At 40.2% G+C, this 72,089-nt stretch overlaps 2 protein-coding genes across 3 annotated transcripts in view; both read right to left on the reverse strand.

Annotated features, from left to right (window-relative positions):
- Window positions 1–15,983: 15,983 nt before the first annotated feature.
- Glipr1l2 (GLIPR1 like 2) lies at window positions 15,984–45,455 on the reverse strand. Of its 2 annotated transcripts, XM_032890796.1 has the most exons (6): window positions 44,880–45,455; window positions 36,857–37,108; window positions 34,584–34,687; window positions 33,471–33,556; window positions 17,197–17,223; window positions 15,984–17,102 (listed from the first exon to the last, which is right to left on the reverse strand). In XM_032890796.1, the coding sequence occupies exons 2-6, from the start codon at window positions 36,983–36,985 to the stop codon at window positions 16,846–16,848; spliced, it is 603 nt and encodes a 200-aa protein (XP_032746687.1). In that variant the 5' UTR covers window positions 36,986–37,108; window positions 44,880–45,455; the 3' UTR covers window positions 15,984–16,845. The 2 variants fall into 2 exon arrangements, with proteins under 2 accessions (XP_032746687.1, XP_032746686.1); XM_032890795.1 differs by lacking the exons at window positions 15,984–17,102; window positions 17,197–17,223 and having other exon boundaries at window positions 33,457–33,556; window positions 45,207–45,437.
- Window positions 45,456–50,163: 4,708 nt separating this feature from the next.
- Window positions 50,164–72,089, reverse strand: part of Glipr1l1 (GLIPR1 like 1) — a 23,166-nt gene continuing 1,240 nt past the window's right edge. The window contains exons 2-6 of the mRNA XM_032890797.1: window positions 71,634–71,876; window positions 61,561–61,661; window positions 55,687–55,776; window positions 50,535–50,551; window positions 50,164–50,225 (exon numbers count right to left, since the gene is read on the reverse strand). Coding sequence (XP_032746688.1) covers window positions 50,164–50,225; window positions 50,535–50,551; window positions 55,687–55,776; window positions 61,561–61,661; window positions 71,634–71,876 — 513 coding nt within the window. The remainder of the gene's footprint in view (window positions 50,226–50,534; window positions 50,552–55,686; window positions 55,777–61,560; window positions 61,662–71,633; window positions 71,877–72,089) is intronic.

A 72,089-nucleotide genomic window follows, 5' to 3' on the forward strand; every position in this document is an offset into this window, starting at 1 on the left:
GACAGGAGAGAGACCCAGAGGACCAGGAGAATGAATAGAAATCTGCAGCTGCCAGGGGTTGGGAGTGGGGTTAATCTTTAGGAAGTCCCAGAGACTTAGATGGGGGAGGTTCCCAGGGGTCAATAGGGATGACCTTAGCTGAGATGCCTAACAGTGGGGACATGGGACCTGAGGAGGCTCATATTGTTCTTAATGTGGTCTCATCAATGCCTCTCAGGGGCGGGGCCATGTATAAAACACAGAATCTTGTTCGCTGATCTCGAGTCAGGAGGTATCCCCAAAGGAATTTCTGCAGTCAGAAATAAGTCCCGTATTAGCCAGGGTTCTCTAAGAAACAAAGGTGACAGAATATTTGTATTAAAAGGGGGTTTATAGGACTGGCTTACAGAGGGGTCCTGAGTGGTCAAACAATGCTGTCTCATGACAGGGAGGCTGAGAATTTGCTAGCTGTGCAGTCCCACTGGAGGATTCCTGAAGAGCTGCGGGTCTTCAGTTTATATTGGAATCTTGGGGGAAGATGAGTCTGTCAGCAACCACTGCAGGGGAGTAAAAGAACTTAGCAACAAGAGTGAGGGCAAGCAGGCCAAAGAGCAACCTTCTTTTAGGTCCTTTGCTGTGGGCTGCCACCGGAAGGAGTGGCTCAGATTTAGGAGTGAGTTGTCGTCCTACTTGAAAAGATCTGTTTAAGAAAATCCCTCAAGCAATTTCAGATGCGGTTAACTGGACAGCCAGTGTTACCATCACGACTGTCCACTAAAAGACTTGCACATGATTCTGGGAAGTCTTTTTGTTGGGATCCCCGCGCGCAAATGACGGTGGGCTTACAATAAATAATGTCCCCTCTATCAGAGGGTGTCTGAATGAAAGCCCCATACAGACTACTTTCCTATACACAAGAGTGGTAAAGTTGAAGTTACAACTTACGTGCACTAAGAGATAATGCCAATAATAATCAACTCGTACTAATTTACTAAGAAACTTGCCGGAATCAGCACTACATGCACTGGGGCCACCAGATAAAACATTAAGTAAAACAACCTAGTAAAAAGGTTTCTAGAATATGGATAGCAAAATAGAATGTTTATCTGAAAATAAACAGTTATTAACTGACCACTGACTAATGGCCAGAACAACTGTGTGTGTGTGTGTGTGTGTGTGTGTGTGTGTGTGTGTGTGTGTGTGTGTGTGTGTGTGTTGGACAAAGGAGGGGTGACATCCAGGGCAGGATAATTCACAGTGATGGTACAGGATTTCATGATGTTCAGAATACTGTACAACTTAAAGCTGCCACCTTGTTGAATTCTAGAATTTTCTATGTAATACTTCAGACAGTGGTTGACCACGAGCAACCAAAGCTACAGAAAGTAGATCCATGAGTAAGAGGGGGCTGTTCTAATGTGGTTAACATGGCGACTTTATGCAGGATTCAAAGGAGGAAGTGAAACACACACACACAGACACGCCTGGTGAAGGAGGCAGGCAGGAGCAAGCAAGGGGGGTGGCAAGAAGGAAGCAGAGAGGAGGTCCATTTTAGGGTAATTTGTTTGTGCCTAGCAGCTAGCTGTGGGGCCTTAAACAGCTGAGCATACTCTCTCAAGTTCTTAGAAGCCTATTAAATGAGGTTAATGGGGGATGCTTCTGTCTCATATATATATATATATATATATATATATATGTATATATGTATATATATATGTGTGTGTGTGTGCACGCGCGTGTATACACAGTATTATATATTGCATGTTATAGATTATATTGCATATTATATATATTTACATTTTATAGACTATATATTACATTTTATACATTACATGTTATATACTATATATATTATATATGTGATGGTTTGTGTATGCTCCGTCCAGGGAGTGGCAGTATTAGAAGTTGTGATCCTGTTGGAGTAGGTTTGTCATTGTGGGCGTGGGCTTCAAGGAGCCCCATCCTAGCTGCCTGGGAGCCAGTATTCTGCTAGCAGCCTTCTGATGAAGATGTAGAACTCTCAGTTCCCCCTGAACCATGCCTGCCTGGATACTGCCATGTTCCTGCCTTGATGGTAATGGAACCTCTGAACCTGTAAGCCAGCTCCAATTAAATGTTCTTTTAAGACTTGCTTTGGGGGTTGGGATTTAGCTCAGTGGTAGAGCGCTTGCCTAGCAAGTGCAGGGCCTGGGTTCGGTCCCCAGCTCTGAAAAAAGAAAAAAAAAAAAAAAGAAAAAAAAAAAAGAAAAAAAAAAAAAAAAAAAAAAAAAAAAAAAGAAAAAAAAAAAAAAAAAAAAAAAAAAAAAAAAAAAAAGACTTGCTTTGGTCATAGTTTCTGTTCACAGCAGTAAAACCCTAAGACAATATATAACACTATAATTATATAATATGTAATATATAATATATTTTACTATATTATCTGCTATATTATATATTATACTATAAGACTATACTCTATATTATATATTATATAATAATTATATATTATAATATCATATTATATACTATATATTATACATATACTTTCTTATATATACTAATATATATAAATATATACTTACTTTCTTATATATTATATATAATATGTATAATAGATTATAATATATAGTTATGATATAGTATACTATGTATAGTATATTAGAATGTATCATAATATTTATATAATATATTAATATTATATGTGATATAGTAGGATAATGATATTAAAACATATAATATACAGGAAAGGGAATAACATTTGAAAAGTAACTAAGAAATACCCAATTTAATAAAAATATAAGAAAAAATAAAAAAATAAAATTAGAATTACATAAAAAACATATACTATATTAATTACATATATATAATTTATATAAAGCTAAAGGCAGTCAAGGGTCTATCCCTTCAAGGAGCTGTGAGATAACGAGTGGTTATGATGTAGCTGTTGACGTGAATGATATGCACAGAAGGTGTGGTGTCAATGGGAGAGGATACACAGTGAGTGCAGAGGTAATGTCCTTCATCTAGCACGGTGTCTGCAACCTTCCTAATGCTGTGTCCCTAAAACACAGCTCCTCATGTTGCAGTGACCCCTAAGCATAAAATTATTTTCGCTGATAACTACAATCTTGCTACTGTTATGAATCATAATGTAAATAATTTTTTGGAGACAAAGAGGTCGTGGCCCACGGGTTGAGAACCACCAATTGAGATAGTAAGTTTTTTGCTGAGACTAAACTCAAATAGGTGAGGATTAAGTAAAAATCTAGGAACCTTACAGCAGCCTTACTGTTGGTACATAAGCGAGTACATAAGCGAATGGCCTTGCTGGGCCCTCACAGTTCATCTCAATTTCTGTTTAGGATGCTGTTTCTAGTAGCATTGCCTTCTAGCATATCAATAGACTAAACTCTTTCCTGGCTGACGCTTGAGCAGCGTTAGGATCAACGTTGCAATAATCACCAGTGAGGAGGTTCTTCCTCGTAGGCAGGCCCGAGTCTGCTTTTCATTTCCTGAGTCTCTTAGCTATGCTAGCTGGGTTTTGAACATAGAACAAGAAACAGAACTCCACCAGCGAGCAAACTTAGTGTTGTTTGTGGTCACTTGAGCATCCCAATTGCACACATGCGTCGCCTGAGAGTGAACATTATCGTCCTGAAATGTGCCCTTGTTTTCTTTCTGTTGTAATAAAACAGGAAGCAAAACAAGTTGGGCAAGGAAAGGGCTTATTTGCCTTGTAATTTCACACCACACCCAGTGAGGGAAGCCAGAGGGAAGGCTCAAGTAAGAACCCTGAGGCAAGAACTGAAGCCGAGTCTAAGGACGCCACTGCTGGGTTGCTCAGCTTACTTTCTGAGAGCACCCAGGACCTCCTGCCCACCAGTGGCATTGCAACTCTTAAGGTTTCCAGGTGACTCAAGGATGTATGTGTCAAGGATAGCCTGCACAATATTGGAATGATCAGCTGATGTTTTCTCTACTCTCTTAGAACTAATCTTCCAAAAGGAAAGTGCCATTCAAGGCTTTAAAAAACAAAACAAAACAGTATAGCGTGCAATGCAACTCCTCAGACCCAACCCCCACCTTCTGTGTTCACACTGCATCTGCAGCCAAGGCGCAGAGGTGGTTTACCACAAGAACAGCGGAAATGAGCTCTGCTCAGTTCTCTGTACCCTTTGCTTTTAGGATTTGCTGCAGTGCCATTTTAGCAAAGTCTTTTTTCTGCTTTTCTGTATTTTGTTTTTTATTTTTTTTCTTTTACAGAGGACCTACACCACCTTTTATAGTAAGAAAATAAACTCTATTTTGGAGAGTCATGTATGCCCATTAACACACAGATACAGCATGATAAATGTGTCCACAGAAAAGGATATCAGAACGCCCCGGATTATCAATACATGAGAGGGTGGAGGAAAAACAGCACCGGATCCAGGATACGCTTACCCTGTCTGATTCTGGAAACACTTAGTCTTTAAAAACCTCTAGTAACAGCAGTTCTCAAGCTGTGGGTCTTGATCCCTTTGGAGGTCATATGACCCTTTCACAGGGGTCACCTAAGACCATGGGAAATATCAAATATCTACATTTGATTTCATAACTGTAGCAAAATCACAGTTATGAAGTAGCATCAAAGGTGATTTTGTGGTTGGGAGCCATCAGTACGTAAGGAACTGTATTAAAGGGTCACGGCATTAGGAAGCTTGAGAGCTACCGCCCTAGAGACTATTTTTCCAGTTTCCACAATCATTCTGTCTGCTACCTATTCTCTTTTAAGAAGGACTATTTTAATTTGGATAGCTCATCTTGTTTCTAACAAGGAATTCTGGCTTCAGGATTTCTTTTTATTTGATATATGGACTTACTCTCTAGCCTAGGTTAGTTTCAAATTTGTGATCCTTGTGCCTCGGTCTCGGAAGTTCTGAGATTACAAGCAGGAGTTACCATATCTGGCTTCTAGCAGTTGTTCTGAGACAGGGTCTTTCTACTTTGTAGCCTTGGTTATCATACAATTTGCTGATTCTAGACCAGGCTGGCCTTGAACTCACGGAACACCACCTGTCTTACCAGTGCAGGGATTAAAACCATGTGCTACCTACCAAGCCCAGCAAGATTCTTTAACATACTGCTCTTCTTTCAATCATGGTATATGTTCACTTGAATACACCTATATGTGTTTCAAAAAATATAAACGGTATGTTCGTGAGGCCATAGTTTTATTTATGCATTTTGCATTATTTTTCCATAACCATAGTTTCATAAAAATGCTATTGCTATTATAACTTTATATTTTATGAGCTGTACTTTCTACAAATTATCATAATTGCATACTTTTACATATATATATGTATATATATACACACATGAATATTCAGATTCCTTTAAGTTTTTTCATAAATAATGCTGTGGACATCTTCATATAAAGAGAATCCTGTGCAATTATCTTTAGAGCTTATACTAATTTATATTACCATTAGCATATGCCTATCAGTCTTCTTATCTTCATGGTGGACGCGAAGAGACTAAAGATCTGTCTGCTTTTTCATATCGTTAGCTAACACTAGAGTGAGATAATGCCTGGCCAGGATGGAGTTTATCTGGAAATCTCAGAACTGGGCTCAATTTCAAATACAATAAAGTCACCTGAGGAATTGTCATCAGCAGTGTTACCTCAGTCTTAACAGTAATTGCCGTTCTTTCGGTGTCCTCTGCTTCATACGATAGGAAGTTCAGATTTCAAGGTAGGAGAGATGAGACACCCTCTGAGCTGTTGTACGAGCATTTTTGCTAAAGCTGGTCTATGCAGGTCTAGCAAAGGGTCAAAAGTCAAGGCCTATTACAGAAGAGTGCTTAGAGCATCCGGACTAGCTTAGTCAGAGCCTTGTCAACACTCACTACTCCCCCTCCCTGTCTTTTGCATCTTAACCGCTTCCTAACTTTAACTCAATCTTGGGGTGCAGCTTTCCCAAAGGTGAATCTGAACTAGAACCTCCACATTCGCCCTTGGATCTGTGATGTTATCCACCAAGAAAAAGAGCTCCTGAGTCAACATTCCTGTGCCAGGACCAACTTGGCTCACATAATAATGACTTAAAAAGTGATTTTTAAAGGCAGTTATCAGCCAGGTTTTTTTTCACTGCAGTGACAAAATTCCTAGGAAGACACCTCAAGGAAGAAGGAGAGATGGGTTTTTGTTTAAGGTTTTCAGTACATGGTGATGTCTAGGCTGAGGTAAGGCAGCACCAACGAGTCCAGTGAAAAGAGAGAGTGCTGTGCACGCCAAGGCAGTCGGAAGTAGAAAGCAAGGGGGAAGGGTTGGGAGGCAAAATGTGTCTTTCCTGGACATGTCCCTAATGACCTCCTTCCAACTGGGCCCCACCTCCTACGTTTCATAAGCCCAATGATTTCTCATGAACTAATAAGTCTCCTAGAGCCTACCTGAGCAATCACACCCCAAATGCACGGGCCCATGCAGACAGTTTTTCTTTTCAAATTATAATCATGCTGAGGCTGAATACCAGGCACACCTACACTCTCGAACATGGCTTACAGCTATTGTGAATATATTTTATACTTCCCGTAGCACGTGCAGGTTTCAGACATTCCAAGACAGCTCACATCCTGCTGGTGCCTTTGGAGCTGAAGTGTTAGGAACTCGTTTTCACATAAACCTCTGGGGTTTGACGATGTCTGAAGAGAATCTGCCTGTGCGCGCTGTCTCACTTCCCCAGTGAAATCTACTGGAGAGACGTGTGCCTCAGCAGTTACATTACCGGATTCTAGGTATCCGAGAAGACCACCGCACGGACAGAATGCTGTTCGGGGAAAAGCAGCTCTCCTGTGGAATGGCTGGGAGCTGCTGCGAAGTTACTATAGTAACATAACTTCCTCTTTGGCTCTCAGAACTGTTCAGCTACACACTCGTGACTTTTCAGCTCTTTGGATTTGACCCTAAGACTAAGGAAGACTAATGTAGCAGGCATAGGAGAAGATTATCCCACTGGCTTAAAAGGCGCAGGTCATTGTGACCCAGGACCCTGTGATTTTTTTTCCTGACCCAAGTGCTGGTATTCCAGGGGCACGCCGCCACACCTCACGATGGGTACATATCTGATGAAGAGGCCACAGGTCAGAGTTAGAAAAAGTTCACTCAAGAAAAAGAAAAAAAAAAAAACAAAACAGACGTGAACTTGGGCTTCCTCTTTTCCTAGTAACAATGGCTTTCAGATTTTGGGAGCAACACAGTGATCAACTGGTGATTTTCCTTTGCTCTCCCCACAGCGTCAGGGGGCATGGCACAGTAGGATAGCCACTATTTGATACTACAATGCTTCTCTTTCCCTGACGACATTCTCCCCGCTAAAGGAGGGCTTAGGCTGAATCATGTAACATCCTTCCCCATATTTTGGAATGTTGACATCTGAATCATCCACCACAGCTTCCTGACTGCCATCACCAGGCCTTTCCTTTAGTAAAGTGTCAGATATGTGAAATTCATTTTATACAAAAGTCTACACTTAACACTATTGTCCTAAGATCTCCCTGATAGTCATGGAAGACTTTGCCGTTGGTCTATAAAATCTTTATCTCCATTTGAATTATCTAATGCTCTCCTGGACCAACTCTATACTCTGGCTTTTAACAAAATATGAGTTGTGGAGACAGATTGGGCCTTACCACCTGGAATTGCCTCACCTCCAAATTCTCACCCTTTGGTTGTAATATTCTCTCCATTGGTGTCTGATGTCTGCACTGCCTGCAACCAGACCGATGGTGGCTTCAGGCTTCTCATACATTTCGCCCTGTCATCACCGGCTCTAACCTTTTTCTTTTTCCATTTTTGCAAGCCCAAGAGCCAGGACACAATCATTACTAATATGTCATACCAGAGTCTCCCTCTTCGTAATGTAACCAAGAGTGGCTGAAGAACTCCTCACTGCCTGATGAGGATCGATCTATCTATCTATCTATCTATCTATCTATCTATCTATCTATCTATCTATCTATCTATTTATCTATCTATCTATATCTCTATCTCTATGCACAATATGCAAACCCACTGCCATAAATACATATAAGACGGCACGCACACACACACACACACACACACACACATACACACACACACACACACACACACACATTTAGAGAGGTCTGGAGAGATGGCTAATAGGTTAAGAGATGGCTATTATTTTAGAGAACTTGGCTTAAAGTCCTAGGATCTACAGGGTAGCTCACACCACAGTCTGTAACCCAGTTCCAGGAATCTGATGTTCCCTTCTGCTTTCCTCAGGCACTCGGTACACATGTGGTATACACACATATGTACATGTGGGCAAAATAGCTATACACATTACACTGAATTAAAAATAAAACAAAATTACAAATTTAGAAAAAGGAAGTGAAGAAGGAACAAAACAGACTCCTGGGAGATCATATACTCTTGAGTTCCCATTCCTGGACAAGATTTCATCCCCATCCTCAGCAGTGGTCCAGGAAAGCAGAACTTTGCTCTCAGTAATGAGGGGGCTCTGGTAAGGGAAGAAGTACCTTTGACTACAGTGTTTCTGCTTTTTGTTTGAAATAGAAATGTCCTGGTCTTTCCCTGGTAAAGATTCCTTCTGTCTGGGCTGGAGAGATGGTTCAGGAGTCAAGAGCACTGATTACTCTTCCAGAGGTCCTCAGTTCAATTACCAGAAACTACATGGTGGCTCACAACCATCTGTCATGGGATCTGATGCCCTCTTCTGGCGTGTCTGAAGATGGTGACAGGGTATAACCCCTACCCCAACACACACTACCCCTATATGATTCCTCTTGTTAGGGCCATTTTTTCTCTATTCCCCAACGCTGAAAGGGAGATATCATTCAAACCCATTTTATCAGGTTAGCAGCACCCCCTTACCAAAACTGGACAAATTCACAACCAGAGAGAGCTATAGATTAGGCGTTCTCAACTTTCCTAATGCTTCAACCCTTTCATACAGTTCCTCCTGCTGCGCTTGCACACAACCACATAATTATTTTTGTTGCTACTTCATAACTGGAATTTTGCTACTGTTATGAATTGTCGTGCAAACATCTGATATGCAGGGCGTCTGATATGCATCCCCTGGGAAAGAGTTATTTAACCCCCAAAGGGTTGAGACCTGAGGGTTGAGAACCACTGCTAGGGACCCAGCTCTCCAATAAAAAGGAGATGTCAAAGTCTCAACAACATATTATCAAATCAGATTCAGTAAAAGATCAAAAAGGAACGCCAACATGATCCAGTTGGCTTCATCGTAAGGAGTCAAGAATGGTCAACACAGTACATCCCACCAACAAAATGGACACAATCCAGTCTCAATAGATGCAGATAAGGAGTTTGTCAAAAATCCAACATTCCTTTAGGATAAAATCCACGAACAAATTAGGCATATGTTTCCTCAAAATAATATAGGTTCTACATAATAAATTGTACTGAGTGTGAGTGTACTGAACCGGATTGAAATATACTATTTATTATAAAAGCAGTCTTGAGCTCTCTGATTCTGGCCCACAGCTCCTGAGATTCCACCTCACCCCAGTCATAATGGTTAAGATCAAAAACCCCAGTGACAGCAGATGCTGGCAAGGATGTGGAGAAAGAGGAACACTCCTCCATTTGTTGGTGGGATTGAAGACTGGTACACCATTCTGGAAATCAGTCTGGAGGTTCCTCAGAAAATTGGACATTGAACTGCCTGAGCACCCAGCTATACCTCTCTTGGGCATATTACCCAAAAGATGCCCCAACATATAACAAAGACACATGCTTCACTATGTTCATAGCAGCCTTATTTATAATAGCCAGAAGCTGAAAGAACCCAGATGCCCTTCAACAGAGGAATGGATACAGAAAATGTGGTACATCTACACAGTGGAATACTACTCAGCTATCAAAAACAACGACTTTATGAAATTCATAGGCAAATGAATGGAACTGGAAAATATCATCCTGAGTGAGGTAACCCAGTCACAGAAAAACACACATGGTGCACTCATTGATACGTGGCTATTAGCCCAAATGCTCGAATTACCCTAGATGCATAGAACACATGAAACTCAAGAAGGATGACCAAAATATGGATGCTTCACTCCTTTAAAAGGGGAACAAGAATAACCTTGAGAGGGAATAGGGAGGCAAAGTTTAGAATAGAGGCTGAAGGAACGCCCATTCAGAGACTGCCCCACATGTGGTCCATACATATACAGCCACCCAATTAGATAAGATGGATGAAGCAAAGAAGTGCAGGCTGACAGGAACCAGATGTAGATCTCTCCTGAGAGACACAGCCAGAATACAGCAAATACAGAGGCGAATGCCAGCAGCAAACCACTGAACTGAGAATGGGACCCCCGTTGAAGGAATCAGAGAAAGGACTGGAAGAGTTGAAGGGGCTCGAGACCCCTTATGAACAACAATGCCAAGCAACCAGAGCTTCCAGGGACTAAGCCACTATCCAAAGACTATACATGGACTGACCCTGGGCTCCAACCTCATAGGTAGCAATGAATATCCTAGTAAGAGCACCAGTGGAAGGGGAAGCCCTTGGTCCTGCCAAGGCTGGACCCCTAGTGTATGGGATTGTTGGGGTGGGCAGTTAAGGGGGATGGACCAGGAAGGGGAGGGGGTATTGGGGTAAGGGCTTAGAAACCGGGAAAGAGAAAAACATTTGAAATGTAAATAAGAAATACCCAATTTAATAAAAATGGGAAAAAGAGCAGTCTTGAAGTGTTGTATAACGTGGGCACACTTGAAACACTCGCATGATAGTGTTCAAACACAGGCGGGTTCATCTTCAACTTCACTCATTCAAAGGGAGCGAGAAAGTATGTTAACTATAAAAAAAAATTCACTGTGGCCTAATGGCAAATCCCCTTTCTCAGCCCAGAAGTCTGAAGACCATCAAGAGTAATCTAAACCCAGCAAGGTATCAGCCAAATAGCTTCTCCAGTATCCTTGGCTCATGATGGTCTTTCCACTCAGGAGCTTTTTTTGAATCTCATGATCACCTGACTCATTGCAGGGATACAAACGAAGGAAAGAATGGTGCTTTTCAGAGGAGGGAGGGATAAAATAGTGACGTTCTCTGCTTTGTAAAGTGTGTGAAACAATCAGTTACTTCCAGAAAAATTATTCAGAGAGAGGTTGGCATTCCTAACCCAACCCCATTGTACAGGTTGAGTTATGACCAGCCCTCTGTCCTTGTTTGCTTCCTGACAAACACCATGACCAAAAAACATCTTGGATAAGAAAAGGATGATTTCATCTTACGGTCCATCACCCATGAAGACAAGGAGGAAACCTGGAGACACTCCACCCCCACCCCGTCCCTGAAGCAGAGACCAAAGACAGCTGCTACTTGTTCCATCCTTGCTCGGTTTGCCTTCTCATATAACCAGGACCACCTGCCAATGGTAGGCCTGCTCACATCGATCATTAATCAATAAATGCCCACAGACATGGATACAGGCCAATCGGATGAAGGCAATTCCTCGGCTGGGGTTCCTTCTTTCCTGGTGTTTTTACTTTGTGCCAACTGGACAAAACTAACCAGCACAACTTGCAAAAAGCCAAAATTCTGATCTAACGCAGAATGAGGAGGTCCTCGCAGGTGCAATCCGGTTAAACGGGAGGCCATTTGGGTTGCTTTGCCCAGTGTAACTGCTGTCCTTACGAGTCAGACAGAGCACCGTATGAGGAGAGACGCGGGAGGAAGAGGTCACACAGGCAGACGCAGAGAACAGGCTTCTTTGCTACAAGGCAAGTAATTGCTGGGGCCAGCAGCCCCTCCACGAGTCAAGGAAGCATATGCTCTGAGGCCTGGGAAGAACACAGTCTGTCCAGGACCTGTATTTTAGGGTTCCAGCTTCCAGAAAAGTGAAGGAATTTCTCTGTTCTCAGTCATCTAGCTTGTTGTACTGTGGTACAGTAATTCTAGTATGTAAATACTGTGTCTAGTCTCCATCTGGAGGGGGGGAAAGTATTTCCTCATGCCAGAACACAGGGTGATAACACAGCACAGGATCTACTTAGAGAAGAGATTTTTCTCTGGTGCCACTCAGGGAAGTTTCGAAAATAAATATTCCTATACGTCTATGGCAGAATCAGACCAGGAATGGTACAGAGATCATTCACAGCTCAGGGGTGAGGTTTCATGATGAGGGAACATGTTTTCATTTATCTGAAAACATATGCTCTGGCTTTTCTGTTACATAAACTGACAGAACAGATCATGTTAAAAATGAAATTATAGTCTGCTGTGACTATATACGTTTTCAGTTTTAAGTGTTAAAATAGGAGAGGAATCATTATTTAAAGGCCACTTTGGTGTTAACATATTAATTGTTGTCATTAAACATAACAAATAAACTATAAAGCTCTTAAGATATAGTCCAGGCTAAAATGCAATGTTGCATTATGCCAAGGGGTAGAGGGATCAAGGATGTTAAACAAAACACCAAAACCATGAAAGCAAAGGGGTTTCAGGCAGAGAAAAATGTTAGTCTATATCAGCTACACAGCATTTTCCCTTTATCCAGGAGAACTAAAGTTCCTGGAAGTGGCCAGCCACATCTGTGTTGACACTTCTGCATACTTATTTGAAGGTCCAGAGGCCAAATTGTGTCAGACAACCTTTAGTCCCCTTAGTAGGAATTTATTATCAACCCCTTGTATTGGACTTACGAGTATCTTGATGATTATTAGATAAAATGTTTGGAATGTGTTAATTTAATGGATATTAAAATTCCTTTGGGGGACATAAGCAATATCTACCTTCCATCTAAGGTCTCGAGTACAGACCAAAACATGAGTCCACCAAAGTATGCTCTGGTGAGTTTATCAGGCTTCCTAATAGAGCACAGGTGAGGGGTGACTCACTAGAGTATAGGGACTCACCCCCAAAATGCCACACCAGAACTCTTATCAAGTAGGGATGACTTCCTTATAACTACCTAGAGCCCTCCTCCCTCCCCCCACTATATACTCTAGTTCCTTCCAGAGTCTTTGTACAATTATGGCAAAATTACACACAACAGGTGGTAAGGGGGACTGGATACTCTGGATACTCCTTTCCCCTCTCACTCACTATGAAGTGACATAAGCAGTTGACAAACTCAGCTTGGACAATCATTTGCAAGCAGGCACAGCTGAACTACTTAAAATGTTGTTTGTTTGGCTCGCAGGTTAGTCAGGTATCCAACATCTCCTCCCTTTCCTCACCCTCCTTCCTTCTTCCTGCCCTCCTCTTCCCAGAGGTTTCCCAGAGAGTAGTAATGGAGTAGTCTGTTTTCTTCTAAATGGAATGAAGGAATGAACCCTGTGTCCTTGCATGGTACCTACACTTACACCCCACAGCTGTTAGCAAGTTAGAGGTTGATGTGTGTCTCTCTTACTACAAAACACAAATGAGGAAATGGACGAAAACACAGGAAGTTTCCCATATGGACACAGACGGCACTGATAAACAAGGCAGTAAAAACCACGGACTGTGATAGCAAACCCACAGGTGGAGAAGTCTTCTAGCTGGCTCATCCGTTACCCAATCATAGTAGGTGCTTCACCACTGAAACCTTCCTGGCCACACATTTCTACTTCCCTTGTCCAGGTACCGAGTGTGATTTTTCCCCATGAGAAGTTGCCCTTCAGTCCGACCAGAATTTTGCCTGGCATGTTCATTGTAACCTATCCTGGACCCAGAGCTGAACAGTACTTCCAGACTTAATTCTCCCCACCAGTCTTACTCCAAGTTCTGCCATTACAGAAGCTAGGTGGGAGGGAGTGGACACTTGGGGCCCAGTCAGTTCTGTTTCTCCAAGTCTGTCAGCCAAAGCATGCGATATCTTTAGCAACAGACCCTTCAAAGGTTCATTCCAAAAATGCAACTAACAACCCTGCCCTTTGTTTCAGTGATCTTTAAGGCCACAGTAACCAACACCCATGAGGAAAGCACCCGGTATCCTAGCAACAAGGTTACCAATTGTCTTAGTTAGGGTGACTATTGATTCAATGAAACACTGTGACCAAAACTGACTGGAGGAGGAAAGGGTTTGCTTTGCTTACACTTCCACAGCACTGTTCAGCATTGAAGAAAGTCAAAGCAGGAATCAAACAGAGCAGGCGCCTGGTGGCAGGAATGGAAGCCACAGAGAGATGCTGCTTACTGGCTTTGCTCCTCAGGACTTGCTTAGCCTGCTTTCTTATAGAAGCCAGGACCACCCACAATGGGCTAGGCCCTCCCCCCCCATCAGTTGCTAATTAAGAAAACGCCCTACAGCTGGATCCTATGGGCATAAGTTCTCTATTGGCATTCCCGGCTTCTCAGAAGGCTCTAGCTTGTATCAACTTGACATAAAAACCAGCTGGCAGACCAAATAATATCACCTCCATGGCTTCTAGGAGCATTTGTTGTTACCTTTCGGATACTCTGTAACCCTGCAGGCACAGTCTACTACAAACTTCCCCTTACCTTGATTGTTATTACTTGTGTCTTTCGGAACCATACTGGGACTATCTCAGCAACACCCGGCCTTCTGACCTATTTGTAATTTCAGACCCCATGTTCTCTTCAGATGCAGTCGCCTATCTCTTAATCAAGTCTCAAAATCAGAAAAACGCTCAGAGTTTAGTATTATGCTACCCACATGTAAGAAGATGTTCATACAGAGGCTGGGCATAACATGATATAAAGTCCTGTGCCACCCCAAAATGAGTAGTAGGAGTGCGGACATAATCCTTGGGGCACTTTAAGGTCCACTGATCCCTAGAAACATCAGTTTATCAAACGAGTTGAAAATGACGGGTAACCTTGGCCAGCAGGGGAGTAGATAGGAAGATTCTCATTCTGAGAGACCTTCTTTAGCAGGGGCTGCAGTGGGAATTGGTCACCTGTTCCACTCTTAGACCGAATGGCTGGTCTGGCCTTAAAGTCCTCCATGAGCTGACCAAGTGTTCAGTTGCCCATCGGATTTGTCCTTAGGGACGCTGGCTAGGTGCAAGTTCAGCCACATCTGTATTCGGAAAATGTAGAAAGGTACTTTGCCTGGCCTTCTCTCCTCTCAATTTGCTCCTCTGGCTCTACAACCTTGTGAATTACATTTTGCATGCTGACTCAAAATGGTTGGATTGGCCTACTTTACCCAGGTCCCCGTAGCTGACTGCCACGGTGTTTTATACCAGTCACACAGTCTCGGTTTAATCAATTTCTTTCTTGGGTTTCCCATAAATATAGTCCTGTCCAGGCTAGTGGCCTGGTCATCCTATACCACTTCCCAGTATCCAGTTCCCTTAGCAGTATCCACTCTTCTTCAACTGTTCCTTGTCCTTGAAATTCACAAGGCCCTCAGCTATGATAAGTGGGAGGCCCTAATGGCTTGTCTGAGCCAGTCCATCAGGGAATGATTGCCCCAAGACTGTCTTAGATTGTGAAGGCTTTGTCTCAACAAGGGGCGGCTCGTTTCATATTGCTTTGCTTTTCTGCTTCTTGTAGCCTTCAAACTGACCCCATCCGCTCACCTGAACCACAAGGTAGGTGGCAAGAGGCTCCTTCACTGCTTGTTTGAAAAGTCAGATATCAATGCCAGATGTCTCATAGAAAACAATAATAGCTTCGCAGGGTGGTTCTGGGTGTTAAATAATTGTGTGGAGGCATTTTGCGATGCTATCAAGTATAATACAAATATCCAATAATAACAATCAATACAATCACAGTAGAGAATCATCTCTATTTCTCTATCCAACCCTTTCTCTCAGGATGCTGGATAGAAGCAGGTGACTTTATAATAGACAGCACATCGACTTCTAAAGTTTAAATCTCTTGAAAAACAAAGGAAACAAAACAGACAATAAGACCCTAGAAGCTTAGGTCAAAGGTTGGGAGTTTTTGTGTTCATTGTTTTGGGGGTAATTGTCATTTGTCTGGTGGTAGAACAAGCTTTTAATGTAATGCTGGTCCTATAAAAATGATTAGACTTTATAAGAACAGATTTGATACACTTTTGTGTATTTTGCCAGGCTAACATTTTATTCAATGAATTGATCAATATTACTATTCGTATGTCAACTTATTTTTCCCACGACTTCTATTAAACATACTGAGTAATAAACATATAGGTGATAACTTGAACTCTGTTATATAAATGTAGCAGCAACTGTATTGCTTACTGACAATGAGTGATTTTTCTTTTTATTTCTTGGACCTACTTGACAAATATTATGGAAAGTCTGATAAATTAATGGCCATGGAGTAGAAATTTTACAATTTATCTTCTGACACTAGGCATTACTATCAAGTAAACTATTTTCCAAATATACATAAAATATAAAAAGCATTTGGTGTTTTGATATGACATGGAAATTACAACCACTACTGACAACTATAACAGTAATAATAAAAACAAGCTAATATTTATCAAATGCCTATTCTAAACTCAGAGTGATCCTTAGTGTCTTGTATGAACAAGTTCATTTAACGTAATACTTTAGATACTTTTAAACCCATATAAAAACTCTACACAGAGATAGAAATATGAATTATTTCTTGTTTTTATCAGATACCATAATAACATTTTAAGGCTTTTTTTGTTGTTGTTTTTGCTATTATCTGGGTCTTTAAGAGCTTAATATTTTCCGTGCAATGCAAGTCTTGTATTCACACCATTTTTGTTTTCCAATTTAAATTTGTTAGATAGGTATAGAAAAGGAATGAGAAATATTATAATTGCGGTTTATATTTTTTGTTCTTAAAGTTCAGCATTCTACTTTTCAGTGTTTTGAGATTTTTCTTTTCCTACTGGGGTTTGGCTTCTATTGGGTTATCTTCTCCCTGTGTCTCTTCCTCTCCTTCCTCCGGGGTTATCGTCTTCCTATTGTTCATCTTCCTCTTCCTGAATCTCTTCTTCTCCCTCCTCCACCACTATTTCATCCTCAGTGTTCACGCCCTCCTCTACTGACATTATCATCGGAGAGTCCAATAAGACAACTGGAAACCGGTTCTGTATTATCATAACGATGATGACACATAGTCCCAAAGACGCCAGTCTCATGAAGAGGACAAAGAAGCACAGTCGGTTACATACAAGTGGGCGGGGCGTTTCCCAAGGTGGATACCAGAACTGGTAGTCTGTAAAAAAAAAAAAAAAAAAGACAATTGAAGAAAGCTAGATTTCATGTAACAATGTTCATTTGTTTAAGAAATAAAAGACAGCAATACGTACACGCAGCTTCATCACGTTCTGCATTACCTAAAAAGAAAAATAAAGCTATAAATACATATTCTTTCTAGTTCTATAAGAATTTTCCCAATAGTAATACCACCATTTCTTTATGCTTGTAGAATCTAAGGCAGCAGTTCTCAGTCTGTGGGTTGTAACTCCTTTGAGGCCACATATTAAATATCCTGCATATCAGATATTTACATTATGATTCCTAACAGCATCAAAACTACAGTTATGAAGTAGCAATGACATAAATTTATGGTTGGGGGTCACCACAACATGAGGAACTGTGTTAAAGGGTCACAGCATTGGGAAGGCTGGGAACCGCTGCTCTAAGGTTATCATGGTCTTTGATGTCTGCTCTAGCTAGTAGCCCAGCAGAAGTACACGCTATTCTTTTAAAGTAGAAGTCAGCCTGGTTGGCTACAGAAATGTAGAGCTAAGCAGATATGGATTCTAGTGCTGTTGAGACTGCTAAGTGCTTGAGACGTCTCAGCTGAGGCGCTTACTCCACACTCTCGAGGCCCTGCCCACACTGACCGTGTAGAGCAGCACAGCTCTCCCATCTTCCCCACACTGGTGCTCCAAACCAATATGGATTCACTCATTTCTCATGCAATTCTTAAGTTTCATGGTGGTCCATTTTCATTTCTGAGACAGCAAAGTTAAATCTCTCACCTGGGTTTCATTGATTTAGTTATTTTTTTTCAATGTCATAATTACATTTAAAAGGAGACAAATTCCTTCTCATCTGCTCAACTGGGTGGAATGAAAATAGATTCTTATTGAACATAGAGTCTTCTCTCACACAGTACCCCTGGTTTCCGGTTTCCCCGGCCTCCGCTCCTCCCAGTCCCTTCCTTCTGTCACTCCCTTCCTTACCAATCCTTTTTGACTTTCGCTCAGAGGATACATCAGTAGACACCTGTAGGCAGCGCAGGGCTGATATGGGCTTTGTCTGGCATTGATATCATCTCTAAGGTGATATTTAGAATTATTTTTGAGGGCCCTTGGGTATGAACTGAACTCTGTTGCACTTTTGCTGTACTTTAGCATTTTGTTCCTGGTCCTTTATACTTTATGTGGTGACTCTTGAACATCTTTCAAAAAAGCATCCTTGTCTATATAGTGCGTAGGTTCTCTTCCTGCTGCATGTTTATTTATTGGTCTTTAAGTAGAAGCAGGAACATCACAGAGCATTCTTTCTTGGCACATTTCCTCACTTGTTACCAGTTGATCTTGTTTATTACATTCTTCTTTCATATTTGTATTTTATTAAATACTTAGACAAATTTAAATTTGTTTAAAAATATATCGTTTCTCTACTTTTGAAGGAAAGATTTGTTATTGTGTGTGTGTGTGATGCAGGTGCCTGTGGAGGCTGGGAGGTGTTCTGTGTCATGAGCTACCTGACCACTGAGTCCTCTCCTCCCTGTATCTGTCAGCGTTTAGTCTTCTTTTTGGCCCCTGGATATAAAATATATGAAAATACAAATTGACATAATTCCTCCCCCATTAATAACATAAGTTTTATAGTTTGTTATTTTTATTTTTGACAATTTTATGTATGTATACTATTATTATATATAGTGTACGAATTAAGGATTCCATATATTAACTAGTTTTTCTTTATTCTATCTACGTTATCTTTCTATCAATCATCTATTTATCTACTTATCATCTATTTATTTACTTATTTTAGTTTTTCAAGACAGGGTTTCTCTGTTTAACAGTCCTAGATATGCATCATGTCTGGATTAATTATGTCATTTTTATTACTTTATTTATTTACATTCCAAATGCTGCTTCCCTTCTTGGTTTCCCCTCCACAAGTTCTTTACCCATTTCCCTCCCCTTTGCTTCTGAGAGTGTGTCCCCCCACCCAGCCACTGGCTCCCACCTCACCCTGCTATCTGCTAGTATCCCCCCTTCTCTGGGGCATCAATCTCTACAGGATTAAGGCACATCCTTTCCCACTGAGGCCAGACAAGGAGGCAATCCTCTGCTACACTTCTCAGGATCCCAGGACCAGCCCATGTATGCTCTTACATGGTTGGTGGCTTAGCCTCTGGGAGATCTGAGGGGTCTGGATTAGGTGTTCAATGGTTGGGTTGTAAGAATCTTCATTTGTTTCAGTCAGCTACTGGTAGAGCCCCTCAGAGGACAGCCATGCTAGGCTTTTGTCTGCAAGCACAACATGACATCAATAATAGTGTCAGGGTTTGGTGTCTGCAGATGGGATGGATCCCAAATTGGGCCAGTCTCTGGATGGCCTTTCCTTCAGTCTCTGCTCCATTTTTGTGCCTGAATTTCCTTTAGGCAGCAACAGTTCTGGGTCAAGAATTTTGAAGATGGGTGGGTGGCCACATGCCTCAACTGGGGGCCATGTCTATCTCCTGGAGGTGCCTCTTTATGCTCCATCTTCCCACTGTTAGGCATTTCAGCTAAGGTCATCCCCACTGGGTCCTGGGAGCCTCTCAAATCCATAATCTGGAAATTTCTAGGGGTTTCCCCTGTTCCCCAACCCCCAATGCTACCTTTGTTCTATTCATTCTCCTGACTCTCTGGGCTTCTCTGCTGTCCCTCCCCTGCCCCCTGTGTACCTGATCCTGCCTCACTTTTTTCCATCCCCTTCCCCTCTCCCACCCAGACCTCCCTCCCTTACTCTGCCTCTGGTGATTATTTTGTTCCCCCTTCTAAGTGGGATTGGAGAATCCACACTTGGACCTTCCTTTTTGTTAAGCTTCATATGGTGAGTTGTATCATTGGTATTCTGAACATTTTGGTTAATATTCACTTAGTGAGCAAATAGCATGTTTGTCCCTTTGGGTTTGGGTTGCCTCACTCCAGATGATATTTTCTAGTTCAATCCATTTGCCTGCAAAATTCATGATGTCCTCATCTTTAATAGCTGAATAGTACTCTATTGTGTAAGTGAACCATATTTTCTGTATCCATTCTTCATGAGGGACGTCTGTGTTGTCTCCAACTTCTGGCTATTATAATAAGGCTGCTCTGAAAATTGTGGAGCATGTGCCCTTGTTATATGTTGGAGCACCTTTTGGTATATGCCCAGGAGTGGTATAGCTGGGTCTTCAGGTAGAACTATTTCCACTTTTCTGAGGAACTGCCAGATTGATTTGCAGAGTGATTGTATCAGTTTGCAATCCCACTAGCAATGAAGGAGTGTTCCTTTTTCTCCACATCCTCTGCAGTATGTGCTGTCACTTGAGGTTTTGATCTTAGCCATTCTGATTGTTATAAGGTGGACTCTCAAGGTCATTTTGATTTGCATTTCTCTGATGACTAAGGATGTTGAACATTTCTTTAAGTGCTTCTCCATCATTCGAGATTCCTCAGTTGAGAACTCACTGTTTAGCTCTATACCCCATTTTTTTAAATTGGGTTGTTTTGTTTTCTGGAGTCTAACTTCTTGAGTTCTTTGTATATTTTGGATATTAGCCCTCTATCAGATGTAGGTCGAGTGAAGATCTTTCCCCAAATTGTAGGTTGCCGTTTTGTCCTAATGACAGTGTCCTTTGCCTAACAGAAGCTCTGTAGTTTTGTGAGGTCTCATTTGTCAATTGTTGATCTTAGAGCCTGAGCCATTGGTGATTTGTTCAGGAAAATTTCCCCTGTGCCAATGCATTCGAGGCTCTTCCCACCATCTCTCCATTAGTTTCCATGTATCTGGTTTTATGTTGAGACCCTTGATCCACTTGGACTTGAGCTTTGTATGAGTGATATGTGGATCTATTTTCATTCTCCTACAGACAGACTGCCAGTTATATCAGCACAATTTGCTGAAGATGCTTTCTTTTTTCCACTGTGTGGTTTTGGCTTCTTTGTCAAGTGTCCATAAATGTGTGGATTTATTTCGGGGCTTCAATTCTATTCCACTGATCAACCTGTCTGTCTCCATACCAATACCATATGGGTTTTCTCACTATTGCTTTGTAGTACAGCTTGAGGTCAGGGATGGCGATTCCTCCAGGTTTTTTTTTTTTTTTAGAATTGTTTTGGCTATCTTGGGCTTTTTGTTATTCCATATGAAATTGAGAATTGCTATTTCCATGTCTGTGAAGAATTGAGTTAGAATTTTGAAGGGGATTGCATTGAATCTGTAGATTGCTTTTGGAAAGATGGCCATTTTTACTATGTTAATCCTACCAATCCATGAGCATGGACAATCTTTCTATTCTCTGAGGTCTTCGATTTATCTCTTGACAGACTTGAAGTTCTTGTCATACAGATCTTTCACTTGCTTGATTAGAGTCACACCAAGATATTTTACACTATTTGGGACTATTGTGAAGGATGTCATTTCTCTAATTTCTTTTTTGGCCCATTTATCCTTTTAGCTTCCTATAAAGGAAGACTACTGATTTGTTTCAGTAAATTTTATATTAGCCACTTTGCTGAAGTTGTTTATCAGCTATAGAAGTTCTTGACTTATAGTAATTTCTTGACTTCTTCCTTTCCAATTTGTATCCCTTTGACCTCCTTTTGTTGTCTAATTGTTCCAGCTAGAACTTTAAGCACTATATTGAATAGGAAAGGAGAGAGTGGGCAGCCTTGACTTGTCCCTGATTTTAGTGGGACTGCTTCAAGTTTCTCTCCATTTAGTTTGATGTTAGCTATGGTTTGCTGTATATTACTTTTATTATGTTTAGGTATGTACTTTGAATTCCTGATCTCTCCAAGATTTTAACATGAGAGATGTTGTAGTTTGTTGAAGGCCTTTTCAGCATCTAATGAGATGATCATGGTTTTTCTTTCAGTTTGTTTATTAACAAAAGTTTTCACCTTGAAAATGTGTTCCTTTGGTTATGAGATCTGCAAATACAGATACAGTCTGTGGGAAATAACTCATTGTTCTAAAGAAGAGGAAATGTATTTATTTCTTCCTTTGTGTTTTCAATGATTTTTAAAGATAAAGGGGGAGTCAAACTTAAACACCGTATAGAAACTGAACTTCCAGTTCTGGTTCTGGTAGAAACATGTTCTAATTTTTCTTTACATTATTGAATAAAACTATACATATAGCCCAGAATTTATTGGCCAGCACTCTGATAAGTCTGATGAGCAGCTCTCTGAAGGCAGATTGCAAGATAACACCAGGACTCGAAGTGCCAATGAATTGGTAGGATGCTTTTGGCTTTCACATCTTCAGTACCTCCCTGCTGAAATTGAGCACTGCCCCTGACTCTATAGACTCTATGGTACAGGCAGAACCTTGGAGAGTACTCTGGCTTTGGCTGAAGGAGTAGGAAACAGAATCTCAGAATTTGATGAATGTAGAAAAATCACGAAGTCATTTTCACCATGGTTTTCTCCCTTCAGTTATGTCCTAGAACTCCCAAACAGTCAGGGAGCAGTAGAGGGGCAGTGGGGATAGTCGGCAAAAAGAAACTCAAGCCAGTCCTCATGGGAGGAGACTTTTCCTCACCATTCAATTGTCTTCTAGGCCAAAGCCCTCTGCTTTCTTCTTGAGCATATCCATCTGCTTGCTGCTTTGGCCCCAAACATGATTCAAACATAAAAAAAAAGATTCTATAACTGAAAGACACAAGATAGACTGCAAAGAGGTATGTACTTGGAAGAAGACAGGAAGAGAGTTTATAACTTTGTTGGTGGATGTGGTGGTATAGACCAGTCTTTAGAAAATGGACATTTAGGCCATATTGGCAGAGACTGTGATAAACAAACATACAAACAAAACAAAAAGCAAAAAAAAACCACCCACTTGAACTGTTCATGACCTTTGGGGTCACCTAGGCAAGTACATTAGTATACAGATCTAATACCAAATAAAATGTTAAAGATGTTGAGAACTGAGCTAATGTATAAAGAGTGTCTGAGTGACCAGGCATGTACTTTGGTGGTAGATCTAAAGAACATTTTAAAGACAGAAACTGAGCTTCAGAATGACAGCCCACAGAAGAAACTAGTTTGGAAATTCCGACCTGGACCTAATCAGGGCATGCTTCCACAAGAGCCACAGACTAAGAAAATCCCAATTCCAGGGCTAAGAAGTTCTCTTATGAGTTCTTGTTCCGTGGAGTGCAAGAGACTTCCAAAATATTATAGACTACTGCTATTGCCTCTGCTCATATCCAAGCAATTGAAGACACCTCCAAAGACACCATGATTTTCAGACACATGACCCAAAGGGCCCAAGCTGCATCTAATGTGAAAGCCTCCTCCCTGAGGTCTAGCTTTTATGGTATCAGAAGGCACCAGCAGTTGTCTAAGGGAGGGAAGCCACCAACAGTCCTACCAAGAGATGATGCCCATGAACAACAACCATGACCAGCATGGCAAAGTAACCCTTATGATCACCGGTGGCACTAATTCTTGAGCCAACACAAGAGATATCTGCTGTGGGATTTTACTTAAAATTTTCAAGGAAGCTCCACCTATGAAGTCTCAAACAAGACCTGGACAAGGATGACACCAGACATGTGACCCAGAGGAGAGAAAATCACAGGGCTCCAACTCTAGATAAAGAACCACAGATGATTAAGGAATGGCAAGGGCAGGAGGACATGTTCTTAAGGGAAGATTCTCCTAAGTTATTTTCATCAAATATCAAGTGATCAGGCCTAAAATCATAGCAGATTGTACTTTTTATGTATTTAGGAATGTACACATACCACATACACACAGAGACTCTTTATAAAAACAATTAAAGAAAAAGAGGTCAGAGGCCTCAGGTTTGAGAGGGGTAGAGGGAGTGTAGCACGTGAGAGGCTTGAGGAAGATAAGGAAAATGATCTATATTTTAATTTCAAAAATAAACTAATAATATCCTCCATCAAATTAAACAAAGAACAAATGCTCCAAGTTATAGACTATAATTCATCTACGAAGTTTTCAACCCGAATGAGAAAAAGTATGTAACGATTACCAATGACAAAATTAAACGGAGAGTGGAGTTATTAGGAGACACCCTTCTCACTGCTCCCAAAGCCTGTGGGAGAGAGAGCTCACCGCCGGGACAGGTGGGCACTCCTGAGGCTGCAGAGCGGAAGAGACCACCAACACTGCCCACTCCTGCCCACATCCCTGGCCCAAGAGGAAACTGTATACGGCCTCTGGGTTCCCTTGGATAAGGGCACAGGAGCAGCAAATCCACTGCATCTGAGACACCGCCGGAACCTGAAGGGACCAACCGGATAAACAGTTCTCTGCACCCAAATCCCGTGGGAGGGAGAGCTAAACCTTCAGAGAGGCAGACACGCCTCTCTGGGAAACCAGAAGAGACTACACTCTGCCCACATCTCTGACTCCAGAGGAAAACACCAAACGCCATCTGGAACCCTGGTGCACGGAAGCTCCCGGAAAGGGTGGCACAGATCTTCTTGGTTGCTGCCCCCTCGGAGAGCTCATAAGCAACACCCCACGAGCAAACTTGAGCCTCGGGACCACAGGTAAGACAAACCTTCCTGCTCCAAGCGACCTGCCTGGTGAACTCAGGACACAGGCCCACAGGAACAGCTGAAGACCTGAAGATAGGAAAAACTACACGCCCGAAAGCAGAACACTCTGTCCCCATAACTGGCTGAAAGAAAACAGGAAAACAGGTCTACAGCACTCCTGAAACACAGGCTTATAGGACAGTCAAGCCACTGTCAGAAATAGCAGAACAAAGTAACACTAGAGATAATCTGATGGCGAGAGTCAAGCACAGGAACCCAAGCAACAGAAACCAAGACTACATGGCATCATCAGAGCCCAATTCTCCCACCAAAGCAAACATGTAATATCCAAACACACCAGAAAAGCAAGATCTAGTTTCAAAATCATGAAGAACTCCCTTAGAGAAACACAGGAAAATAAATAAAAAAGTAGAAGCCTACAGAGAGGAATCACAAAATCCCTGAAAGAATTCCAGGAAAACACAATCAAACAGTTGAAGGAATTAAAAATGGAAATAGAAGCAATCAAGAAAGAACACATGGAAACAACCCTGGATATAGAAACCAAAGGAAGAGACAAGGAGCCGAGATACAAGCATCACCAACAGAATACAAGAGATAGAAGAGAGAATCTCAGGAGCAGAAGATTCCATAGAAATCATCGACTCAACTGTCAAAGATAATGTAAAGCGGAAAAAGCTACTGGTCCAAAACATACAGGAAATCCAGGACTCAATGAGAAGATCAAATCTAAGGATAATAGGTATAGAAGAGAGTGAAGACTCCCAGCTCAAAGGACCAGTACATATCTTCAACAAAATCATAGAAGAAAACTTCCTTAACCTAAAAAAAGAGATACCCATAGGCATACAAGAAGCCTACAGAACTCCAAATAGATTGGACCAGAAAAGAAACTCCTCCTGACACATAATAGTCAAAACACCAAATGCACAAAATAAAGAAAGAATATTAAAAGCAGTAAGGGAAAAAGGTCAAGTAACATATAAAGGCAGACCTATCAGAATCACACCAGACTTTTCGCCAGAGACTATAAAAGCCAGAAGATCCTGGACTGATGTCATACAGACCCTAAGAGAACACAAATGCCAGCCCAGGTTACTGTATCCTGCAAAACTCTCCATTAACATAGATGGAGAAACCAAGATATTCCATGACAAAACCAAATTTACACAATATCTTTCTACAAATCCAGTACTACAAAGGATAATAAATGGTAAAGCCCAACATAAGGAGGCAAGCTATACCCTAGAAAAAGCAAGAAACTAATCGTCTTGGCAACAAAACAAAGAGAAGAAAAGCACACAAACATAACCTCACATCCAAATATGAATATAACAGGAAGCAATATCACTATTCCTTAATATCTCTCAACATCAATGGTCCCCACTCCCCAATAAAAAGACATAGATTAACAAACTGGATACACAATGAGGACCCTGCATACTGCTGTCTACAGGAAACACACCTCAGAGACAAAGACAGATACTACCTCAGAGTGAAAGGCTGGAAAAAAACTTTCCAAGCAAATGGTTGGAAGATGTAAGCTGGAGTAGCCATTCTCATATCGAATATAATCAATTTTAAACTAAAAGTCATGAAAAGAGATAAGGAAGGCACATCATATTCATCAAAGGAAAAATCCACCAAGATGAACTCTCAATCCTAAATATTTATGCTCCAAATACAAGAGCACCTACATATGTAAAAGAAACCTTACTAAAGCTCAAAACACACATTGAACCTCACACAATAATAGTAGGAGATTTCAACACCACACTCTCATCAATGGACAGATCATGGAAACAGATCATGGTAGACAGACTAAGAGAAGTCATGAGCCAAATGGACTTAACAGATATTTATAGAACTTTCTATCCTAAAGCAAAAGGATATACCTTCTTCTCGGCTCCTCATGGTACTTTCTCCAAAATTGACCATATAATTGGTCAAAAAACGGGCCTCAACAGGTACAGAAAGATAGAAATAATCCCATGCGTGCTATCAGACCACCATGGCCTAAAGCTGGTCTTCAATAACAATAAGGGAAGAACGCCCACATATATGTGGAAGTTGAACAATGCACTGCTCAACGATAACCTGGTCAAGGAAGAAATAAAGAAAGAAATTAAAGACTTCTTAGAATTTAATGAAAATGAAGGTACAACATACCCAAACTTATGGGACACAATGAAAGCTGTGCTAAGAGGAAAACTCATAGCTCTGAGTGTCTGCAGAAAGAAACAGGAGAGAGCATATGTCAGTAGCTTGACAGCACACCTAAAAGCTCTAGAACAAAAAGAAGCAAATAAACCCAGGAGGAGTAGAAGGCAGGAAATAATCAAACTCAGAGCTGAAATCAGCCAAGTAGAAACAAAAAGGACCATAGAAAGAACCAACAGAACCAAAAGTTGGTTCTTTGAGAAAATCAACAAGATAGATAAACCCTTAGCCAGACTAACGAGAGGACACAGAGAGTGTGTCCAAATTAACAAAATCAGAAATGAAAAGAGAGACATAACTACAGATTCAGAGGAAATTCAAAAAATCATCAGATCTTACTATAAAAGCCTATATTCAACAAAACTTGAAAATCTGCAGGAAATGGACAATTTCCTAGACAGATACCAGGTACTGAAGTTAAATTAGGAACAGATAAACCATTTAAACAACCCCATAACTCCTAAGGAAATAGAAGCAGTCATTAAAGGTCTCCCAACCAAAAAGAGCCCAGGTCCAGACAGGTTTAGTGCAGAATTCTATCAGACCTTTATAGAAGACCTCATACCAATACTATCCAAACTATTCCACAAAATTGAAACAGATAGAGCACTACCGAATTCCTTCTATGAAGCCACAATTACTCTTATACCTAAACCACACAAAGACCCAACAAAGAAAGAAAACTTCAGACCAATTTCCCTTATGAATATCAACCCAAAAATAATTTATAATATTCTGGCAAACCGAATCCAAGAACACATCAAAAAAATCATCCACCATGATCAAGTAGGGTTTAATCCAGGCATGCAGGGATGGTTTAATATACAGAAAACCATCAACGTGATCCATTATATAAACAAACTGAAAGAACAAAACCACATGATCATTCCATTAGATGCTGAGAAAGCATTTGACAAAATTCAACACCCCTTCATGATAAAAGTCCTGGAAAGAATAGGAATTCAAGGCCCATACCTAAACATAGTAAAAGCCATATACAGCAAACCAGTTGCTAATATTAAACTAAATGGAGAGAAACTTGAAGCAATCCCACTAAAATCAGGGACTAGACAAGTCTGCCCACTCTCTCCCTACTTATTCAATATAGTTCTTGAAGTTCTAGCCAGAGCAATCAGACAACAAAAGGAAATCAAGGGGATACAGATTCGAAAAGAAGAAGTCAAAATATCACTATTTGCAGATGATATGATAGTATATTTAAGTGATCCCAAAAGTTCCACCAGAGAACTACTAAAACTGATAAACAACTTCAGCAAAGTGGCTGGGTATAAAATTAACTCAAATAAATCAGTAGCCTTCCTCTACACAAAAGAGAAACAGGCCGAGAAAGAAATTAGGGAAACGACACCCTTCGTAATAGACCCAAATAATATAAAGTACCTCGGTGTGACTTTAACCAAGCAAGTAAAAGATTTGTACAATAAGAACTTCAAGACTCTGAAGAAAGAAATTGAAGAAGACCTCAGAAGATGGAAAGATCTCCCATGCTCATGGATTGGCAGGATTAATATAGTAAAAATGGCCATTTTACCAAAAGCGATCTACAGATTCAATGCAATCCCCATCAAAATACCAATCCAATTCTTCAAAGAGTTAGACAGAACAATTTGCAAATTCATCTGGAATAACAAAAAACCCAGGATAGCTAAAACTATCCTCAACAATAAAAGGACTTCAGGGGGAATCACTATCCCTGAACTCAAGCAGTATTACAGAGCAATAGTGATAAAAACTGCATGGTATTGGTACAGAGACAGACAGATAGACCAATGGAACAGAATTGAAGACCCAGAAATGAACCCACACACCTATGGCCACTTGATTTTTGACAAAGGAGCCAAAACCATCCAATGGAAAAAAGATAGCATTTTCAGCAAATGGTGCTGGTTCAACTGGAGGTCAACATGTAGAAGAATGCAGATCGATCCATGCTTATCACCCTGTACAAAGCTTAAGTCCAAGTGGATCAAGGACCTCCACATCAAACCAGATACACTCAAACTAACAGAAGAAAAAGTGGGGAAGCAACTCGAACACATGGGCACTGGAGAAAATTTCCTGAACAAAACACCAATGGCTTATGCTCTAAGATCAAGAATCGACAAATGGGATCTCATAAAACTGCAAAGCTTCTGTAAGGCATAGGGCACTGTGGTTAGGACAAAATGGCAACCAACAGATTGGGAAAAGATCTTTACCAATCCTACAACAGATAGAGGGCTTATATCCAGAATATACAAAGAACTCAAGAAGTTGGACCGCAGGGAGACAAATAACCCTATTAAAAAATGGGGTTCAGAGCTAAACAAAGAGTTCACAGCTGAGGAATGCCGAATGGCTGAGAAACTCCTAAAGAAATGTTCAACATCTTTAGTCATCAGGGAAATGCAAATCAAAACAACCCTGAGATTTCACCTCACACCAGTGAGAATGGCTAAGATCAAAAACTCAGGTGACAACAAATGCTGGCAAGGATATGGAGAAATAGGAACACTCCTCCATTGTTGGTGGGATTGCAGACTGGTACAACCATTCTGGAAATCAGTCTGGAGGTTCCTCAGAAAATTGGACATTGAACTGCCTGAGGACCCAGCTATACCTCTCTTAGGTATATACCCAAAAGATGCCCCAACATATAACAAAGACACGTGCTCCACTATGTTCATAGCAGCCTTATTTATAATAGCCAGAAGCTGGAAAGAACCCAGATGCTCTTCAACAGAGGAATGGATACAGAAAATGTGGTACATCTACACAATGGAATATTACTCAGCTACCAGAAACAATGCCTTTATGAAATTCATAGACAAATGGTTGGAACTGGAAGATATCATCCTGAGTGAGGTAACCCAATCACAGAAAAACACACATGGTATGCACTCATTGATAAGAGGCTATTAGCCCAAATGCTTGAATTACCCTAGATGCATAGAACACATGAAACTCAAGACGGATGATCAAAATGTGAATGCTTCACTCCTTCTTTAAAAGGAGAACAAGAATACCCTTGGCAGGGAATAGAGAGGCAAAGATTAAAACAGATACAGAAGGAACACCCATTCAGAGCCTGCCTCACATGTGGCCCATACATATACAGCCACCCAATTAGGCAAGATGGATGAAGCAAAGAAGTGCAGGCTGACAGGAGCCGGATGTAGATCTCTCCTGAGAGACACAGCCAGAATACAGCAAATACAGAGGCAAATGCCAGCAGCAAACCACTGAACTGAGAATAGGACCCCCGTTGAAGGAATCAGAGAAAGAACCGGAAGAGCTTGAAAGGGCTCGAGACCCCTTATGAACAACAATGCCAAGCAACCAGAGCTTCCAGGGACTAAGCCACTACCCAAAGACTATACATGGACTGACCCTGGACTCCAACCTCATAGGTAGCAATGAATAGCCTAGTAAGAACACCAGTGGAAGGGGAAGCCCTTGGTCCTGCTAAGACTGAACCCCCAGTGAATGTGATTATTGGGGGGAGGGCGGCAATGGGGGAGGATGGGGAGGAACACCCATAAAGAAGGGGAGGGGTAGGGATTAGGCGGATGTTTGCCCAGAAACCAGGAAAGGGAATAACATTCGAAATGTATATAAGAAATACTCAAGTTAATAAAAAAAAAAAAAAGGAGACACCCTTGAAAGGAAAGATAAAACAGTGCATCAGCTGATAAATAGAAAACATATCTTACAAGGGAACCAAATTGAAATTTTAGAGCTGAGAAATACAGAAACAACAATGCTAATGACCATGAGAGGGCGCAATAACAAACTAGAGATGATGGAATAGTATTTGAATTGGGAGGGTAACTAACAAAAATGACCTAATATCTCTAAAGAGAGGGGGGAAAAAGCTATTGTGCAAAAAAAAAAAAAATTGAGAGCAACAAGGAACCAACTTGGAAATAACATCTCCTCCGTTTATGTCACACAGAATTCCAGGAGGAGACCTAGTGTAGTAAGGTGATGTGAAAAAATTACAGAAAAGGAAGGAGTCTGACTTTCTACATCTGAAAATATAAATTATAGGTTCAAGCAGCTGACTGTACAGTTCATAGAATAAACTAAACTAAAAGTAACCCACATTCGGAACATCATAATCAAACTGCTGGGACTTAGGACAAAAATCTACACACAAATAACTACCTGGATTTCTCATCCGAAACTGTAGAGGCCAGAAGGAGGCATTACAGTATTTTTGAAGCAGTAAAATGAATGCTCTAGAATTCTGTCATTAGGAATGAAGGAGGAGAAAGAGAGACATCTTCAACTGGAGGAACTCTAAGAGAATAGCTTGCTGCGGGGCACTTGTGAAAGAATTACTGAGATGAATTCCTCACGTAAGAAATAAATGACAGCAGAAGATGGAAGATGAGGAATGGAGGGTCAAGAAGATGCAGCATAAGAGATGAGTGGTGCAGATGGAATAAACTCCGTATGTGGGTTATTGGCTCCTCGGTTCTGTTAAACACAGTTAGAAAAGTCAGTGATGGTGTTTTCGAAATAATGTAAGCCAACTGTGGGATGTGGGGGGAGAGTAAGGTTATCTCTATACTCTAACTGAAGGAGTGAGTCAACTACTGAATCTAAACAGAACGAAAGGTTAACTATCCATGTGGTTATTACTGAAAGGGCTACTGAAACTCTTAATGCAGAGAAGTATCGGTCATTGTAGATGAGTTGAACAGAATGCAGGAGTTTTAAAAAAAAATCCAAAGAAAAGCATATAAAAGGAAACAGAAAAACATAAAAGAATTAAGCATAAATACCTGAGTCACCTCCTTCCTTATGGTCTGAGCATAACATATGCTAGCAGTCATCTTGTATCTTGATTTGGGGAGAGCTGAAGGCCGCAACATTAATGCACATTCAACACAGAGTGTTGTTACACTGAAACCATCCCCTAGTGGTTTTAGGTTAGTTTTTTTAAATATTCTTTTTTGTGCACAAAAGTAAAATATACTCTTCATTTATTGTTCATGATTTTACCAAGTGTTTATATTCATTCCACTGGAGTTATAGCTTTGGATTAAGTTCTTATATTTGGAGGAAGTAAAAGAAAAATTAATCAGACATACTTTCTACATTTTTTTCTCTGAATACTTTCGAGAATATCTCCCCAGTGACTGACACCATCTAGAAAAGGCAAGCAAGTGAGTTTCCTAGACATGGCCCACCATTTTACATGGCTGTGATGGGTGCACTCTGGAATGCACAGCCCAGAGACTTCATCCCTGGATTCCTTCTCACTGTTGATGTGCCTTTCCTGCCACCATGGCATAGCCTAATGGTTCCTGGGCACCGGCCCACACTACTGGGCAAATATCCTGCAGCTCAACATGAAGATGAACTTTCATGAATTAATGCTGTTTAGATGAATTAATTACTTTATAGCATTCCTGATTTGATTCAAATAACTTTAGGAAGAAAGTTTAAGGAGATGGTTTTAGTTGTTTTGCCAAAAAGATGTAATAAAGTTTGAATCAAGAATAGAATGTGCCCACTTCTCATAGGACAGTAAGTAAAGGCTGCATCATAAAGAATACAATGAGCTTCCACAAATTTCTCTAAGAAGAGAAACAGATTTGGTACAGATTTGTGATCAAGGAAAAAACATTCATTCTAAGTCAGGTCCAAGGTTGAGGCCACAGGTGTGCACTATGATAAAGTAAGGCCGTGTGAAACTGTTGCTTTGAACTTATAATGAGCTTATAGAATGACATACTGCTTTGAACTTAATATCAACATCCTTGTGTAATTCCCCTTTTGTGTAAAATTTTATCTATGAAGTAATTTCATAAAAAAAACTTTTGTCTAAGAAGGTCTAAAGGGCAGAGAGAAGAAATAAAATGTGGGCATTGGGGCTTTTCCCCATTCACCAAATGTATATGTGTGGCTTTTAGGGCTCTGCTCTACCTACTAAATGTATATATGAATATATGTATATGTGTATATGTATACATGTATATATGTATATATCTCTGTCTATGTGTATGTACACTTAAAAGTTAAACCAAGTTCAGAGATTCTTGCTGGGCATTCTTGCCAGCTCCAGATAACTAAGTTTTGTTCTGTCAGTAGTACTGATCCTGTAAATCACTTGGCGTTGTCACGCCCCCCACCCCACCCCTGATGGTTGCTATCAGCATTCCCTTAATTGCCGACTCCCTTTCACTGCCTGCCTCAGTTAACCCTGAGATTTCAAATCTGGCTTTTGACACCCCAGGGGACTAAGAGCAATAAGAAAAGATTTCTTAAATACGTTTACTATTTTTTTTCTTTTTGTGGATACTTTGGAATATTCTTTTCTTTAAGGAAGTAATTGTGAAACTGACAACTGTTTTAAAAGTAAGCTGTGAAGTTCTCTCATAGAATAACTCTAAATTCTCTTTCCTTGGTTTGGGAGATCAATAGAGCTAAGGGAAGCAGAGAAGACACTGTAGTTTGGAAAGAGGAACAGGAGCAGGTGACACTGCTTTGACAGTGCAGTGAGAGCATCGGAGTTGGGGCAATATTAACAGTACAACAACAGGAGAGTCGGCCACTCTGTTTTCTCTTGATCTTACGTCTTTGGGATTTATTTCATCTTACCGCAGAGGAAGTCTATGCATTTTTCTTCATTAGTGCACCGAGAACAAAACTGCCCTGCCTGATAAGGCCTCCTTGTCAGTGTTCCTCTAGGAAAAAGCAGGAAGGAAAGAGTCAGGTGTTACATTATAGAATGTTAATTAAATTCATGGTATTGTGTTATTAATTTGCGTTAATTAAACAACGTTGTCTCCACATCTTGTTATTTTAAGAAGATGATTTAGTTAAGAAGATTCACTTATTGTCTTTATTTAGGGGAAACAACAGTAAACAATGAGACTTATCTCTCTACCATCCTTCTCTCTGGCTTTCTTTCCTTCTTTTTTCCCTTTCCTCTTTCTGGCTTAGTCCCAAAGAACAGTCTTTGATCCAAGGTGGTCAAGTCTTTGTTTCTACCTAAGATGTTGGTTAGAGTGTTTCCTATTTGGAAATTTTAGCCCTGTTACTAATAGTATTTTACAACTTAGGATTTCCAAAGAGAGTACTTCAAAGATGTAGGCTACTGGGGGGTGGGGGTGGGGGAATAGTCACTCGCCATTAGTGACAGGTGCTCAAGTGTAAGGAGAATAGTCACACGATGAGTGAGCTGGGAGAACCCAAGCTTCCAGGGGGCAGTTTGATTCAGAGATTTCAAAGTGCTCACCAGACTCTGATGTTAAAGGATCCTTGTGTGACTTACAGACAACCACCTGTGGTCAGTGCAGTGTACTTCATGTTTCGAGGCTGATGTGTGCCTAAAACAATTCTTAGTCCACAAACTTCAACCTAGCTTGAGCTTTAAAACTTCTATTAATGATAGGAGAATGTACCATTTTGGAAAATAGTGAAAACCCAGTGGCAGCGCCTTTAGTTACTGTAACGTTAATGCTAAGCTTCCTCCTATAGGTGGTGACCATTAAAGCGCTTGCAAGTACAGCCAATTTGCTCAAGGTATGACTTACTTCATATGAAATTTAAAATAGTTCATCATGAAGTCTTTTATTAATATCTCATATTTAAAGCTTTTATGGTTAGTAAAGACTTCAAAAACATTGCAGGTTAGGAAAACTAAAAGTTGACGTATTCTCATTTTATTTTAATATCTCATTTACTTTGTATTCCTTTAAGACCACTCACCCTGGTGCATAGTTACATATGAAAAGTGCTGCGTATGTGATAGCTCCAACCTTTGCACACGGAGTAACAGCGCAACCGACTTTGTAGGAGTGGTCCCACACAAGCTGAAACAAACGTGAGAGAAAACGTGAAGTTCATTTAGAAGTACTTGTGTTATAAATTCTATGTTCCATTCACACGGAAGCTTGAAATTCAAAGACTATCAAAAATTGTTTCTAGACACAGGTAGGGCACTGTTGTGAATTCAGGAAACATTTCCGGAACTGTATTAATGTATATATTGTCATACTTTCATGTTATGGGAACAGCTGAAGATCACTGATCCAGGAATTTAAGTCATATCTGATAAGGTGATTTGCCGACTGATACCTGATTAAATTGGCATGAGAAAGGAAAATTAGAGAGAGATGAGAGAGAGCTTTGTAAAAGCGGAAGTTTCTGGTAGAAAAAGGAACAACGGGGCCACAGGCAGAAGCAAGCAAGACGCAAACACAAACAATGGCACCAGCGGCTCTCTTTCCTTTTGTAGAGACATCTGGATCACAATGAAATAAAATGAAATAAAATATGAGCTTTGCATTAGAGAAGACCAAGATCCAGCTGGACACCCACTCAGAAGAGAACTGCAGGATGTAAAGTGAATACATTAAAAAAGAAGAAGAAAGAAAAGACCAGGAAGAGATTTGCTCCCTACAGCCAAAACCAAAACAACAAAAACAGACAAACAAAAAACGAAAAAAGAAAACCAAAAAACCATCCTGAATTATAGGGGTTAAAGAAAAAGGACCAGAGTAATGACAAGTATTCCAGAAATTCTCTGTGTGATCTCAATATTAGTAGAATTTCTCAAGTAATGAAGAAAGTTCTTTTGGCTCATGGCTCCCAGGGTCTCCTACTCAATTCTTAACAAATTTTAGTTGTTTTAGAATTTCCATTCTTAAAGAAATAATAGGGTTATATTAAAAAAAAAAAATAGAGACAAAGGCCAGGTGGTGGTGGCGCAAACCTTTAATCCCACTACAGAGGCAGACAAATCTCTGTGAGTTTGAGGCCAGCCTGGTCTACAGAGTTCCAGGACATCCAGGGAGACACGGAGAAAGAAACTCTGCCTCAAATAAACCAACCAACCAACAAACAAAAAAGCCAAACAACCCAAAAACAACAAACAAAAATAATCCCAAAACAACAATGACAAAATCTGAGGATCGACCACTTCTCTAGTAACGTGTGAGGCTTTGGGACTAACTCCTACCACTGCAAAATATAACAAAATAAAATGATAAAATATAAGAGTCAAAGCAAAGTCTAGCAGGTCCAATATCGGGAACAAGAATGTCTTGGTGGCTGGAATTACAGGGCAGAAAGCGCCATCATAATAGGAGGAGGATAAAGGCACAGTAAGGGGTCTAGCCTTCCTATCTTAAGGAAGAAGGTGAAACTGATAATAATAATAATAATAAAAAAAGAACCAATAAAGAAGTCTTTGAAGAATCCATTTGCTAGAAAAGGAAAGGTAGAGTTAAAAACTATGAAGAAATTTCAAAATTATGTTTTACATGAAATATAAGGTGGCTGAGAAACTCATGTTATATTTTTAATATATTCAACTTCATTCCAGATCTCTTTGATTTCTGACATAAATATTCATAAATATTCAAGTTAGTCGGGTCATGTTGTTTTGAGACTGGGTGGGTAGAAAGGCAAGGTCCCCATTCTCCGTGGAGTTTGAGCTCTTTATTGTACTGTACGGAATAGCTAAGGCGAGTAAGGAAAATGAGTGGTGACTGGGAATTCCTGGAGGGTGAGGTGAGCCCTGGAGCCGAGCTGTGGAAATAACCCTAGAGGTTGGCCTGTTAGTCACACATCTGTCTGTTATCCACAGGGAGTCGGGATGCAAGCCGCTTTCTTTTTTTTCTTTTTCTTTTTCTTTTTTTTTTAAACCTGGGCTGGGGACCGAACCCAGGGCCTTGCGCTTGCTAGGCAAGCGCTCTACCACTGAGCCAAATCCCCAACCCCGCAAGCCGCTTTCTTAAAGGTCTTCCTTCCATCTCTACCGTGTGCTAGTTTTGGAACAACCCCCCTTCGTCTTGAAGTGTGCAGACAATGGCCATTTCTTGTATGATTCACATAATGGATGGAGTGGTGGGCATTTAAAGACACAGACACGATTAAAATTTGTCCGGGGAGTTGATTCTGAACTTGTAAATTTGAAACAGGAAAGTAGGCGAAGCAACTGGAACGCCTACTGACTTAACGATCTGTGAGACGTGTACCTGAATATAATGAGAGCAGTCCTCCTCCTCGATGCAAGTGTCATTGACGTAATTGTAACTCTTCCTTTCTTCGTGCCAACTTCGGATAGCATTGGTTGCAGTAAAGTCCTTTTCAGGACCAACCCACATGTTTTCACCAATGTCAGTAAATACTGGATGGGACTCATGGACTTTATCTAGATGAGTATTACGCTCAAACACACATTTTTTACCCCATGCTCTAGCAGTCCTCGATAAAGCTACGTCCCAAGTCTGAAAGGAAGCACAGGCAAAAGCAGAGAGAAAAAAATTAAAGATAATGAGCAGAGACCAAAGGAAAGGCTGTTCAGAGACTGCCCCGCCTGGGGATCCATCCTACACACAGACACCAAACCCAGTCACTCTTGCAGATGCCAAGAAAGTGCTTGCTGACAGGAGCCTGATATGGATGTCTCCTGAGAGGCTCTGCCAGAGCAGGACAAATACAGAGGCAGATGCTCGCAGGCAACCATTGAACTGAGAATGGAGGAGTTAGAGAAAGGATTGAAGGAGCCGAAGGGGTTTGTAACCCCATAAGAACAACAATGCCAACCAACCAGAGCTCCCAGGGACTAAACCACCAACCAAAGAGTACACATGGACAGACCCATGGCTCCAGCTGCATATGTAGCAGAGGATGGCCTTGTCTGGCATCAATAGGAGGAGAAGCCCTTTATCCTGTGAAGGCTCATTTCCCAGTGTAGGGAATGCTGGGGTGGTGAGGTGGGAGTGGGTAGGAGGAGGAGCATCCTCATAGAAGCAAGGGGAGGAAGTTGGAAGAGGGAGGAACTGGGAAAGGGGATAACATTTGAAAGGTAAATACATAAATTATCCAATAAAAATGTTGTTTTAATGCTCTATTTTTTTTTTTTTGGCATTTACTCCCTTAGGTAGAACTAGATCAACTTTGTATTAATTACATTTTTTTTCCTCCTGAGCAGTATTTGTAGGAAAAACTGTTTTCCCGTCACCAAAAATAAGATGACTGCTCTCTAAGACAGAAGTTTATTAATATGTCTGTAATTGCAATAGTCAAGTGAAAGATTAAACTAATCATTCTAATGTCTTCCATATAACATTTCAGGATTATATAATAAGATTACATACAGTTTGATTAGAATACGCATTTTGATGTTGTCTTTGTGCCTTGTACATTAAAATATCCATCCAATAGCTTTTTATTGAGCATTCATTGTATATAAAGTATTATTTTCAGATATAAAAGTAGAAGTCAGTTTACATTTGGTCCTCACATTGCTGTATTCCCAGCACTGAGCTGGTAGAGACAGGAGTATTTTGAAGACCCGCTGCCTGCCACTCCAGCTGAGAAAACAGGTCAGGGAGAAACCTGGCCCTAAAGAGGTGAACCAGAGAGGACACTGGACACCTTCCTCTGCCTCTGTGTGGGCATGCACCTCTGGAATCACACACAAGCCTCACACACATATGTGCACACACATACACAAGCATCACACACACATACAAGCATCATGCACTCACACACATGCACCTATACACATATAAGCATCCCACACACATGCATACCCGCATGCACACATGCATGCACACACCCTCACAGATACTCACACACTCTAGTTGTGTCTAGCCCTTTTGACATCTAAATTTATCTATAAGGCATCAATAAATATATCCAATCACACTCTAATTTATGGCACCACATGGAATCCTTTTCACATAAGCTTTCTGACAACTTTCCATACTCATTACGTTCTTATCTTAAAATCTTTCTCATCTGTAGTAATTAGTCTTTTCTCTTTAGAACAAAATTATTATTTACCTTTTGTGGAAAGCGTAGTGAGTCTATGGGGCTGAGAGTTCGTTTCCCACCCCATATATCCTTCATGCTTTTTACAATTTTCATACAGTCTGACTTCTACGAGTATCCCTTACTTTACAGAGGGCTCGAGCTGACAATCTTGGATGAGTTTCTAAAACCTAACCTGCATAGTTTTAAGATAAAACGTTACAAAAACAGATCTTGGAAATTTTTAGGAAGACACGTTGAACATTAAAAAAAAATCCTAGACATCTTTTTAAGTTATTTTCCTAGTTGCCACTCACAATTATAGTATATGCATGTGAAGTATCAAAAGTAGTCATAAAACAAAAAAACCTTAAAAAGTTAAAATGTATATGCTTCACTTTTATTGTATCTTCTCTTGTCTTTGTTCTCAGTTTGAATTTATTCTCTTTATAGCCAAAATTATATGGTAAATGCAATAAACTTTTTGGGTTGGTAAACCTGGGTAGAAGAGGAATGTATGCTGTGAGATACTTAATGCTGATGTGACAGACTACGGACCAAGCTACAGCATTACGACTATATGTGCAAAAGACAACACTGCTGTGCAGAGGGGGCTGAAACCCTTCCTTCTCTGGGCTTTGCCTAGGAATGCATTCATGTACACAAATGCAAGAGGCTGGGAACTGTAGTGGCCTTATACGGCATGGCCAGATACATTCTGATTTTCCCCTACGCCCACTAGCCCACTAACCCACTTCCATTGTTGGGGATCCATTTCTAATCATGTAGCCCTGGTGCGTATTTTTCCCATAGCTCTACACTCCTGATGCCCCGGGTTCCCTCACTGATTCTTATATCCCTAGGAATAAGATAAAAGGCATGACACCCTTTTTCTATCTTCACTCCTGGAAACTGAGGGATTTTCAGCTTGCCTGTAACTGTCAGGCAAACGTTTCCTTTCTAACACTAATAAAACTATCTTTAAGGTTTCCAGCTTAAAATTTTGTAATTAATGTGTTGAAAAGTCAAAACTAATGACTTGGAGGTCATGATATTTTTTACTAAAGCCTATTAAATTAGATTAATTTGTCAAAAAAACCAAAACCAACCAAACAAACAACCCCCCCCATGCCAACCGAACCTCAAAAAACATCTGGATCAATTTCTGTACTTATAAGAGTCTTAGGAATGTTTAATCTATGTAAGCACTGACTAAGCTTTTTAGCTAGTTTTGCATAGGACTCCTTTAAAAGATATGATAAATTTATTTAGTTATACTTTCCTGAGGTAAGAAAGTATTACATATACATAATGTATATACATGAAAAAACAGAAACATGTAGAGAAAAAAATGTAGGAGCTTATAAAATAATAAGTTTGGAGATAATGTTCCTATCCAGAAGGTTATCAAACAAAGAGTCCTATGCCAGATATGGGACACCACATTGAGCTGTTGATCCAGGGGCCACAGAGAGCCTCCCAAATATTACAGGTGATTACTGGTTCTCTTCATTACTCACCAGACCTTGACGACAAGATTCCACTGCTGAATACATCACACACTTTCACTCATCACTCATGAATGAAGCTAGTACTGACCTAGAAGTTTCCTCCTCTATGGGTAGCATTTATAGTGCCTCGAGGTACACTGTAGGCTGCTGGTTAAGGGAAGCCATCAGTGCCCTTACCTAGTTGTGAACCCTGTAAACTGCAATAATGACCAGCTGGACAGGATATGCCCACTGGTGTAATATTGGCCTGAATGTAATGGGGGTAATCAATTCATGTCTGGCACGGCAAACTTGGGCTATTCAAGATTGCTTTATACTGCTGTGATAAAGACCATGACCCTGAGAGAAAGGGCTTATTTTATCTTACATCTTAAACACTACCCTGAAGGAAAGTCAAGGGGGAAACTCGAAGTAGGAAACAGCAGGAAGAACTGAAGTGGAGACCATGGAAGACTTCTGCTTGCTGGCTTGATCTCCATGGCCTGCTCAGTTTGCTTCCTTTTATGACTTGGGACCATCTGCACATAGGTGGCACTTCCCGTATCAGTCACTAATCAAGAAAATGCTCCAGATACTTGCCTATAGATCAATCTCACAGAGGCATTTTCTCATTTGAAGTTTGTCTTCCTAAATGATTCTAAATTTTGCCAAGCTGACAGAAAGCTAACCAACACTACCCAAGAACTAGTGGGAAGGCCAGAAGCCCCATTACCATTGCTTTGCTGGAAGGACATAATATCAAGCTGATTCTAAATTGTTACCCATATACACAGAGACTTGGGCAACTCTTACCCTTCACCCCTCCTATAAGGAGTGATTGGCTGTTAGCACAGAGACGCATGGCTGGCCAAAGCACAGGGCACAAAGCACTGTGGCTCAGTACTAAATACATCATTATCATACCTACTCACTTCCAAGGCTCAGGGACATTGCTAAAGAGTGGACACAAAGATTCTAAGAGCCAGAGATGGGGAAAGATTGCTGTGAATAATGTCTTCTGGACATGATACAAGCTTTGCAGTCATGAACTTAGAGCAGCTGGGGTTGCTAGCACAAGACCTGCACAAGATCAGCCTGGTCAACACTACAGCATGAAGGAGAGGTTCATGAGGCAAACGCCAGGAAGCAATAACACCAAGGGGCCTCGAACTTCAGTACATTTCAGAATCTTCTGTATGACTTTATGTTAAAATATAGACTAGATTATTAGACTCCAAGCTTGGATTTGGGATTCAGGAGGCTCAGGGGAGGGCCTGAAAACTTTTAGTTCTAACAAGCTCACTGGCAGTACCAATGTTGTGAGCTTGGGGACTATATTTTAGGAATCTGTTAGGTTAACAAATAGAAGAAATGTCAAAATCAAACGAGGAAACCAGTGTTGGGGCAGATGGGGGAAAAGTCAGAAGGATCTTTGGGGTTTGCTGGTTGCCAGCATAGCATTACGAACTGAGCTCAGTGAAAGATGCTGTCTCAAAAAGAATGAGAGCCTCAGAAGAAGATACTGGGTGACCTGCTCTGGTCTCTCTATGTACACATGAATAAAAACCACACCTGCACACATGTACACATATGCACGTAACATGAAGATTATCTTGGATACGGAAAATCAAAGAAGATACTAATTAAAAGGCTGATGTCCCAGTGGATAGGCACAGTCCCCAGTTGAGGGATGGGGTCACCCACCCACCTCAAATATATTAATGCAGAATTCCTTCTGTCAAAAGGAAATGCAAGGACAAAGAGTGGAGCAGAGACTGAAGGAAAGCCCATCAAGAGACTGCCCCACCTAAGGATCCATCCCAGACACTATTGTTGATGCCAAGAAGTATTTACTGATAGGAGCCTGATAGAGCTGTCTCCTGAGAGGCTCTGCCAGAGCTGGACCAATACAGATGCGGATGTACACAGCCAAACATTGTACTGAGCATGGGGACCCCAGTGGGGAAGTTAGGGCAAAGACTGTAGGAACTGAAGGGGTTTGCAACCTCATAGGAAGAACAATATCAACCAATCAGAGACCCCCAAAGCTCCTAGGGACTAAACCACCAACTGAAGAGTACACTGGGGGTACCCATGGCTCCAGCTGGATATGTAGCCGAGGATGGCCTTATCTGGCATCACTGGGAGGGGAGCCCCTTGGTCCTTCGGAGGCTCAATGACCCAGGATAGGGGAACACTAGGCTGCTGAGACAAGAGTGGGTGGGTGGGTGTGGGAGCACCCTCATAGAAGCAAGGGAAAGGAGGAGGGGATGGGAGGCTTGTGGAGGGGAAAGTGGCAAGGGAGATAACATTTGAAATGTAAATAAATAAAATAACCAATTAAAAAATGAAAAAAAAAAAAGCTGATGTCGATGGCCAGGGACTGGGGGACTTAATATTAAGATGTCTCACTACACAAAATATTCTGTAAAGTAGTGTGACCCGCACCAAAAGGAATTCAGACACCTAAGGGGTGAATAGAATTATAATAATAATAAAGTCCTGAAAGAAAACAAACTCAGAGGGCTTGGATGACTGAAAGAGCTTAGAAATGAATTCTTGCACAATAGGAAAGTGGTTTCTACACAGGTTGCCAAGACCATTTAATTGACAAAGACCATAAAACATGCCTTGGGGAAACTGCATCTCTGCACACAAAAGAATATAATTAGATCCTTCTCTTATACCATATCAAAAAACTAATCACAAATTGACCAAAGACCTCATTGTAAGACCTAAAATTACAATATTTTTTTTCCAGAAAAACATAGAAGACAAACTTTATAAATTGGATTTGGCTATGATTTCTCTAATATAGTACCAAAGCATATGCATGAAGGAAAAGGAGGAAGCCTCATTAAAGTTTTAAGACCTTTTAGAGGTGTTTATTTTTTACATGTATGAGTGTTCTGCATGCATGCCCATATATGGACCAACTGCATGTCTGATGCTCAAAGGAGCCACAAGGGGGTGTTACAGCCCCTTGAAACAAAAGTTCACGAGGGCTGGGAACTGAACCCAGGTCCTAAGAGCAGCAAGTGATCTTAACCATCGAGCCGTCTTTTGAACCCCAAGTTTAAGACTTTTACTATCAGTATGTAGACAACCCACACGATGAGAGAAGGCGTCTGTAGATACTCTGTTCTCTCAGACCCGCCTCTCCACTCTCCCACCAGATCTGTCCTCTCTTCTCACAGTTCTAATCCACCCTCTCATCTCTGCTCTAACATTCTTTTCTTTTCCTCTTTAGCTGTAGCCATTTTGTTCCATGCCTGTGAGCCCTTTCAGGTTGCTGTAACATGCCTGCCAGTGATTGACACAGAGAAATGAGTCTTTGCCAAGGCTCAGAGGAAGGACATGCTGACCACATACCTTGTTTTGTTCTGTGTGTTCTGAATGTCCTGTATGAGGTTTGCTAATCTTAAGAAGTTCCACAAAGCTTTATGTAGGTCAATATAAATCAGAGGTCAATATTAACATCTAAAGTATTTTGAGTCAGGGCTGACCACCGGGCAGCACTTCCTGCATCTGCATATGAACTCACTGTGGTTTTCTCCTTTAGGAGCAGACAGAAAAAAGATAGCCACTGTCATAGTTCAGATAACTCTAAGCTATGTCCCTGGTCTGACCAGTATTAGGGTATGTATTCAATAAACTATTCTTGCATGAGGTCAGTGTTCGTATGGTTTGTGTGGTGATTCCCTGAACCTCGACAGTGAGGAAATACTGACCACACAGGACAAAGTAAACAAGGAACAAGAAACAGATGGCCAACTGAAGCAGCATTTCAAAAAGGAGCATCGGGTCCTAAGAAATGGCTCTGCTGTTGAAGACTCCTGTTCACTTGAATTCCATCCCAGAGTCCACAGGGCAGAACAGAATTGACTCTGAAAGCTGTCCTCTGATATCCACATGCCTGTCATGACTTGCACTTTTGCATGTGCATGTACCTGTGCCTGGGTGCACAGATACACAGTAATAAAATAAAAATTTAAATGTAACAGAATTTTTAAAAAAATTAACATGAAAACAAAATCCCATCTCACAATTAATTTACCAAATGATTGAAAATATCCAGCCCAGGGAAGGTATAAAACCACAACGCTAACATGTTGCTGGTGTTTGCTGAATTTGCCGCTGAATATTGTTTTGAATATAGTAACTGCTGTATTTAATTTTTTTAAAAGAAGCAACATTATACCTTTAGAGACTTACTTCAAAACTTTTTGTGAAGGAACTGTTCCTCAAGACAGAAAAGATACATCTCTGCGGATGACAGTCTTATGTAATTTATAAGGTGAGTTAGAATTGCTCAACAGACTAATAAGGAAGGGGTGGCTTCCCTTCTAGATTTTTGCAATCATATTTTAGTGGCAATTATGAAATCTCCAATTAATAACCTTTAGGGAAGCTCAGGAGTCACATCTCCTCCCAAGGCCAGATATATTTCACATCTCATTTCTCTGACAGAGAATTACGAGTCCTGTTGCCCTTGGCTTTAGAAACTATAGACTATGTGAAATCTCCCGGCCTTCATGCCTTCTGATCCTGGAAATACTCAACTAGCTACCCAACTAGCCTTTGGGAGCAAAACTCAATGCAGGGATAAAAACAAACAAAACTGGAAAACTGGAAAGAAAAGGAAAAAAAAATAATCAAGCCTTAATCAAGTTTTTGTTTGTTTGATTCTGGCAGAATTGGTGTGAAAACATTTACCGTGGAAAAAATTTCAAATAAAATAAGATCTGACCTTATTTTCGAGTTATCCTGAGTCTCACTTTCTACTAGTTCACATCCAACTTTCACTGATAAGACTGTATTGATTCTTGATGGTTGAAAAACAGTTGCATTAAAACACAATTTCTAAATTGGTGTGCCCTAAAATTTGCACTCCTGGGGCGTACCCCAACTTCTTTCACAATTGGTTGGTTCTATGCAAAAACAATGGAAGTGATCGTATATCAGAGAGGCAATGGTTATATTTAAAAATGTGTATTTTTTAAAACTCAAATGAGAGTCTCTCTGAGTTGCCCCATGCTTTGCAGAAGTGGCCTGGGAAACAGCTTTCTGGCCTCACCATGAAGCGTAGGTTAACCCCTGGGGGGAAGACAGTGCCTCGGAGCTCATTATGGAGATTCACATATTCATTGATAAAGTCTACATCCTCTTCAAGCGGAAGTTTGGCGTTCAAACCTGAGCTCATCAGCAGAAGCCACAGCTCACACAGCCACAGCTTCAGTACACCTCTTAGCCTTATGGAATTTGACTGGGCACGCCACACCACAGACAAAGGCAGAGAGGCCTTCATGCTCGCCCAAGGACAAGCCAGTGTACATGCGCCAGCCCACTCCTGTGACCTACTAATCTACGGGTCGGCAGAGGGGTCTGAATAGGGAAGAGAAGGAGGCGTGCGAAGCCGGGAAGAAAAGTGCATGATAAATGTTTGCTGAATTTAACGAGTACATGTTTTTCACAAGACTAATTGAGCACTAGCGAGTTGATTTCTGACACTGAAGGGTGTGGATCTTTCACTGATCAAAGATTAGTCTGTACCTCAAGTATTGAATGACTAACAAATCTGAAATATCTTGGAAAGGTAAAATAGTCATTCTCGTGTTATTGACGTTCATATCATTTTTATTTATTAATTGTTCTTACCTATGGAGTTGTGAGTGTTTTTGTTGTTGTTGCTCTTAGGGAACAGGGCATTCGCTTGAGATTTATCCCAAAATACCTAAAAAGAAATGTGATAAAATTTATCTTTGACTCATGTCACAAAAAGCAGTAAGCCTACACATTCATCAGACATATTCCCTAATGTGATATGGACTAGTGATGGGTATCCTAAGTACTACCATTTCCTTTAGTCATAGGGAGAAATTAATTCAAGGTCCCAGGCCCCGAGGGGAGCTGGGGACTTCCCTATAGCTGAACAGTTTCTGTGGTAAACAGTTACTTGAGTCCAGATGTCTCAGGGATAACTTCTCCATCTTGCTGGCAGGATGGAGGCAGGAACAAATTCATGTTCCCAGGTCTTTGTTTCTTTATCACTCTGAGCCCGGACCTAATGTCTAGGGGAACTAATTAAGGACCTTGAAGCCAAGCGCCCTGAATACAGCCCAGTCTCCACCGTTTAACCTTGTTTAACCTATGTCAAAATGCAAGGGGATAACACTACAGGTCCTGCCCCCACCTCACTTTGTGTTTCCATCCTTGAAAAATGTTGTATAATCTCCCTTCTGGGAAGTGCCTCGCATCTTGAAGTGGCCACCTTCCTGAGCGCTCAATAAATAAAGCTTTCATTTTTAAGCTTCCATTTCTAAAATGAGTTTTTTCAGCTTCCATCCCGAACCCAACAATGGTCACATCCTCTGACCAATTATATAGGAAAGTCCTTGTCTCCTATGTTGATAAATATTTCTATAATACTTCCCATAGAATCCAATGTGGTTGTGAATATTATTTTAAATTATTTAAATTAACCTTATAAAACACTTACCATTTGTATCTTCTGAAACAGATGGACAATCATTTCCAGGGGAGGTCAAGTAATTTGTCTAAAGAGCTTTTGCCATTAAATCTCGAAGGTAATTTTTCATCTTATTTTTTTTTTTCAACAAAAGATGGGCTCTTCTGGAGGAAATAGGTAGGTTGGGAAGTACAGATATGCCTCATGCGATCTCTCTCCTCAAAAAGCATGAGGCTTTCCCCACTGTTAGCATCCTTTGCTGAAGCTAAGCACGGTGCTATTTTCCTCAAAGGCCAGGACTCAGTAGGCTGAGGCAGGAAAACGAGTTCTACACCAGCCTGGGCTTCACAGCAAGTTTGGACTATCTCAGGCTACACAGTAAGACTCTATCAAAGCAAAAAAGTGAAAAGCCCTCCCCAGCCACGTAACCACATAACCATTAATAATCCTGTGTACTACCAAAAAAAAAAAAACCCAAAAAATAAAATGCAAACAACTAGTTTGTATATTTGTTATAATGATGAGCCCACGGTGGCACTGTCCAGATTTCACAGTTCACTTTAAGGTTCATTTTGGCTGCAGTACATCCTGTGGATTTGAACATATGTATAATGATTCGTTACATATTGCATACCATTACGATTAATGACTTTTTTGTGTCACACAGAGGTGTTTCAGAAATTCCTTTGTGCTATCTATATGTCCTTCCCTATTATACCTTGGCACTCTCTTCTCTCTTCACAATTTGCCTTTTTGAGAATGTTGTACAGTGCACAAAGGCACTCTACAACTTGTAACATGTAAGCTGTTCACAGTGTCACATTCGAATTTCTTCCATGCCTTTTAATTGTTTGATAGGTCACTACTTTTTAACACAGTAATAGCCCATTTTCTCAATGTAAAAACCAAACAAAGCATTGCTTTATCCATTGAAGGAATGGCGATAATCGTTGTTTTCAAGTTTGGGCAATTATAAACGGTTACTACAAACACGTGTTTGAAGATTTTTGTATGGACATTATTTTCAGCTCTTGCAGGTAATGCAAAAGAACAACGTACTTATTGATCGTATGGGAGGAATGTGGTCAGGTTTGTTTGGTGGTGATGGTGATGATGATGGTGGTGGTGGTGGTGATGATGATGATGATGATGATGACGACGACGACGATTTCGTTACTGTTTTCTCGTCTGTGTTTGAATACTTGTGCCATGGCACAGGCTCACATGTAAGGTCAGAGGACAACTTTGAGGTGACATTTGCACTCTTTGTGAGTTGGAATTCAAGTCACCAGGCTTGCTTTTAGATCGCCATGCTTGTGTAGCAAGCGGCGCGTTTACCTGATGGGCTATCTCCCAGGCCTCTATGCTCAGCTTTACAGGGACCTGGCTGAACGATTTCCCAGTGTGTCCATTCTCTATGCATCCCCACCAGGATTGAGAGAGGATTCCTGCTGCTGCACACACTTGCTGTTGTCAAGTACGGGAGGCTCTTAGTAGGTGTATAGCGCTGTTACATTTAGTCTTCCTTTCCCTGAGGAAATATCTTCATATGCTTTTTAACCTTATCATGGACGCTGGGGTCTTTGACCCATTTTTTCCCCGTGACTTTAGTATTAATTCTTGAGTTTGAAGAGTAATTTACATATTTTGGATAACACCCATGGATCAGGTATGTTTTTAAAAGTATCTCCTACTTTTTGTCAGCAACGTATGAGTCTTTTTAAAATTTCAGCGGAGTCTAGGTGATCTCTGTGCTCCCTCTCACCGATTATGCTCTTAGTGTTGTGTGGAAAAATTCATTGCCCAATAGAGTTAAGACGCATTTCTCTTGCTGTTTGTCTTCTACAAATGATTGTAGGACACCGTTATAATAGCATCCTTTTCAGTCTTTGTTTTTGTTTTGTTTGTTTCAAGACAGAGTGTCCCTGTGTATCCCTGGCTGTCCTGGAGCTCACACTGTGTAGCCCACGCTGGATTAGAACTCAGAGATTCAGCTGCTCCTGCCTATGTATAGTAGCACTCTTAAATGTTTGTTCCATTTCACCAGTGAGTTTATCTGTGCCTGATGCTTCCTAGTTGGGAAATTAATATTTTTGTCAATTTATTTAATAATCACATGCCTATTCAGATTTCCTTTTTCCTTTTGTATGAGTTTAATTTGGCTATCAAAATGTTATAAAAAAGTATACAAATTTAAAATATAGTTTTCTGAACATTTAATGAGAACAAATGAGGAATAAAGCTAACAATACACAAATGGATGATTTTTGTTCTCTGCGTTGGTCTTAGTGGGAGTATACTTTGACTTTTTTTGTAGTCTTTCCTACTCTCTCTCTCTCTCTCTCTCTCTCTCTCTCTCTGTATGTGTATCTTTACCAACAAACAATCTTAAGAATAAAAGTGTGAGCTTGACTTTATTCCACTGCCTTCAAATTTCTATACTATTATAATAAATATTTATTAAATATATGTATATATTTTCATTTAATATACTAAATAAATATATACAGGGTATATGTTACACATATATTAAAAAGGATATATATTCTATATAGCACCTATATTATCTAATGTCATGGGGGGGGTCCTCTTAAACCCAGTGTAAATCCAAAACACCAGGTCAATGCAGATGACAAAAATTTCCTGTAACCAAGCTGCTACAGATTGGTCAGGACCATGGAACAGACTCGGGAGCTGAAGAGAAATTGCACAGCATATATGAAGGGTGAGATCACAAAGGGAGGGGAGCAGGGTGGAACTGTAATATTGTTTAATCCTGTCTTGGCATAAGGGGTTGAGCTAGGGGGTTTTCACCAATCAGGTTTCACCAATCGGGTTCCAGAGTCTGGGGACATGAACTTTCAGGAACCTTGACCATTTCAGGAAGCTAGAGAAGTTGTCCTTAAGATGTCTGGGCACTATGGCTCCAGCTCAATATGTAGCAGAGGAAGGCCTTGCTGGGCACCAAAGGAAGGAGACACCCTTGGTCCTGCCGAGGTTGGACCCCCAGTGTAGGGGACTGTCCTGAGGGGGGAAGCAGGGTGGATAGGGAAGGGAACACCCTTATAGAAGAAGGGGAGGGGGAGGGGATAGAGGGCTTATGGATAGGAAACCGGGAAAGGGAATAACATTTGAATGTAAATAAAAAATATCCAATAAAAAAATTGAAAAAACCCATTTAAAAAAAAAAAAAGATGTCTGGGCACAGGTAACTGTTCCCTTACAAGTTGTTCCTGAGATGTCTGGTCTCAGACGGTTTGCTTATACTAGAAGCCATTGAGCTATTGGAAAGTCCCTAGCTCCCCTAGGGCCTGGGACCTTGATTTTAGCTTCTCTCTATGATTAAATAGAGTCTGAAAATGAGGTGGTGGTACTTAGAATACTTTTTTATTGCTTATTCCCAATGATATATCCTTTTTAAATTGAAAACTAGATATTGAATTTAGCTTTCAGACAAGAATGAAGAAAATGTGATGGAGAACCAAACAGACACTGAGTTCCAACCAGTCAGAAAAATAGTCTTTTATTTTAGCATTTAAAATTGTCTTCTGAATAGAAGTAACAGTTAAAGTAGTCTCTGAAGAACAAAACCAAGCACAAGTAGATGGCACGTTTTCTGCTGAGATGCTCTCCCCATCGTGTGAGCTGTCAATAAAACATAATAATCAAAAGCTCAGTGATCTATCAATAAAACACAGCCATCAAAGGCTCGATTTCATTAAAAGAATACTTTTTGGATGTACTGTTATGTATAAATTATGGGGTTTTAATGAAAGAAAGAAAAGCTTTCATGTAAAACGAGAAATATCGGGTTTTTTGGCTTTTAAAATAAGGCAATCAATTAGAAAAGACCCTTGAACTTAAGAAAACAAAATCATTCAAACCTTACTGGATTTGAAAGCTTTGTAATGCTGACTATCATAGTGTCGTAGCAACGTGTATTCCTAGAATGCCTCTTGTGTTAGAGGCATAAATATCTAAATTAGGTAGAACTACAAAAAAAAAAAAAAAAACCACAAAAACCAAAACAACCAACCAATCAAACAAAAACAACAACAATGAAATTTTATTTTGACACTATGCCATGCCTGGCTTAAGTCTGTGAGGAAAATTCAATTCTTTTATGTGGACTTTTAAACATGATCTTCGTTGCTATAGTGGTCCTTTTCCCAAATATGTCATTCCCATGCCTAAATTTTGTCCTCAGCTTTGAATTTTAATAGGACCTGTTGAGTTAGAAATCCACTCTTTTCATTTGCTCCCCACCCCTGTTTACTGACACATTTTCATCCACTTCCTATTGTGTACCATAGTTTTGGGCTTTAGGCGTGGTGGTTCTCAGAAAAGAGAAAACCGCAAAGAGAAAGCTATCAATAAATTTTTAAAGATTTGTTAATTTATGCATATGAGTGTTTGTATGCGCATCTGCACATCAGAAGAGGACGTCAGATACCGTGGGACTACAGCTCTAGACAGTTATGAGCTGCCATGTGGTGGCTGGGAGCTGAACTCAGGACCTTTGGAAGAGCAGCCAGTGCTCTTAACCACTGAGCCATTTTTTTCCATCCCCCTATTATCAATTTTTAAATGGAATGGATAAAAGGATGAGAAGCACTATAAAGACTGTACATCAGATTGACAGAATATCATGCGGGAAGTCTAATAAGAGCTAAAGTTTGATGCTGGCTTACTGTGCTTTGTGTTCATATCCTATCTAATCCCCTTAATGGCCTCTCAAGTTAAGCTGTCTGATTCCAACACCCACATAGTGAAGCATTAGCCATATGCCTGTCTTTTAAAGAAAGAGTCAACTAAGCTAAAAAAGTGTATTAATAAAGGCTGATCAATAAACTGAAAAAGAAAAGCACACACATTACAAATCACAGGGCTTAGATGGAACACAACTACAGACAAAACAGTTAAAAACCAGAGTCGGTAACTCACACGTATATAACACATACATAATAAGAACAAGTTGGGTTGATTTTTTTTTTGATACTGTCTCCCAAATATAAATAAATAAATAAATAAATAAATAAATAAATAAATAAATAAAGTACCCACATTGTATGTTGTGGTTTGACCTGGAGTTATCTGCATTTTGATGGCAATTCCACTGCCCCAACGACACTAGTCACTAGTCACTCAGGTGACTTCACCAGAACCTTCTCCCCATTGAATTTGTAAAGTACAGGTGAGGGGCAGGTACAGGATAGAAGGAGGCCTGTCATTGGAGGAGAAGGAAGGATGGGCGGGAGAGAAGTTTAAAGGAAGAGGAGGAGACTGGAATGGGGAGGAAGAGACGCAAGAGGGAGAGGGAGAGAAGCTGTGGCAGGAGAATTTGGCGGGCGACGTTAAGATTCCACGCTGTACCTTTACAGGATGTTATGAATGTTTATTGGGCTTGTATGTTTAAGTGGGCAATTATATCTTATCAACTGGGCCAAAGGTTATTGTATTGTGTGTTCTTTTATGTGACAGTTGGAGTGTAGGAAAGTGTGCGGCGGCTGGAGACACTGGGCCGTCCCCTCGGAGTTCCGCCAAGATACTTAACAGATATCTTGCTGGACCTAGCGGGGGATAAAAGACAACCGTACTTTTTTTATTTTTTATATTTTTACAACAATAATTGTATACATTGAAATAAAATTTTCAAAAGATGGAAGGTCCCAATTTCCAGCTTTTTTTTTTTTTTGGTTGCTATTACAACCTGGAACCCAAAGTCATTTGGAGAAGAGTGGAGATGAAAAACCATATGGCAGCTATAACCCTTAAATTAAATGCCAAAAACTATAAAGAACATACTCATGATTATCTAAGTCATTTATTAAGAAAACTTCCTGACCAAACTGGGTTTGTCATAGAGAAGAAGTAATTCAGGGTTGGATCATGGGGTTATCCCAACACCTAGCACCTATAGATTTTTACTGTGTGGTTATGTTGTGATAGAAATTCTTAGTTTATATTAATATACCAATGGAAACATAAAATCCTGTTGAAAGATTCAGGGAAAAAAATCTTTTGAATTAAGTATCCTTTTGAGTTAAAATCTTTTTTCCTACAGCAAGGCCAACTTAAAAAACAATCTGAAACAAATGTATGTAATGTTGAAATGCTGTCATTTTCAAAGTGAGCAGCAGGAGAAGCTGTCCACCCCTAAGTTCAGCCCTGTAGGAAGATAAGCTGTTTATTGCTATCTGCAAAATGAATACTGGATCAAAAGATTGGAAACTTAACCAAAAGTTATGTCGATTTCTACAAGTAACAGGATGGTTGTAGATAATCCAAGTGAATCTATAAGATATTAGAAATGGATAAATTTGGTGACTAACTCAGAAGAGTGATAGACGAAACCGTAAATGCATTTATACTTCTTTAGATCAGAAATTTTAAGAACTATGATTGAGAATATTTATAAAAGCAACATGTCTATTTCAGCAAGGAATCTAACTTGAAGTGCAAAACCATGACTGTGAACAGCTCAGAGGCCAAAACCACTATTTTCAATGAAAATAACCCGTGCGATAATATTTCTTTCCTAATTTATCATTTTTAAAGATTTTATTTCTAATTATGTATATACATTTATGTCTGAGTGTGGGCTTGTGCACATGAGTACCAGTAACCTCAGAGGCCAGAAGAGTATATCACGTACCCTGAAACTGGAGGTACTGACAGTGGGGAGCTTAGAACTGAATCTGGATCCCTTGAAAGAGCAGTATACACTTTTAACCAAGAAGCTACCTCTATAGACCTTGACTTATTGTATTAATTTTTAAGTGAACATAGAAAGTTCATTTTATCTCTAAACCCAATCAAGAATCAATTATATGGGATGAATAGTTTTCTCTAAAATGAATTTGTAAGAACTAAGGGGCAAGGAAAAAGAAATCAAATTTCTGAATAATTTGGGAAAAGACAAGGATGGAGAAACATCTCCCCACCAGCTATCAAACCTTATTGTGCTGTCTGCCCACACACTACATGGTTAATGTTATAGAGAGTCTTTTGTCATTGGGTATTGACACGTCTGGATGGAGTAATTTGTGACAAATGCTCTGATCAAGCACCATCGTGACAGTTAAATTACACACTACAAAACAATGTTGACGAGCACAGGAAATTTACTTGAGCAGCCAACTGGAGAAATATAGGTCTCACAGCAGGAGACCCACAAAGAGATGAGCTGATACAATACAATAAGCACCACTTTTTCCCCACCCTGGGTCTATTGGTTGATTATGGATTGAGGATTAAGGATATATATATATATATATATATATATATATATATATATATATATATTGTTAGCCAGAAGCTGATATAAGCAAGAGAGAAGCCAGGAGTGCTTGTAGTAGCATTCCAGTGTTAGACAAAAACTGGAGAACTGAGGTGAAAAGAAGAGGGTAGAGATATAATCCCAAGAGATGATCAGATTGTCCCATGTGATTTGTTTAATTGTGAAGGGGGTAAAAGAAAAGGAAACGCTAAATGGCTAGGCTAAAGGACTCTGGAGAAATACACATGGAGGGACCCATGGCTCTAGCCGAATATGTAACAGAGGATGGCCTTGTCTGATACCAGTGGGAGGGGAGGCCCTTGGTCATGTGAAGGCTTGACGTCCCAGGGTAGGGGGATGCTAGGTCGAGGAGCCAGGAGTGGGTGAGTGGCTGGCGACCACCCTCATAGAAGCAGGGAGAGGGGGAATGGGATAGGGGGTTTGCTTAGGGGAAACCAGGAAGGGGGATAACATTTGAAATGTAAATAAATAAAATAACCAGAAAAGGGGGTGGGGGGTTCTGGAGAACAAAGCAATTCTGGACTTCAAGAGTGGTTAGCATTCAGAGCCCACCAAGGGAAGAGTGACAGTAAGGTTCACTATGTGACTGGAGACCCAAGGGAGCTGATGAAGCAGAAGTCAAGCATGCCTCGTATAAATTCTAGCCCAGATTTAACTACATTTCATTTGGGTTATGAATCTATCATCTCAGCACCGTGAAACATTTTTAATGAAAAATTTACTAGCCACACAAAGCGCTTCCAAGATCACCAACATTTAAATGTCTGAGTACTAGGTGTGGTGGTACAACACCTGGAATTCCACAACGTGGGAGGTAGTGGCAGAAAGATCAGGGAGTGCAAGGTTAGCTTTAGCTGCACAGCAAGTTCTAGGCAAGCCTGAGCTACATGAGACCCTGACTTAAAATAACCAGCAAAGGCTAACTAAACAAATAAATAGGGCCTTAATGGCTTAAAGCTCTATAGTTATTTAACACAATTCTATCTGAAGCCAGGAATTGTTAGGTTTCAGCATTGTGGCAGTGTTTACATAAAGCTCTTTCGGGATTGGAACAGGAAAAGGCTTTCTCTGCTTCTAGCACCCTTTTCAGAGTCACTTTCTGGTAAGAGACTGTGAATGTCCTTTTATGCAGCCAGGCTTCCAGTAGAGCAGAGGGCTAAAGCTTTTGGTTTTTTGTAGGGTAAGTCCAAGAACTGGAAATATTAATGGCTCTTCAAAAACAATATATCACCTATATCTATTTCAATATCTATATCTATCTATTATTGTTATGGTTTGAATATGCTTGACCCAGGAAGTGGTGCTATGCGGAGGTGTGGTCTTGTTGGAGTAGGTGTGTCACTGTGGGCGTGGCTTTAAGACCCTCACCCTAGCTGCCTGGAAGTCAGTCTTCCATTAGCTGCCTTCAGATGAAGATGGAGAACTCTCAGCTCCTCCTGCACCATGCCTGCCTGGATGCTACGCCCCCACCTTGATGAGCCCCTGAACCTGTAAGCCAGCCCTAAACCAACTTTAGGACAATTATATTGTAAGGGACTGTGATTTGCTGAAGAATGATACCCAAATATATGTATTTTTGTGTATATCTATATCAGCTATACCTAATCTATCCCTACATTTATCTATCTGTCTGTCTGTCTGTCTAATGTTGGGATTTAATATAATTTATGGTAAATGTTTTATGTTCTAGTAGAAGCAATAAAGTCATCCAGAAATTAAGAACACATTTAAATATATAATGAGCTTATGGAATCACTGAGGTCTAATGTTATTTTTTTTCTCTTTTACTTACAGCAGAGACTATTCACACACTCTTTTTCTCCGCACATACTGCAGGGTTTTCCAGTAATGTAAGGTTTGGAGCCTCGAAAATTTCCTCTGCCAAAACAGGAAACATTTATTAACCAAGGGCGCTACATTCAGTTTATCGATGTCTATGCATGCTTTTCTGCCTTTCACTGAGTCACGAGTGTTAACAAGAAAGAAAACAGCAATGCCTGCTATGTAATAGAAGACTCATTTTCTATATACCAAGAAACAAAACTCTTTTAATTTTAAATTTTATCTCATATTATTTAATGCTTTTATTTTAATTTTTCATTTAAAATTTATCTATTTAATTTTATTTAATTATTACATCTTAAAAAATTAGAATATAGTGTGACTGTACAAGCTTGTAATCCCAACACTTAGGAGGCAGGGGCAGGGGCAGGGGCAGCGGCAGGTGGATCTCTGGGAGTTAAAGGACCCTTTAGTCTATGTAAAGAGTTTTGGGCCAGCCACAGATACCTTGTTTCAAAACAAAACAAAACAAAACAAAACAAAAAACAAACAAACAAACAAAAAAAACCCCAAAAACCCCAAAACCAAATAATAATAATGATGATGGAAAAATAAATATACATAATTTTCCTCTTACCTTTTCTTCCTCCAACATGTCCTAACCCCTCCTCCTCAAATTTATAGCACACACACACACACACACACACACACACACACACGCACGCACGCACACACGCACGCACGCATGCGCACACGTGGGCTGAGCGGGGAGAACTTGCTCTGTCCATTTGGCATTGCTTATATGTATATGTTCATGATTTCAGGACTGACTATTTGATATCGGATAACCCATTTAGGGGACTCATCCCTGGGAAAAACCAGTTTCTCCAGCTCTTCGAAGCCCCCGGCTGCCTGCAGCTCTTTGTGTAGGGTGGGGCTCTGCTCCCTCTTCATGCTGGGATTTGTCTTCAGGTTCTCGTTTGCCACTTTTATGTCTTTCTCCATTCAGCCCTCAACAAAATATGGCCTACAAGTTAAATATGGCTCATGTCTCTTTTGTACCGTCTATGAGCTAAAACTAAGGGGTTACTGCAAACTGCAAACGAAGATCTACATGTGACAGTGTATCTACTGCGCAAAACGCAACACAGTCACCGTTTAGTACTTTACAAAAAGAGATTTAGATATTAGCTACAATGTTTACTGTTTATAGGTACCCTCTATAAGGTAAGATGCGTCCTTCTGTTTTGAATTTGCTGAGTTTTCTTTTAATTGTGTGTTTGTGTTGTACATGTGAGTGTAGGTATCCTGAGACATAGGAACCTCCCACCCCCAATCTCAGTGGCCCTCAACCTGTGGGTCATGACCCCACAATCTGGTGGGGGTGGGGCTCACATGTCAGGTATTTTGCATATCAGATATTCACATTTTGGTTCATAGACATGGAATAAAAACCAAATGCACATCCTCTCTGTGTGTTCCTCTTTTAGCACACCCTCTTGCCTAAGTGTGAGTTCGCCTTGTCCAGATACTTCATTTAGAGGGGTGAACTCTTTCTCTGTGACCTGGAACTTACCCACCCCCTTTGTTTTACTGACTCCCCCTTTATTTTATTGACCCCCTTTATTTCCTTTTTTCCCTCCCTCTACTCCTCCCAGTTCCTTCCCACCTCCCCTTCCACCTGGATCCACAACCTTTCTGTCTCTCATTCGACAACAAGCAGGCTTCTAAGGGATAATAATAACTAAAACAAAACAAAAACTAACCCACCAGAATAGGACAAAGAGCCCAAACAAACAAACCAAACAAACCAAAAAAAAAAAAAAAAAAAAAAAAAAGAAACAGACCCACTTGTCCTGGGTTAGGGATGGGTGTGTGTGTGTCCACTTCTTTCTAGGACCCTAAGTGATGCAGACCCCCACTGGCACTGAGGATGCTTCCTCAGTCGCTGTGCGTTCTCACAGAATTGACTTTGTTCATCTCGATGTAGAAAGCCTTGCTCGCGTGGTGTCCTCCAACTCCTCTGGCTTTCAGGCTCTTTCTGACTTCTCTTTTTAGGGCTTCCTTGAGCCCTGGGGATTTGATGGAGACATCCTGTTTAGTGCCGAGTCCAAACTTATTTCTAACAACCAGGAGTGAATATTTTTCTGTGAATCTATTGAAATGGCCATGCGATTCTCATCTCATGATCAGTGTAGTGAATTATTTAGTTTAAGATTAGTTTAAAATCAGCTTTTTGTACTAGGAAACTTCTTCCCAGATAATTATGTGTTGTTTTTTTTTTTTTTTTTTTTTTTAAAGGATTTTTTAAAGATTTATTTATTTATTATATATAAGTACACTGTAGCTGTCTTCAGATACACCAGAAGAGGGCATCAGATCTCTTTACAGATGGTTGTGAGCCACCATGTGGTTGCTGGGAATTGAACTCATGACCTCTGGAAGAGCAGTTGGGTGCTCTTAACCACTGAGCCATCTCTCCAGCCCCTGTGTTGTTTTTTTTTTAAGATTTATTTTTAATTTATTTCACGTCTGTGAGTGCTCTATCTGCACTTACACCTGTGTGCCAGGAGAGGACAGCAGACCCCATCATAGATGATTGTGAGCTATCTTGTGGTTGCTGGGAATTGAACTCAGGACCTCTGGAAGAACAGCCAGTGCTCTTAGCCAGTGCTAACCATCTCTCCAGCCCGAGAATTATGTTTTTACATTGTATTCAATTGATACATTTTGTTTAGAATTTTTATGTCTGTCCTTCTGAGGTATAGTGTGTTTAATAGCTTTCCTTTAGTTTTTTTTTTCCTGTGTGATTTGTATCTTTTAAGGAACTTTGCCATTTAAACCAAGCCACTACACTTGTGGACATGATGGTATTATTTTCATTATGTTATACGTAAAACATATAGTGCTAATTTTTTAATATTGTTATGTCTCTCTCTCTCATTGAGAACAGTTTGAGAAATCTTTGGGTTTTTGCTGATTCTCTCTCTCTCTCTCTCTCTCTCTCTCTCTCTCTCTCTCTCTGGGCTATTTTATTTGTTTTATTCATTTAACTAATTCTGTTTACTTTGGGTTTAATATGCTCCTCCCCCAAGTCTCTTAGGTGGATTATAGGAGGCAGAGAGATTCTTGGGCTCACATATGAGCTTTAAGGAAACCAGGAATGTTAAACACAGAGTGTTGTCTCTTGGGGGTGGGGGGATACAACCTGTCCACCCAGAAGTCTGGGAATTGAGATGGTTCACCCTTGTGACCTCTGTACTATCTGTATAGTCAGGCTAGGCTCCCCAAGACTCTTCTGTTTGTCTCAGACAATCTAGAGCGCTAGCCTCCCCGAGACCCTTATAGTAGTGCTGCTCACTTTGAGCCTACTTTTTCGGGTCATCTATAGATCCTGTCTTTTTATAAGATGCCACTTGCGCTGTATAAGAGTTTTGATGGCATCATGTCTTAGGCTTGGCTGTATTCACAGACTCCAGCTAACTTATCACGAGGAAGCCTATCTCCAAATTGCACTGTGCTTACGTCTTGCTAAAAGAAACTACCCAGCATCGGATTGCTGAAGTTGGCACCAGCTACTGGCTGTGTCATCTTGAACTGGATTCCCTTCCTGCCACCTTGGAGCGCCCTCTGCTGGAGGCAGTGGGTTGAGGTCCTTCGCTGGAAAGCGTTCTCACGTCCATAGGCTTTCATTGCTGTGACTTTCCTCTCACTTTAACCAAAGTTCAAGCCTGGTTTATTTTCTGTTTTCATCCCTCCCCCGTCCCCAGTTCGGTTCAAAACACTAGTTTCCACGTGATACCTTCTCTGATTCAACCATAAGTGTGTTAATGGTGAAGGTACCAAGGGCGATTCTGTGAGCACGTACACTGAGGCCAGACAATAACCTATATTATTTTAATGTATCTAAATGCATTAAGACCTGTTTCATGCGCCAGAACACGTCTTAGTCATCGATTTCTATTTCACGCCTATGCATTCTGTTGCCTTGGTGCATAGTCCCCTGGTGTCAGGTCTTCGGAAGGTTGGATTCGAATCCGACCTATCGTCGCCTCTCTCATTCCTTTGCACGTCCCCTTCTTCTTTTCTCTGCCTTTTCCATCCTCTTTTTTTCCTTTCTTCCCCGTGTCTTTATCTCCCACTTCTCTCTCTAACCCTTCTTTCCCAAAGCCTGATTTTTAAGGAAGTTATATTGCGCCCCCTAGTGATGTTCATCAACAATTAGTCTTCTTAAAAGAAATGTGAAGCTGCCTAGTGGCAGTTACATCATCTCTTTGCTATTCTGAGAGACTGTGTTCTGCTTGAGCCTTTAGGGCAACGCTTGCCGCTCTTGCTTTAGAAAGGCCGAAGAAAGCACAGTAATAGATACACACATATCCATCTCCCTACGCCATAGTGGCCTTCTTATTGTCTATTCTATGTATTTACTCCTTGTGTTTTCACTGACAAATATTTATCTTTAAACTTTTTATTTGTTGAGGAATCATATTATTACCTGCTTTAAAATATCCCTCTTATATATTAGTAGATATTTGGGTCTAAAATTTTATTTTTACTCCTTTTTTTTAAAAAGGATTTATTTTATATATATAATAAATTTATATATAATATATATAATATAACATATATATGTATATATATGTATACACACACACACACACACACATATATATATATATATATATATATATATATATATATATATATATAGATAGATAGATAGATAGATAGATAGATAGATATATACTGTCGCTGTCTTCAGACACACCAGAAGAGGGCATCAGATCCCATTACAGATGGTTGTGAGCCATCATGTGGTTGGTGGGATTTGAACTCAGGACCTCTGGAAGAGCAGTCAGTACTCTTAACTGCTAAGTCATCTCTCCAGTCCCTAAAAATTTATTTTTAGACCTAACTGTGTTTACGTTCTCAAGTGTGAACTCACCCATAGGGTATTTAAAAATGACATTATTTCCTCAAAAATGGTTCTCTTAAAAAAAAAAACACTTCATTTTCTTAATCTATTTTGAATGTTCATTGGATCTGCATTTGCTAAGCTTTCTGTGTTTTGCATTTAGGTAATCTTACGGGAGTTTATTTTATATTACCTTTGCTTCTGTGTTCACTTTGTGTGTGTGTGTGTGTGTGTGTGTGTGTGTGTGTGTGTGCGCGGGCGCGGGCGCACGCGTGCGTGCGTGTGCATGTGTGTAAAAACCAAAGTTAGGTGCCTTTCTCCGTCACTTTCCAGCATATTTTTGGAGAGTGTCTCTCACTGATCCTTGGCTCACTGATGGACTTGACTGACTAAGCTCAGAAGCAGAAGAGGTGGTCCCAACTGCCTGTTCAGTTCTGGCCATGCTGGTCTTAGAGGTTTGCTCACTGTGCTTGGTCTTTACATGGGTGCTAGGCACAGAACTCAGGCTCTAATGCTTCTAAGACAAACATTTTGTCTTCCCAGCTGTCTTCCCAGCCTCTACTTTCCCAACGTATGAAACAGTGTGCATCCTTTCTATCCTCACGCTGAAATAGTTCAGGGGAAGAGAGGCTTCCCGTTTATGTAGATCTCTAGCACCATCCCATTTTCACGTTTAAAATTAATTTTGCAGAGGGAGACATCATCAAAGATACTTTAGGGTCTACTGCAAGGTTCTATTTTGGTAAACATCTGGGTTGTTGTTTTGTTTTGATACAGGGTCTCTCTATGCTGCATCGACTGACTCAGTATCTAGACACGTCTAGCCCAGAGCTCCCCAGAGCTCCAGTGCCTCTGCCTCCTGAGTGCTGGAATGAAAGGTGTGCTCTACCACATCTGGCTTTGTAAACATGTGCTAACGGCAGTTATTTCAACTTAGAACATTTTCAAAAAGGAAATTAACTTACGCTGGTGCATAATTACATACGAATAGCCCAGCCGAATATCCTGTGAGATGAGGACAATTTGAAATTGCACAACCAATTTTAAGTGTGTCGGCCCAGACTACCTATAAGAAAAGGAATTTAAAAAGCAACATATTAAACAATCCATATAAACAATAAGTTATGAGACTACGTATAATCTATGCTACATATATGCATACGCATGTTTACTGCCTCTTTTCTAACATCTAACACATTAAGTTACACTTAGTTAAATCTGCTTTCACAATGGCTGGATGGCTTTTCTTCAGAAATAATTATCATAAACCGAAAGAATAATTCAATAAGCGAATCACAATATAATACATTTCTAATTCACAAGTTCGTCTAGAAAACATATTTTGACCCTCTCCATGGTCATACTGTAAGAGACCTCAAGCTCAGACATGGCCTGAAAACAATGATTTACTTTGTTCTTAGGAAAGAGCACTGCTAAACTGATTGCGCTGGTGCTGCTTTAAGTTTGCAGCTTTAAAAATATTCACACCTTTGCCAGGTCATAAGGTGTGTGACATTTATTTAAATGGTCAATAGTAAGGATGTGGACTTTTAATATTTGTTTGAGGTCCAGGGAAAACTAATTTCAAAAGAAGAAGTGCTGTATGGAAAATTAACCACAAAAAAAGAGCCAAAGATGTGTCGAATGACTCGGGTTCCTTGTATCATTGGCAGAATGCAATTTTTCCTATTCTCCAAATGAAAAGAGAAGGAGATATTCTAGTTATCCCTCTTGGAAATGAAATAATCTAAGAAAAACTTGACCGGACAGATTTTTACGCTTTACAAGTCCACCAACAAAACAAATTAAACTATTTCGCAGATTGAGATGCCAACTACACTTTCCTGTGGCTGAAGCACAGCTATCCTTCATTGTTTTGCTGAACATGTTTGAATGGCTCTTTGGCTGCCTGAGAGACCGCACAGCTCAGGGTACAGGCATGGCGTGTCGAGGAATAAGAGACGAATATTTTCACTGATATATCCAGCTCAGATCACTTCTGAGCTAGTTTCATTTAATAAAAAATAAAATTAGGTTAATTACTAAAGGATCCTTTCATTTTAAATGTTATAAAGTTATTAAATAGAACATCTGTATATGTGTGTGTGTGTGTGTGTGTGTGTGTGTGTGTGTGTGTATAAGAAATATTTCAGGCCTGGTTTATTAAAATCTATACCAAAAAATTCTATTATTTGCTCAGTGTGCTTGGGTGTGTGGTATGTGTGGAGTTTGTTAATGTGCATATGTGGATGCTTGGGCTTCTGCATTCATGGAAGCATGAAATGGATGTCAGGTTCTTGCTTGATTGTTCTCTATCATATTCTCTGGAAACAAAGTCTCTCCTTAAACTGGCTTAAGGCTGTATGGCCAGAGAGCCCAAGGGATCTTTCCCATGCTTTCCTCATTGCCTGCCTTGCTGGGGTTATGTATGGTGTTAGTCATGCATGGCCATTCCCACAGTTTTACATGGATTCCGGGGATTCAAATTAAGACCCTATGCCTGCATATAAAAGTGCTCTTAAATATTAATCTACACCCCTGGCCCTGCTTAGTTTATTTAAATTGTGATACTTTTAGGATTGAGAATGGTGAAGGTAGAGTGACAGCGTATAGTTTCAAAGTGTGGTCCTCTCATGGAATGGACTAGATCTAAATAAATAAACTGATACTTACACTGAATGCAAGTTCAACACAAAATAAGTAAATGACAAATGCATTTTTAACCCATTTTGTTTTAAGGAAATAAACATTTATAAATAAACAACATCATATAGTTCTATTACGAGGAAGGATGAATTTATTTCCAGTTATTTAATATCTTTTATCAGAGAGAGAAGATGTAAACTTCCAGGTTCCATGCTGTTATTCCATTTGAGTTTATGTGCCAGTGCTGAAGAGTCACCCATGTTTGGCATAATAGTTTTAAGATGAAAGAGATATTTGAGAATGTGTTCTCTTTCCATTACAACAGGAGAAAACACGGAGACTTGGCTTCAGACAGTTGGGTGTTGGCCTTTCGTCTTGTTATCAAGACCCCTGACATTGGATCCCATTCTTCCAGTCTTCCCAGCTAGAGACAAACTATTTTCTTTACCAATAGCATTGACTCTGATGCCCTGAAAACCATCAACACATAAAACATTCCCTGCTGTGCTGAAAACCTGGAAGCTGCAAGTTTCCTCCTTCACTGCACCTCTGATAAAAACTATTTGCTCAACATGTTGTTAAGACTGCTCACTATTCAAGATACTTATGAGCTTGTATTATAGGCCACCTCTAGTCAGGATACCCAGGCCAGATAACACCAGAGATAACCAGATGACCAGAGGCAACACAGGTAAACAGGTAGAAGCTCTTAAAGAGAAAACAGATAAACCTGTTGAAGAAATACAGGGAAATACAATCACGCCAGTTAAGGAATTGAACAAAACAGTCAAAAAACTAAAAACAAATATCGAAACAATAAAGAAAACACAAAGGGAGACAACCCTAGAGATGAACAATTTAGGAAAGAGATCAGGAGCTACAGATGCAGGCATACAGAAGACAAGAGATAGAAGAGAGAATATCAAGTGTAGAAAATATCACAGACAGTATTGACACATCAGTCAAAGAAAACACAAAATATGAAAAGCTCCTAACCCAAAATATTCAGGAAATTCAAGACACAATGAAAAATATCAAACTTAAGAATAATAGGACTAGAAGAGGGGGAAGAATACCATCTCAAAGGACTGAAAACATCTTCAACAAAATAATAAAGAAAACTTCCTTGACTTAAAGAAAGAAATGGCTATAAATGGACAAGCAGCCTAAAGAACACCAAATAGATTTTACAAGGAAAAAAAATCCTCTGGACACATAATAATCAAAACACTAAATGCACAGAACAAAGAAAGTCTATTAGATGTCAGGGGAAAAGACCAAGTAACATATAAAGACATACCTATCAGAATTTCACCAGACTTCTCAAAGGAGACTCTAAAAGCCAGAAAATCCTGGACAGATGTCATCCAGACCCTAAGATAACACAAATGCCAGTCTAGGATACTGTACCTAGCAAAACTCTCAATCACCATAGATATTCCATGACAAACCCAAATTTAAACAATTTCTTTCTACTCATCCAGCCCTACAGAGGATACTGGAGCGACATCTCCAATACAAGGAGGATAGCTACACACAAGAAAACACAAGAAATTAGACATCTCACAACAAACCCAAAAGAAGAGAATTATTCACATATAATACCACCTCAAGCAACAAAAATAACAGGAACTAACAATCACTTGTCTTAAATATCTCTCAACATCAATGGACTCAATTCTTCAGTAAAAAGACACAGGCTAACAGACTGGATCCATAAACAGGATTTAGCTTTTTGCTGCATACAAGAAACCCACCTCAGACACTACCTCAGAGTAAAAGGTTGGAAAAAAAATTTCCAAGCAAATGGTTCCAAGGAGCAAGCTGGAGTTGCCATTCTAATATCCAATAAGATAGACTTTCAACCAAAAGTTATCTAATGAGATGGGGAAGGACACTTCATATTCCTCAAAGAAAAATTCCATCAAAAGGAAGTCTTAATTCTGAATATCTATGCTCCAGATGCAAGATTACTCACATTCATAAAAGAAATATTACTAAAGCTCAATAGACCCATTGAACCTCACCAAATAATAGTGGGACACTCGACTCTCATCAATGGACAGGTCATTGAAACAGAAACTCAACAGAGACACTGAAACTAATAGAAGTTATGAAGCAAATGGATTTGACAGATATCTACAGGACATTTCATCCTAAACCAAAGTAATATACCTTCTTCTCAGCACCTCATGGAACCTTTTCCAAAATTGACCATATAGTCGGTCACAAAACAGATCTCAACAGATACAAGAAGATTGAAATAATCCCAGTGCATTTCATCAGATCACCATGGACTAAGGCTGGTCTTAGATAACAACAAAAGCAACAGAAAGCCCACATACACATGGAAACTAAAATCTCTATTTAGTGACAACTTGACCAGTGAAGAAATAAAGAAATCAATGAGTTTATAGGCGCAACAAAAATGAAAACACATCATACCCAAACTTATGAGACACAATGAAAACACTGTTAAGAGGAAAATTCATAGCACTAAGTACCTTCAAAAAGAAATTGGATGTCCCATATAAGCAACTTAACAGCACACCTGAAAGCTCTAGAATGGAAAGAAGCAAACATACTCAAGAGGAGTAGACAGCAGGAAATAATCAAACTCACAGTTGAAATCAACCAGAAACAAAGAGATTGATAAAAAAACATCAACAAAACCAAGAGCTGGTTCTTTGAGAAAATCAACAAGACAGATAAACCTTTAGCCAAATTAACTAAAGGACCCAGAGACAGCATCCACATTAACAAAATCAGAAATGAAAAGGAAGAAATAACAGAAATCCAGGAAAGTCAAAAAATCATCAGCACCTTCTACAAAAGCTTATTCTCTACAAAACTGATAATCTAGATGAAATAGATGATTTTTGAGACAGATACAACATACCACAGTTAAATCAAGATCAGGTAAACTAAAAGTCCCAAACCCTTAAGGAAATAGAAATAGTCACCAAAACCTTCCAACTCAAAAAGCCCAGGACCTAGAATTCTACTAGACCTTCAAAGAAGAGCTAATACTCCTCAAACTATTCCACAAAATCGAAACAGGAGGAACACTACCTAATTCATTCTATGAAACCACAGTTACTCGGATACCTAAACTACATAAAGACCCCAAAAGAAAGAGAACTTCAGACCAATCTTGCTTATGAATATCAATTAAAAATACTCAATAAAATCTCGAAAGCCGAATCCAAGAACACATCAAAACCATCATTTAACATGATCAAGTAGGTTTCATCCCAGGGATACAGGGAGGGTTCAATATATGAAAATCAATGAATGTAATACACTATGTAAACAAACTCAAGTAAGAAAGGCACATGATTATCTCATTAGATGCTGAAAAAGCCTTTGACAAAATTTAACACCCTTTCATGTTAAAAGTATTGGAGAGATCAGGAATTCAAGGCACATACCTAAATATGATAAAAGCAATATATAGCAAACCAACAGCCAATATCAAATTAAGTGGAGAGAAACTAGAAGCAATCCTACTAAAATTCGGGACAAGACAAGACTGCTCACTCTCTCCCTATCTATTCAATATAATACTAGAATTTCTGGCCAAAGCAATTAGAAAACAAAAAGAGATCAATTGAAAAAGAAGTCAAAGTATCACTATTTGCAGATGATATGATAGCAAACATATGTGATCCCCCCAAATTCCACCAGAGAACTCCTACAGCTGATGACTTCAGCAAAGTGGCAGAATATAAAATTCACTCAAACAAATCAGTAGCCTTCCTTTACACAAATGGTAAAAGGACTGAGAAAGAAATTAGGTAGACAACACCCTTCACAATAACCACAAATAGGATAAAATCTCTTGGTGTAACTCTAACCAAGCAAGTGAAAGATCTGTACGACAAGAAATACAAATTCCTGATAAAAAATTTAAAAAGACCTCAGAAGATGGAAAGATGTCACATGTTCATGGATTGGTAGGGTTAACATAGTAAAAATGGCCATCTTCTCAAAAGCTATCTACAGATTCAATGCAGTCCCCATCAATATTCCAACACAATTTTTCCCAGACATGAAAAGAACAATTCTTAACATCATATGGAAAAACAAAAACCCAGGATAGCTAAAACACCATTCCTGATCTCAACCTATACTACAAAGCAGTAGTAATAAAAACCACATGGTATTAGTACAGAAACAAACAGGTCGATCAGTGGCATAGACTCTAAGTCCCAGAAGTAAACTCACACACCTATGTACACCTGATCTTGGACAAAGAAGCCAAAACCATACAGTGGAAAAAAGAAAGCATCTTCAATAAGTGGTGATGGTCTAACTGGTGGTCTGTATGTAGGAGAATGTCAATATATCCACATTTATCACCTTTCACAAAGCTCAAGTCCAAGTGGGTCAAGGACCTCAACATAAAATCAGATACACTGAATCTAATAGAGGAGAAAGTGGGAAAGAGCCTTGAACTCATTGCAAATGGGGAAATTTCCTGAACAGAACACCAATGACTCACGCTTTAAAGATCAACAATTGATAAGTGGGACCTCATGAAGCTGTAAAGCTTCTGTAAGGCAAAACATACCATCAAAAAGACAAATCAGGGGTTGGGGATTTAGCTCAGTGGTAGAGCGCTTGCCTAGGAAGCGCAAGGCCCTGGGTTCAGTCCCCAGCTCTGAAAAAAAAAAAAAAAAAGACAAATCAGCCATCTAGAGACCTGGAACAAAAACTTCACTAACTCTACATCCGACAGAGGGCTAATATACAAAATATATAAAGAACTCAATAAGTTAACCTCCAAAAACCAAATAACCTGATTTAAAAAATTGGGTACAGAGCTAAAACAGAGAATTCACAAAAGAAGAATCTTGAATGGCCAAGGAGCACTTAAAGAAATGTTCAAATTCCCTAGTCATCAGAGAAGTGCAAATTAAAATAACCCTGAGCTTTTACCTCACACCAATCAGAATGGCTAAGATCAAAAACTCAAGTGACAGCACATGATGGCAAGGGTGTGGAGAGAGAAACACTTCTCCTTTGCTGGTGGGATGGCAAACTGGTACAACCACTTTGGAAACCAACTTGGCAGTTCCTCAGAAAATTGAAAATAGTTCTACCTGAAGACACACCTATACCATTCCTGGGCATATACCCAAAAGATGCTCCACCATACTACATGAACACATAGTCCACTGTGTTAATAGCAGCCTTGTTTGTAATAGCCAGAAGCTGGAAACAACCCACATGTCCCACAATGGAAGAATGGACAGAAAATGTGGTTCATTAACACAATAGAAAACTACTCAACTATTAAAAACAAGGATATCATGAATTTTGCAGGCAAATGGATGGAACTAGAAAATATCCTGAGTGAGGACATATATGTTCTCACTGATTAGTGGATATTAGTCAAAAAAAATATAGACTACCTAGGGCACAATCCATAGACCATAAGAAATGTAACCAGTAGAAAGGCCCAAGTGAAGATGTTTCAATTTCACTTAGAAAGGAGGAAGGAAGTAATCAGGGGAGGCAGAGGGAGGGAGAGACCTGAGCAGGAGAGGGGACGGGGAGGGGAAAAGAAAAACAGGATCAGGTATGGGGGGTGGTGGGGACAGGACAGAAGCCCAGAGGACCAAGAGAATGAATGGGGTTAAGCAGCATGGGGGAGGGAGTGGATGGGAAGCCCTCTAGAAAGTACTAGAGACAGGGAAGGCAAGAGACTCTAAGGACTCAATGAGGGTGACCTTAGCCAAAATGCCCAACATTGGAGAGAGGGAACTCAAAGAGTCCACCTCCAGTAGATAGGCAGGGCCTCAATTGGAGGGGCAGGGTTACTAACCCACAGTCAAATTTTCTGACCCAGAGCTATTCCTGTCTAAAAGAACTGCAGGGACAAAAATGGAAAAGAAACTGAGGGAAAGGTAGTCCAATGACTGGCCCAAGTTGGGCTCCATCTCATGGGAGGGCACCAAGACCTGACATTATTACTCATGCTATGATGTGCTTATAGACAGGAGCCTAGCACAGTTGTCCCCTGAGAGGCCCTACCATCAGCTGACTGAGACAGATGCAGATACTTACACCCAACCATTGAATTGAAGCCAGGGACCTCTATGGTTGAAGTAGGGGAAAGATTAAAGAAGCTGAAGGGAAGAGTGACCCCATAGGAAGACCAGCAGTCTCAGGGAGCTCCCAGAGACTGAGCCACCAACCATGAACATACATGGGCCAATCCGAGGCCCTTGACACAAATATAGCGGAGGTCTGCCTGGTCAGGCCTTAGTGGGAGAAGATGAGTCTAATCCTTGAGAGACTTGAAGCCCAGGGAAGGAGGCCTGATTATATGTATGTGTGTGTGTGTGTGAGTGTGTGTGTGTGTGTGTGTGTGTGTGTGTGTGTGTGTGTGTGTGTGTGTTTGTTGGAGATTGGTTTTAATGCTTTGATTCAGTAGGGAATCTGCATGTCCAAATGCTAAAGGTCTTCGTCTTTGATGGGTTTTGATCAATTAATAAAGATGCCAGAGGCCAATGGCTAGGCAAAGGGAGACACAGACTAGGGTGGAGGGGGAGGAGACAGAGGATTCCCATGACTCTGGGAAGAAGGATGGGGTGCAGGAGAGCAGGAGTTAAAGTCAACCAGCCAAGTGAGATTTCAGGTAAGTGGCCACTGGCCACTTCCCCGATTGGGCCTGGGGTAACAGGCAAAGGTTTAGGAGTGCCCAGCCTTTGAGGTAGCCATGACACCTTAAAAATAAACTAATGTGCGTATGTCTTTCGTTTGAGGACCCAAAGACAGCTCCTGTGGATGGGTGATCCGCTGGGAACACAGAGCAGTACAGTTCAGACTCACCGCTACGGGGCAGGGGCGGGCACTGTGGGAGGGGGCACCAAGAGGGGTGGCAAGGATGTAAATATAAATAAAAGAATAAAAATTTAAAAATAGATAAGACATCGTACAAGGTACCACCGAGAGGACTAGAATTCAGTAAATAAGAGAGACTGACTAACATAACCTCTTCCCACTTTGTAGAAGAGATGATGAAAGACTGTAGTGTAAGGAGTTGGCCATGAGTATTTGCCATTCAGACGTCTATGAACTTTAATAGACTGGGTCTATCATGACATTGATAAAACATGATTAAAAACACAAAAACTTGAGACACAATGAAGGCCAGAATCCATTCTCTGAAGTGACCAAGCATTCATTTATACAAGTCTGTAACTCTGTGTTGCCCAACCCCAACTGATAGATTTATAAATCCTTTCTGTAAGACTCAGGGATCATAGTGGAAGGAGGGGGTATAAGCCATACCAGTTAAGTTCCATCAGCATGGATCCCTAAACAAGACCTAAGAAAGGGGATGCCAATAGACTTGTTAACAAGGAAGTGGAGGAATCTTACTGGGCTTCAAGTCTAGACAAAGATCCACAGGTAACTAAGGAACACTAAGAGTAGGAGAAATCGTCTAACCAGGGAAGAAACCAAATTTGCTATCTAATCCTAAGTGGTCAGCCTTATATACCTATAAGTAACATTATGCAGTCTGAGCAGGTGGCATTTATGTATTTAGGAACACTTATGTGTCTACACATATGTAACAACAATGAAAGAAATGGCGGTTGTAAATTTGAAGCCTGCAAACAGGGATACAGAAGTGCTGGAGGGAAGAAAGGGATGGAGGAATATGACATAATCATATTTTAATTTTGAAAAGAAAAAAGGGGTTGGGGATTTAGCTCAGTGGTAGAGCACTTGCCTAAAAAGCAAAAGGCCCTGGGTTCGGTCCCCAACAACAAAAAAAAAAAAAAAAAAAAAAAAAAAACCAAATCAAATTAGTGAGACATTAGCACGTGAAGAAACTATTATGGGCAAAAGACACAGTAATAAAGTTATCAAACTGATCACAGAGAGAAAAGTACCACCAATAGAGACATCGAACTGGCATGATTCAAGCACACTTCCAATCCTGGTAGCAGGCAAGTAGGAAGAGAGAACTACTGTGAGAAACAGTCACCCACGCTTTCCAAATGTATTTTAATCTATAGATTTAGTGTGGTAAGCTCAAGATTCTATAGCACAAGGAATGTGTGAAGACCAAGGGCACCTTATGTACCTTATGTAAAGTTGATCAAGATGGGAAAGAAGTAAAAGCAACCATAGATGGGGAAAAGCCAGGAGGAGGAACAAGAGATCACAGCACATTTCTTGAAAGTAAAGAAATTTCAGCAGAGTCGCATTGTCAAAGATTGGAAAAACTATACTCAGTACGGAAAAACTATGCTCAGTACGTGGAATCCTCAGTAAAATGGAGGTCTTTTTTTTTTTTTTAATGGATGTAAAATAAAATACTAAAAAGATTGAACAAGAGAACTAACTAATAGCCTGCCTGTCAAGTACGTACCTGTGTATAATGGCCACACGTCTTAGTACAGGTATTATCATCAAAATTATAATCTTTAGTTTCATTATACCAACTAAAAACAACATCTTCTGGTCGGGCGTCTATTTTACCCAAATATATATTTTCTCCAATATAGTCATAATCCTTAGTACATCCATGTCGTTTTGAAGTACAGGGGTTATGGGAAAATTTGCACTCTTTAGTCCATGATTTGGCCAGTTTTGCCAGTGACTTGTCCCAACTCTGAAAAATAGAAAAAATTCAATTGAACAGTAGGTATTGTCTTACAAATTTTAGTTAATTTTAGCCCATTAGTAAAAGCAAATTTTTTTTGTTATTTGTTGTGTTAGCTGCTTTCTTGTTACAACCAAATACCTAAAATAAACAGCTTAAATAAGAAATTACTTTGAAACACCATTTCAGAGGGTTCAGGACGCTGTTACTTGGCCCCATGTT

This window comes from Rattus rattus, chromosome 1 (assembly GCF_011064425.1).
Source record: "Rattus rattus isolate New Zealand chromosome 1, Rrattus_CSIRO_v1, whole genome shotgun sequence".
In the NCBI taxonomy this organism is placed as follows: Eukaryota; Metazoa; Chordata; class Mammalia; order Rodentia; family Muridae; genus Rattus; species Rattus rattus.

What these genes read in the sequence shown, in the direction of transcription:
- Glipr1l2 (XM_032890795.1), bottom strand. Translation starts at nt 45,437, where the DNA reads ATGAAGGCCTCTCTGCCTTTGTCTGTGGTGTGGCGTGCCCAGTCAAAT. An exon ending in GGGTTAACCTACGCTTCATG is followed by an intron (nt 37,109 to 45,206) that starts GTGAGGCCAGAA and finishes GCTTCCTTTCAG; the next exon opens with ACTTGGGACGTAGCTTTATC. An exon ending in ACTGCTCTCATTATATTCAG is followed by an intron (nt 34,688 to 36,856) that starts GTACACGTCTCA and finishes CGTTTGTTTCAG; the next exon opens with CTTGTGTGGGACCACTCCTA.